Consider the following 72,089-nt stretch of genomic DNA (forward strand, 5'->3'; position numbering starts at 1 on the left):
GTAGGCTAGATCTGGTCTTGACACAACAGAAAGAAACATCAAGGAGCCTATTGTCTCGCGATAGGGTGCGCGATACTCACTCTTGCATGCGGGATCAGCTGCTTGCAGCTTTACATTAGGAACCGCCGGAACACTCACAGGGTTTGCCTGACTCATACCATACTTCGACAGTATTTGTTCTGCGTACGCACTCTGACTCACAAACATACATTTCTCATTCCGGTTTCTACTGATCTGTAGCCCTACAAAGTAACTGGCATCTCCTACAGTAATGGTATACTCATTCCCTAGCGCGGTCAATATTTTATTTATAACACTCAACGACTTACAGGCCAACAGGCCATCGTCTACAAACAAGGCCAGGTATATCACACACCTTTCGAAGTCATCCAGAAATATACACTTGTCAGCTTCACACTCTTTTAGGTTAAATTTACGCAGGAATCGTTTGAATTTCACATTCCAGCACCGAGGTGCTTGTTTTAACCCATACAACGACTTTCGCAGCTCACACACTTCACTGTTAGTGCCTTTCACTTGGTCCTTCACGCCCTCGGGGACCTCCATGTAGATCTTCTCCTCCAACTCTCCGTAGAGGAAAGCTGCACACACATCAAAAGAGACCATTTTCAAGTCTTGATGTGTGACGTATGCCAATAGCACACGCAGGGAGTCATATCTAACCACTGGGGAGAACGTCTCTGTGTAATCAATGCCCTCCTTCTGCAGAAAGCCTCTGGCACACAGGCGAGCCTTGAACCGTGGAGCCTCATCACCGTTGGGGTCCTTTATCACCTTGAAGACCCACTTAGAGTCTATTGTCCTCATTTCAGTTCCTAAAGGTACCATGGTCCAGGTATCATTTCTCTGGTGGGCTTCCAGCTCCGTGTCAATTGCCTTCCGCCACTCCTTGGCGTCAGGTCCACTGACTGCTTCTGCAAAACTGTCAGGTATAGGATGTGCAGCAAAATTTACAACATACCTGGCAGGCGTTTTTATGGATGCCCTGTCTCTCAGCACTGGTGGCGGTGTCCAGAACTCCTCAGAGGATGCTTCCGCCTGAACATCATCTACCTGAGCTTGATCGACCTCGTCTGCTTCTTCTCCTCCAGCAGTAGCCTCTTCAACAGCATCCTCCGTGATCTGCTCCCTGGCAGGCTGGTGATTTGTGGAATACAGCAGCTCATCGTTGTCGACCACTTCTGTTGCTAGGGCCACCCCTTTCTTCTGCTCGTTGAACCTCACATGTCTGGCAACTGAGACCCTCTGTGTCTTTGGACATTACAGTCTATAGTTTTTGGATTCTTCTTCGTAGCCAACCACTATCATTTTTGCTGATTTGGCGTCAAATTTCTTGACAGACACCTTGGGCATCAGTTTGTATGCATCAGACCCGAACACTCTGAGATGCTCCAGTTCAGGTTTCTTCGACGTCCACAATTCGTATGACGTTTTGCTCTTGTCCTTGGTTGGACTTCATTACCCTGTTGAGCAGATACACCGCAGTGTTCACTGCTTCCGCCCACAGTGTGCTTGGCAGACTCGTTGACTTTAGTAGGGTTCTCGCACACTTCACTATCGTGCGATTCTCTCTCTCTGCCTTGCCATTCTGTTCGGGTGTCTGAGGCGCAGTGCACTCGTGGACAATACCGAGAGACTGCAGGTGAGATGTCATCTGCTCATTGACATATTCCCTGCCGTTGTCACTCCTCAAGATTTTTATTTGTCCCTGGAACCTGTTTATCAGCTGTCGCTGAAAACCCGCAAAGCGATCAAACACATCACTTGTGTTTAATAAAGTACACAAACCGGTAGCCTGATGCGTCGTCTATGAACGACACGTAGAACCATGCTCCTCCCAGCGACACTTCTGACATCGGTCCACACACGTCACTGTGAATCATTTCTCCTGGTACCGTGCGCCTCACCGCAGCCTTCTTGAATGGCATCTTGTGTGATTTGCCGAGGTGACACCCCTCGCAGAAAAACTCATCCGCTCCTTTTACCTCGACTCCCTCGACCATGTTCCTCGACAGTAGCTCCTTTAGTGAGTGCGAGTTTATGTGTCCTAACCTCTCGTGCCAGATTCTAAGGTCAGCTGTTGCAGCGTTCGCTCCCCTTCGTTCGGCACCTTTCAGCCTGATGAACATACGATAGATCAGATTTGACTGTTTTACCCCGATGGCAACGATCTCTTTTCTACGTAGGAAATTCACCGCGTCGTCCTTGAACCGCATTTCCAGTCCACGTGACGTACCAAGTCCGACGGAATATAAATTCTTTCCCATGTCGGCCACATACAACACATTTTCGATGTGCGCTTCGTTCCACCTGCCATTGATAAGCCTCTCAACCAGCACGGTGCCCTCGCCAGCAACAGCGCACTCTCGATTGTCCCCAAGCACTATGGTGCTACCATCACTCCTCCGACGGTAATCCACGAACCATTCTCTTCTAAAGGTAATGTACGCTGATGCCCCGCTGTCGGTAAACCAGATTTCGTCCTGGTCGGTATTCAGCAGTGCCTGCTTCTGCTCGGGCGACGATTCCCAAGAACCCTCCTTCGTGACGTCACCTACCTCGTGACTGTTTGTTCCCCTGCTGCTTCACGCGACCAACGCGTAATTCTTCGCCATGTTCTGTCCCTGATGCGTCTGTTTGTTGTTTTTCCTTCTAGAACACTCGCGCGCGTAATGACCCGGTTCGGAACACACATTACACCGTACATTGTTTTTAGGTTTGCGAGAATTATTGTTTTTTTGAAGTGAAAACTTCTTTAGACGCGTTGAGCGATTTTCGGTAGGGGAAAATCTTATGGGTTCACGTCACCGACATGCTCGAAATGACGATCTACTGCTCTGGTACCAGACTGGCGCATGCGCTATAAGGGTAACGTGTTGTGCAACATTAGTGCTGTGTATATCTATACAAGTAAAGTTAAATTGACTACGTGGAAAGTATCAATATTTGTGTTTAAAAATTTGATATTACTTATTTTTTAGTTTTTTAATATTTAACCGGTAATTATTTAGATTACGGACAGTAACTCCGATTTCGATGATTTTTAAAAATGTTGTAGAAATCAACATTTTGAGCAACTTTTTCCTATACATGTAACCGCCGCTCAGACTTAGTTTTCGAGATATTTTCGAGAAACTGTCGAAACTAATACATTGAATTCTGCCTGTTCGTGTGCGTCCGTGTGCTTCTTACGCGTCAGTGTGCGATCGCCGCTTTTCTATTGTTTTTGCAGGCAGCAGCACGGTGACCGACACCAATATATACAGTGTGTCCCACGTAACTGGAAACATTCAATTATTTCCTAAACTATTAAAGATACATGAAATTGCTTTGGTGGTCATTGCATGGTAAGAGGAGGCAACATTTTGACGTAGACGATTTTTTTTTTGCATTGTTATTTTCAAAAAAACAAATTTGGAGGTTTTTCACGGGAAAAATTCACTTCAGTGAGAAATATCAGCAGGGGTCCTGTTCGCGCGTGGGCTTAAAAACTAAATTTAACTAATTTTAATGATTTTAAATCGCACTATACGAACTCATTAATTATGTAGATTACCATACATTTCGTCAGTATGATTGACACGCATGTTCGCTTAAGTGAGACATACAGAAGAAAAGGTTCAAATGGGACTTTCCTTCTTGTTACACATATTTTCACGCACGATTGCATAGTTCTCACGTGACGATTGCATAGTTTTAAGTTTTCACTTCTGTCGACAGTCCCCATGACTGTTTTCCATTTTTTTCTTTTTATTTTCGTTTGAACCACCTGGTGCCGCCTTCCTCGAAGTCGCCGCCAGGGCCGTAGCTTCCTTTTCGTCTGTACTTAGAGCCTCCTCCTCTTCAATTAGGCGTGCCTGCAGAACCTCGATCCTCTGCCGCGCCGGTTCCATGTTGTTCCACGCTGTTCGAAAATGCCGGTATTTCGAGGGCAGGCTGGCGAGCACCTTTGACATGACCATGAGATCAGGGATGTTCTCTCCTAGGTCGATGAATTGTCTAGCCAGGTTCTGCACCTTTAAAATGTGTTGCACCACCGTATCGTTCGGATCCATTCGATACTCGTGGAACCTCTGGCTCAACAGAAGCTTCTGCGACTCCGTCTTCTGTTCATGAATCGAAGAGGGCCTGTTCCACATCTCCTTTTTTTTTTTTTCTTTTTTAACGAGGGAGAAAAAATGCAGTTACGCAGACCGGGCTGGATGTTGGTTGCCCGGTACTGTGGGACACCCCGAAGGTGTACTCACTAAAAAAACCTACCTCGATTTCCCTTTCTGGGCGCCGGTCGCTGCTATGACCTCCCTGGAGACGCTATTGGCATTACATCGGGGGCGGGGCAACCACACGGCGGACTCTACAAACCACGCCTCCTAAGGCGTGTACAAGGGGCGTCACCTACAAGTAAGGCATAAGAGACGTTTCTAAAGAATCGGTGGCATAAACTCCACCCGCTCCTGCCGTTATGGATGTCATTTCCTGTTTCCGATGATTCTAAGGTGATTCTTCGGATATGGGTAAGGATATGGATAAGGTGATCCGTCAAGGATTAAGATTATGTCCCGTCAATATGTTAAAATTGTCATTATCAATAAGTAAATAAAACACAACACGCGTCCCGTTACTAAAACACAAGGCATAGACATTGTTCTACCCTTCCATAATGTCCGAACCGCAAACTCGGATTATCGGTGTAATAGTGGAATAAACAAACACATTAATAAATAACACTCAGGTAGGTAAGTAAATAAATAACTCCTAAACAAAACTAAAACAGCAATTAACACTACTGTTGACACATATAGCACACGTATCAGTCTAGGTTACCACGCCCGTAATGCCCATACCCACCCATAAACAGGTGGGGGAGGGGGCGTGAGTTGAGGCGTTGCGCAGGTTGAGGAGGGGTTATCTCTTACTCTTCCGTACATATTCTTCTCTCCTTCTCTCGAATAACTCCTTATCCTTTAGATTATCATTGATAAAATCCAGCACATAACCTCTAGTTTCTTCTTTTTTCAGGAGTTTTGTGAAGTTTTCAGCGTTAAACTCCACCCCCAAGGTGTGGCAAAGGCGGCTCCTCTCCTCGCTCCACCTTCCACAAGCAAAGAGGAAATGCGCTGGGTCGTCAATAACTCCAGGACAAAACCAACACTCAACATTCGGCCCCCACTCAATCCAGTCTTCAATGTTAGGAATTAATTGGAAGGTCCACCTCCCATTCAACGAGACCTCCCACCTCCTCTGCCATATTGCCATGGTGGCTTCCCGTACTCTTTTTTTTAAGTTAATGAGTGTATCCTCGTCCGTGTTGGTAACCTCTTTTTTCTTACAGAATATATCCTCCCTTTCACGAATAAGGAGGTCCAATGGGACTTGGCCAGTGAGGACGCAGAGTGCATCCGACGAGGTGGTCCTATAAGCGTAGGCCATTCTCAGGAGGGCGGTACGTTGAGTTGTTGTTAGTACGCCCACATTCATTTTAAATTCCAGACCCGACGCCCATATTGGGGCGGCATACATAACAACCGATTCGACTACTTTATAAAACAGTTTACGGGCCATGTACCCCCACCCCCCTCCTATGTTGGGCGTGAAAGCCGCAAGGGCCCTGGCATATCCTAGTGCTTTGGTGCACACCTTGGAAATGTGTGTCTTAAATGTCCTGTTCTTTTCAAAATGAACTCCAAGGTATCTGGCTGTGTTTTCAGAGATAATTTCAGCGTTTCCACAATTGATCTTGAGTCCACAAGTCACTTTTCTTCCTGTGAGCAGGATTGCCTCGGTTTTATGGTGGGTCAGACCAAGGCCCTCGGCCTCATACCATTTACCAAGGTCTTCAATTGTCCGTTCGGCTAACCTACGCATGATGTCTAGATCTTTTCCAACAATAACTATGCCGATGGCCCACATCTCCTGGACCGTTACATAGACCAACAGATTGTTCATCTGTTCCGGTTCCATAGCGGCAGACATCAAGTACATGGCCTTGGCGTTTTCCTTGACCCATCCTTTGCCCGCTGCGTCGTCCAGGTTTGCCGGCCTTCCTATCTCGCCGTTCAAAGCAGCGGTCATTTGGAATTTCCAACATTGGAAATTCTTCTCGTCAAATTTCACCAAATTTCGTGCAGAAATTTCACTCGCCATTTCGGTACTCGATTGTTCGGATGTCCCCAAAAAACACACCGCACAGTATATCACACAGAAAACCGTTTTTCGTAATTGCGCAGTATGCCCATCGACCGGTGTCTGGGCCCATAACCTGATGAATATTTAAATGAATAACTAACGTCTTAACTTAGGAAGTGAAATGAACTTTAATATATATACAGGGTGTCCCAGAACTGGGGTAGGAGCCGAAGAGGGATGATTGGTGAAGTCATTCTAAACAACTTTTTCCTTTGCCAAAATGTTGGTGAAGGCTTCGTTTTCAAGTTATTAACGAAAAACACTGGCCAATCAGAGCGCGCCGTTAGTGCGGGCCGAATTACGAGAGTATAGGGTATCCTCCGCGCGGTCGTGATCAAGTGCATCGGCACTAGTGCTTCAACAATAGGACACATGCCCGACAGCCACAGCGCCCGACAGCCACAGCGCCCGTCAACGAACACCACCAGTCCAAGATCCAAAACACAATTCACTCTTTTACAAAATTCGGAAAACTCAGAAAAACTCTGGGAAAGCACCCGCACAAATTGACTGATCACGGTTCAATACGCGGGCCCGGTCCCGGGCCATACCCCGCCATCACCACCGACACGCCGCTCGCGCCTGCGCAGGGCCGCGTGATATCGTCCAACCGCACACCCTTGCGCAGCGCCAAATTTAAAACTAACCGCTCGAGCAAGCATGCAATCGCGCGACGCGAACACTTACCCATTCGTCCGTAAATGACCAAGTTGCAATGAAAACGGTTTGCTGTCACTAGGTCATTGTGCCGGTCCTGAATATTTGAGGAGGGAAAACATTGCAAAGAACAGCTGATCTCCAGACGAGATCATTAAACTCACTCAACCGCACGGTCACTATCACTTTTCACAGAATTTCACTGCATGGTCCGAAAGGATCCAATTCTTTCAAGTAAATAAATATTTGCATTCACTGTCACGTTGCTATTACACTGGGCACAAATGAAAAACATGTAATATTCTGCACTACGACGTAACGTTTTCACAACGTTACTTTCCATCTTCAGATGAGACTGTAAGTTGAGCGTCTGCGAAGTTTTTTCTCGCTCTTTATCTTTTTCTACGTTAGGCTATATTTAAAGGATCGACGCGAGCCTCTCTCACTTACTCTCGGTTACTTCCGATTGTAGAAAAAGACAAAGAGCGAAACAGACTTCGCAGACGCTGAAGCTAGTAGTCCCATTTGAAGTTGGAAAAGAAGATCAGTAACGTCGTGAAAACGTTACGAAATAGTGCGGAATATTACGTTTTTATTTGTGCGCAGTGCAATAGCAACATGACAGTGAATAAAAATATTTATTTAGTTGAAAGAATCGGTCCCTTTCACACTACGTAATGAAATTCTGTGAAAAGTGATAGTGACCGTGTGGTTGAGTGAGTTCAATGATCCCGTCTGGAGATCAGCTGTTCTTCCTAACAAGTTCCCTCCTCGAATGTTCAGGATCGACACAATGACCCAGTGAAAAATCATTTTCGTTGCAGCTGGATTATTTACAGATGAATTGGTAAGTTTCATTTACATTCAATCCTTTTTTTATTATTTGCAAATTTATTTTGATTTCCAAAACGTGTATTCTTTTATCTCATTTTTTTTCAAAAATGACTACCAAGTATTTTTTTAAACTCCTATCATACATCAAATAAAAGTGTTGGATCAATTCGATTTATTCATTCTACATGAATAACGATTCATTACTTCATTCATTGTTCATGAGCAACCAATAATTCGATACTATTATTCTTTTCTTTTTTTTATTCATTATTCCATACAACTTTTGCCCTATTATACCGACGTGGTGCTGATACACTTGATCATGATCACGGCTTGAACGCAGAGCATACCCAACACTCTCGTGGTTCGGCCGCGCTAAAGGCGCGCTCTAATTGGCCAATGTTTTTCGTTAATAACTCGAAAACGAAGCTTTAACTAACATTTTGGCAAAGGAAAAAGTTGTTTAGAATGACCTCAGCAATCATCCTTCCACGGGTCCTACCCCAGTTCTGGGACATCCTGTATAAACATAGATAAGGGCCTGACGCCCGATCCAGCCATCGCTTACAATAGCTATTTCGATTAGCTAGCCTGTTAATAAGTGCCTAAATAATTACTCTAACAATAAGACTGATAGAATAGGGCTAGGATAAACTTAAATAAGCAAAATATAATTATTTCAACAAAGCTTTATTAATGATATTACACATAGACTATTTATTTAGATAGTAAGGATTTAGTATATCAAGTTTAATAGTTATTATTGTATTATAGTCTTCTTTTCTTTTATGTTAGTTGTTTTTGTTGTTGCGTTATTTAGTAAATAAGTTTTCCTAATATGTAGTATGTAAGTCGCTGTATCATCTTCGCATACCATAATTCCTTTCCTTTATCATCTCCTGCTTTCTCACTCACTGTTTCTATTTCTTCCTTCCTTTTCTTCTTCTTCCCTTTTCAATCATCTGGAACAAACAAATTCAGTTTTTATTTAGTCTACAAAATTCTCTTTTCTGGATATTTTTGTATCATTAAGTTAGTACTAAGAAACAATTACAAACCAAAAAAAATAGCCAAAAGCTTTATGCATTAATAAGCATGTCCTAGAGAGGCTCACTTGCACGCCATTAGGATAAGTGTTTAATTATATACTCAAGTCAATCGTTTATTCTGGTTCAGTTAATAAACAAAAAGTTAATAAACAATGTTAAAAAAAAACCCCCAAAAAACGGTTAACTCCGCGATTAAACACATGACTCGCAATCTAAAGGTCCGCGGTTCATATCCTTGGTTCCCAACATTTTTTTTTTTTTTTTAATGATAATTTCTCTTTTTAAATAACTATTACAGCTATGCTATAATCATTGCATTTATTAATAATTAATTACATACGCTGTAATTTTTATAGAATTTAAGTTATGTTTTCTATCCAGTACGTACATTAACATCCCTACTGCATTCGAAATTTGCACGCGTTTATTTGTTGACACGCATGTACTTGTGTACTTTTGTAAATTTCGAATGCGATAAGAATGTTAATGTACATACGTACTGGATAGAAAATATAACTTAAGGGCCATTCCACGCAAAGTGATCACACTTTTTCCCGCATGGTCTTGGATTTTTGTTAAATTTTGCAGGCTTGTAGAACCCAATGTACGAACAAAAAATCGATGCTCCGTTCCTCGATATTGTTTAAACTTTCCGAGTTATAAGGACTGAAAATTTAGGGTCACTTTTTTTTCAAAAAATCATAACTCGGAACGTATTATAGATATCGACATGCATGAACCGGCATTTTATAGGTAAAACTTCAAAGTTTAATAAAAAAAATTACTACATGTGTCAACGCAATCTCAAATTGTTGTAAATAATGTTCATAATTTTCAAACTTGAAAATAACCCCAGGGGGAGGACGAATCGGTCTGAAATTTTTTCTGTAGAATCTATAAAGAGTTTTCTAAATACCCTGAAAATTTCATGATGGAACACGCAGAATTACCGGAGTTATAATATTTTATTGCTGCGTATGACCTGCCGGCGGACCATCGCGCGCCATCCGGTCCCCATGCGCCACTGCACTTGTCGGCGTTACTTTTCGGTCTATCCGCTTACAAATACAAATTGGAGTAAATAATTGTTTCTAATACATACTTTTTTATTAATCTGGAGAGGTGATTTTAAAGATTTTGATGTGATAAAAGATTCACCAAGAGATTTAAGGGCACTATTTAACGATGATAACGAATATTCCCGATCTATTTCTTCTACATAACTACAGGGTGATTCTTTCGCAACGCAACACAAAAGCCGTGCCGCACAATAGAACCCCTGCTGTTCCGTTTCTTGTATTCGTCTCAGCCATAAACACACACAAAGCAGTTTTGGGTCCGGCGATATGGCCCCTGGGACTCTTTATCCGTAAAAACAGCAGGGTTCCATTGTGCGGGGCGGCTTTTGTGTTGCGTTGCGAGAGAATCACCCTGTATTTGTGTTTCACCCTGTATTTGTTCCCGAATTTGACGAATTGTTACTTATTACTTGTTCTACATTACTTGGACCAACAACTGGCTCTTGAACTGTTGGAGAACAACCCGGCTCACTTACGTTTATGATAGGAAGATTTGGATGATTTAATCTAGATGTTCGAATTACTCGCATTCTACACATGCAGCACAAATTTTCTCCTAATATTATATTCTGATATTTTTCACGAAACGCGATTGTAACTGAATGAAGATTTTTAGTTACATTTGAATGTCGAGGTAAACTAAATGGATTGGAACAATATCTTCGCGGTATTTTTGCTTTCCACCAGTATACAATTACAGTTTTAAACTAAGAAAAACAAGAAACTGAAAAGTACACAACATAGTTATGCACAACACTGAACGCTTAACTGAAACCGCTTGTCCCGTTGCTGTCCTAAATAAAACTGAACGGTGTTCTGGAAAAGTGAACCGTCGAAATCGTTTTGCCATACTTTTATTGCCTTTTAAGGGTTTGTAGGCAAAAGTACCACAAACGTGTCGACTTATTTCGTAGTTGTTAACCGATGGCTGGCTATTTAAAAAAATGTAGAGTAGCGGCGCATGGGGACCGGACGCGGACGGCGCGCGATGGTCCACCGGCAGGTCAACGCAGCAATAAAATTTTATAACTCCGGCAATTCTGCGTGTTCCATCATGAAATTTTCAGGGTATTTAGAAAACTCTTTAAAGATTCTACAGAAAAAATTTCAGACCGATTCGTGCTCCCCCTTGGGGTTATTTTCAAGTTTGAAAATTATAAACATTATTTACAACAATTTGAAGATTGCGTTGAAACATGTAGTGATTTTTTTATTAAACTTTGAAGCTTTACCTATAAAATGCCGGTTCATGCATGTCGATATCTAAAATACTTTCCGAGTTATGATTTTTTGAAAAAAAAGTGACCCTAAATTTTCAGTCCTTATAACTTGGAAAGTTTAAACAATATCGAGGAACGGAGCATCGATTTTTTGTTCGTACATTGGGTTCTACAAGCCTACAAAATTTAACAAAAATCCAAGACCATGCGGGAAAAAGTGTGATCACTTTGCGTGGAATGGCCCTTAAATTCTATAAAAATTGCAGCATATGTAATTAATTATTGATAAATGCAACGATTATAGCACAGCTGTAATAGTTATTCAAAAAGAGACAAATTACTATTTGAAAAAAAAAAAAAAATGTTAGGAACCAAGGATTTGAACCGGGGACGTTTCGATTGCGAGTCATGTGTTTAACCGGGAAGCTGTTTGTATGTGTGAGTTTGTCATACTTGTCAATGTATGGAGTAACTAACTTTAATTGTTAATATCTTTTAAACAATTAACTGTCTACCCCCAAAATGGGGTATTTAACTCTACAAGTTGGCAAAGTTTCATTAATAAGTGAGCGTAACACTTGGGTAGTTCCCCTCGTTAATATGGAAGCAATTAATTCTTTTACTTATTTCGGCTTATTAATCATTAATAAAGTTTATTGTAGAGTTTCATAGAAACCTTTGCAATTTGAGCACTAACATTATAATTGTACTTTGAATTATTATCACAATAATAATAAAAAAAAAGATCTTCCCATGAGCCTAGTTTTTTAATACTTTCCATCAAATCATTTATAAATATGTTGGATATTTATGTTCATCTAAAATTTTCAACTTGTATTTTGAAATATAGTTTTCTTTAACCATAATTGAGACTATCAAAATTAAAAATGTTCACTTCATTTTTACCTAAAAATATTTCTTAATTTCAGAACAAATTATCTTGATACATAAATATGAACTGTTAATTATGAATATAGGCTAAGTCCATTTTCACCTGGATAGTAAAGTTAATTGTAAACCAAAATTTTGTGTTCACTAGAAGCTAAAGCAATATAATATAAAATTCTTGTTTTATGTGTCTCATTTTCATATATTTCTTTACAAAAATTACTCACTTATTTTAACTTACTCTATTAATATATGTATAGTTTTTTCTTGAAGTTTTTGCATGTCAAATATTTGTTTCTAAAATTTTTTATATTTATTTTGATGTGGATATTTGTTCTGAATATTCTAACAATTGTACTTTAAAGTTTAAGTTTCTCTTTTTTACTTCTTTTTATTTTTTAATTAATATATACCATAAGCCTAGTAAATGCATTGATGTGTATAAATTCTTCTAATTTTGTAAATAATAATATATATATTAATAATATATTTGTTTCAGTTTGTTAAACACTTTGAATGACTAAAATGATTATATTTGCAACTATGTCTTATTGTTAGTTTTCAATTTTTGTTTGTTTAATAATATAGTGCACAATATATTTATTTTTATCAAAAAACTCTGCAATGCCTTTTTAAGATTTTCCTTAAAAATTATTATATTCAAAATTAAATAAACTGTTCGTGCAATGTTTCAAAGTCAATTATGTCTATTAATTTTTACATCTACTTCAAATATTCAATATTTCTTCAATAATCTTTTATATGTTTACATATTTTTGTCACTCACATTTAATATACATGTCACAGTAGATATGTTAATTTTAAAAAAGTTTACACTTACTAGCCGAGATATATACATATTAACTTCTGATAATAAAGTATACATTTACATTAGAACAAATATGAGATATTTTTGTATTTACTTGATATTTTTCTTAAAATTATTATGTAGTTGCATATATTGACTAGTACGAGTATAGTTATTACATTTTATGATTTCATAGTAACACACATGCACGTTACAAATGCTTAACAAATATTATCTAACATTTTGAATTATCTTTTTCTGTTCAACTTTGCTTTGAAGATATTAATATTTTGATGACTCACTGAATACTATTACTGTTTACTCATATCAATTTTTAATAATTGTTATATAAAATCATAATAACCTGCAAACAAAATTCTATATATAAATATACAGGTAAGTCACTGCTTCCAGAGTATGTTTATATAACGTATTATACATATTCCTACTTATCAACATAAATTGAAATCCTAAAAGACATTTATAAAGACAAATTTATATTTTTTATTATTTGCTTTGCTATATATCTATACACAACTATATACTTTCAAAAAATGTTTCTGACTTTTATAAACGTATACTGTACAATGTACTGTATGTATATATGTATGTACAAAATATTTCAAAAACATAGAATAAACTAATAAAAATGTACCGTTATATGCATGTGAGGTATGTTACATACATACAAGCCAGTTATATTTAATTTTTGTAGCTGGTTCATCATTTGCAACCTACTCCTTTGTGGATGGTGTTTCAGCAGAGATAAATCTTTTCCAATTATCTTATTTATGTAAGGTAATTGAGCACATTGTTATATGTTTGAAAATATTTAAGTACTATAAATACATTTTATTAATCATTTATAAGTAAAAATTTCGTAAGTAATATAAAAAAATTTCAACACATGTATATATTTTCATATAAATTAATATTTTGTAATTTTAAATACGTTCTAAATATTTTACTTTGTCTTTAGAAAATTAAAAATAAATTATTTTTATTTAGTTATTATTTACTCTTTTTTAATTTATACGTTAAGAAACGTTAATGAAATCAACTTTTTTTCTCAATTCTATTTATAATTTTAGTCTCAATACAATAATAAGTAGCAAATGCTATATTTATAAGAGATTTGTAAGAGAAGTTTAAAAATTACAATTTTATTTTCATATTTTCAATATTCTAAAAATATATTTTTGTATATTGCATTGAAATAAACTTTTTAATTTTTAAAAACTATAACTTTTATGAGTCTTCGTTTTTTTGTAGGTAATCATTTATATTTCCCGCGTTGGCGAATTGAAACATACGGTTTAGTGTACCATCTGAAAAGTCATGAAAATTTCGTGACCTGTAGAAATTGCATGGAGAACAGCACAGTTCAGACAAGCGGCAGAACAGTGTGATCCGTCGCCATTTTGTTTATTTTCGCGTAAAAGAGATTTAAGAGATCACCTAAGCAGATCGTTTTATCTTTGTCCGTGAATAGATCAGCTGAATGCATTAGTAGTTACGTTAGAAAGTTGAACGGATTATACGGACAGAAAGAAATTATTTGTATAGGGGATTATTGGCAGTTTGGAGAAAGTACCTAAGATCAAAACTTTAAAAATCCAAAGTTTGGTAAGGAGTACGCAATTCTTACGATTATAAACGTGCCGGTACCGCGGTGCGGAATACGTTTCTCGGATCGGTTGAGAAAAAGTGAGGGAATAAAAAGTGAAAAGTGTAAACGAGATATAGGTGCTACAAAGAGTGAGAAACGAAAGTCGTGACGACAAGAAGAAAAACAACGTAAGAATTACGAAGGATATCATCCAAGGGTGAAATATATGGTCTGGGCGTCCCCCCCAAAAACAGGGGCATTTGATAGCCGCAGAAATTGGGCGCATCGCAAGCAAATATCAATCGTCATCTTGTGGTGAAACGACGTCCCTATCAAGTCGTTTTAGTGACGGTATTTCGGTCGTAATTGGAATCGAGCAACTACTGCAACAGAATTTTCTTGAACCAAAATTTTCCCTCTTTAGTGAAAGTAATCAGTAAATTGACCAACACCAGTCGATTGTTCTTAGAAATTCTTTTGCGATTGCATCAATTAAATTAACTTGAAGTAACCTCGACGGCGGAAGCCGCCTCCGAGGTTCCCGGCACAATCAAAACGACCATCAATATCGGCATTGCAATGAACCACGTTAACGATCAGGAAAACCTTAAACAGCTCAACCTGGCACCAGTTCAGGTTAATGAAGTCGAAGAAATGGATACACAAGAAGGAGGTATACTTTAATTTCATTATTGTTATTTATTATAACTCCCATATTTAAATTAATTTAAATACGTTTCACTTATCACTTTAAAGGTTATACAGAATATGTTTAATTTTATACATCAACACAGATGTTTTATTATAAATTTCAATTTATGCACTTGTATATTTTCTTTAAAAAAATAATGTACGTCAGTTTTTATTACAATAAAACAATTTATCGTGATATACATAATATATACACACATATACATGCACACGATTTATAGTAATACAAATATTTAATATTTGAGAAGTTCAGTCAGTTCAGTCAATTTTTATACATATACAGAAATTTGAATATATGTTTTTCATTTGATAGAGATATTCATTTGTTTTTGATGTCATAAGAACTAAAATGTGATACATCGTTTTTCATTAAGTATTTGTATAATTATATGGGTGCTTTATTTCAAGATTATTATCAAGTACTAAGTAAATTGTATATTTTGTTATATATTATAGATAATTCTTTGTGTCAACATTTATTTATCAAAAAGTAATCACAATTATGTTACATACATTCATGTAGTTAAGAAAGTATGTAATAACAACTGAAATCTTTTAGAAACACCAAATGATGGTGGAGGAGATGGGAACGATACAAGTCCTATGAATGGAGAATCAGAATTAGCTTGTATTGTTCAAGATCAGGAAATGGAAGAAGGTAAAAAACAATACAGGTTATATTTGTTTTGGTTTTACAATAATTTTGCAAAATATATTTTACTACTACTGGCGTTCTTCCTATTACAGATCTGTTCAATTATTTACTTTTAATCTATTTGTTAAAATATTCTTAATTACTATAAATGATATAAAGTTTCTTGTAATGATCTGATTTCTAAATCAGGTGTGACATCATGCTAATAAAGAATATAATTACGATATTAAACTTTATTATAATCTCAGTATAATTTTAAAACTTAAAATTTACTAATAATTGAAACAGGTTAATAATATAAAATAAAATGCAAATAAAAATCAAAAAAGTGAACTAAGGCAGTTTAAGCAGATGTTTAGTTATAAAATTATAACTGACTATAGTATAAAATTTAAAAATCATAATGAACAGAGGTATTTTAATATTACTCTTGTTTTCTAGACGAAGCAAGGTCAGAAGCTACCTTTCGCTATACAGTAGAAAACCTTTCGAAAATGAAAGAAACACAATTGTCTCCTCCATGCTATGTACGCAATTTGCCATGGAAAATAATGGTAATGCCAAGGACAAGCCAAACTCAAGATAGAACTCCTCAAAAGTCACTTGGTTTTTTTCTGCAATGTAATGGAGAAAGTGAATCAACATGGAGTTGTTACGCAGTTGCAGATCTTCGATTACTTTCTTGCAAGGAAGGACAAGAACCATTTAACAGAAGTTAGTATATTGTTATATACTAATATTTTTACTTTCAATAAAATTGTTTTTCATTTATATTCAATTTACAGAAATTTTCTTTAATTTTTTAGCATTATGATTATGTAACATCAGATATATTTAAATACATGACTTTATTTTAGGAATTCAGCATCTATTCTATAGTAAAGAAAACGATTGGGGTTTCAGTCATTTTATGACGTGGCAGGATGTCCTGGATCCTGATAAAGGCTACATCAAAGATGATTCTATTACACTTGAGGTTAGTCAGATATATTTTACATATTAAAAATATTGATAACATAATTTCATACAAGAATGTAATTCCTTAATTAATACATTTATTTTATTTCAATTTATATTTATATTAATTTATATTGGATATATAAATATCTAAGTGTTTATAAATATTTTTTAAATTCTGACAGGTTCATGTAATGGCAGATGCTCCACATGGTGTCAGTTGGGATAGCAAAAAGCATACAGGATTTGTAGGATTAAAAAATCAAGGTGCTACATGTTACATGAATTCCTTGCTTCAAACTTTGTATTTTACTAATCAGGTAAGTCCTAATATTATAAATTTAAATCATGCTCTAAACAGTCTTAACTAATTTGTAATAATGTTAATGGCAAGACTTTAAATTATCTGTTAATTATAAATATTATGGTATTAATGAATTTTGAAGTTATTCAAGTTCGGTTAATCAACTGGAACGTAAATGTTTAAATACACATATATTTTTGTTTTCAGTTGCGCAAAGCAGTCTACAAAATGCCGACAGAAAGTGATGATTCTAGCAAGAGCGTTGCTTTAGCTTTACAAAGGGTTTTTCATGAATTACAATTCTCCGATAAACCAGTTGGTACAAAAAAATTAACTAAAAGTTTTGGTTGGGAAACACTGGATTCTTTCATGCAACACGATGTACAAGAATTTTTACGAGTGGTAAGAAACTAATTTATTGGAACTTACTAATTTTGGATTACATTAATGTATCAAAATCAATATTTGTTGATTGTTTATTAATAATTACTTTAGCTTTTAGATAAATTGGAAAGTAAAATGAAAGGAACATGTGTTGAAGGTACAGTGCCAAAATTATTTGAAGGAAAAATGGTGTCGTTTATAAAATGCAAAAACATCGATTACAAGTCAACTAGAGTCGAAACTTTCTATGATATACAATTAAATATAAAAGGCAAGAAAAATAGTAAGTACATGAAAATACATTTTTCTTGATGTTATGTGGATTGAAGTAAAAGTTGCATGCTTCTTATTACATATAAAGTTCGTATATTAAATAAACACTAATTATAATTTAGTTTATGAGTCCTTTAATGACTATGTAAGTACTGAAAGTCTGGATGGTGATAATAAATATGATGCGGGAGAACATGGATTGCAAGAGGCAGAAAAAGGTGTTATCTTTTCATCGTTTCCACCAGTTTTACATTTACATTTAATGAGATTTCAATATGATCCAGTTACAGATTGTTCTGTCAAATTTAACGATAGGTAAGTGATGTTATAGTAATGTGATTTTAATACGTTCACAGTCCAGAATTTAAATATTTTTTGGTTTATTAATTTTTATCTACCTTACTCTTACTGAAAGGATTGAACAAGTTTTATATCTTTATTGGTTATATATTATTCGTATTTGTTAAAATACTGTCTAACACAGATAGTATATATTCAACTTCCACAGTATAAGATACAAAAAACAATTAAAGTGTAGTATCATTGTTATAATAATTAATTTTTGATTTTAATAATTTGCACATTTATTGCTCATTCTTATTATTCAAAATGCATATTGTATAACTTTTAATTACATCTCTTCGATCTTTTTCCAAATCTTTTTGATTGCAATTTCCAGCTCATTTGTATATTTATTTTTATAAATGTTTCTTGTAAAGAAACTATAAGCGCTGAATTATATGTGTCAGGTGAATGAATTGTACAATCCAATTTATTTATATTATTATCCTTGTTTGAACGTATTTTTTTTTACATATTATTTTCTCGACATAAAACTATGATATACCAAATATTTCAAGCATCTAAGGTTTTATATCAAGTAGCATGTTTTTCACGTTCCATTGACCTAGGATGAATTTACCTCGTTGATAACATTGCTTCATTTAAAAAAAAAATTGTGGTAATAATAAGAAAAACAACCAAAATTATCTAGATTAAATTACACTGTACAACACTCATCTGGACCACGAATATTCAATTGGTATTTCTTGCAGATTTTTATGTGCTGAATATAAATCTGCAAACCATTTTTAACCATTAGCTCTAGTTTTTCAGAAATTTGATTTTGAAAAACAAAAAATGCAAATTTTCAACTTTGAGGACGGTTTGTGATTAAACACTAACAGTTATTTGATTTTTTCAATACGAAATTATTTCATGAACTCTTCCAAATGAAATAATATATATAAGTCGTTACATTAGAAACATGTAAATAATGACATCTGAAACATCAATGTTTGTAGATATTTTTCAATTTATTTCAAAAACTAAAGTTGTAAAAGAGAACCTAATAACACTAGACGATAGAGCAGACATTTTTTCCACGGAAACTAAAGAAGGTTATTGATCTGTTTTTGTTTTCGACATAGAAACAAAATAGTTTTGTAAAATACGTGAAACCGGCAATGGTATTAATCGACGGCGGCCCCTTCTTCTGCTGCTCAGCATGACAGAACCAATAAATGCGCACTACGCTATCATGTGAGGTCTAAATACGTATTGAGCAATATTATTGTTTATTTGAAAATGCTATAATTTACGACATTGTTATTTTGGCCAACTTCAATCTTTCACATACATCTTGCATATTTAATTTTAATTTTTAATGTGTTTATTTAATACATGTATGTAATTTTTTGTAAATATTAGTTACAATAACTGCTTCCATTGCTACGATATAAGCAGATAAACTAAAATTCAGCACAGCCTAATAAATTACTCTCTTAAAAATATTTAACTTTCTAGGAGATTTTAGAACAGTATATTATAGCCATTATTTATATTATTGAATAATTTAAACAGAAATGTGTCTAAATTAGATTTATCATAAATCATATCGGTCATGGAGTTGTGAACGTGTTAATTCACTGTAACCATTACTTTTTATAATACTCTTCACTTCTAAAACTATAAATTTTATATTTTATAAAGGTTTGAATTTTATGAAAAAATAAGTCTTGGCAAATATTTACAAAATAAAGAATCAACAAGTGCAGATTATACATTGCATGCAGTCTTAGTTCATAGTGGAGATAATCATGGTGGACATTACGTTGTGTTTATTAACCCAGCTGGCGATGGAAAAGTATGTGCTATTTTTATACTATTTAGTATGTTATAATATAGTTTACATGTTTGAAAAATTTTGTTTTAAATATATTTTTAAAGAAAAAACTACTATTTTAATCTTAAAAAACTTATAATTACTCAGTTTGATTACTGAATAACATTTATTGATAAATTCACGTGTCATTGCTAATTTGTATGTACTTATTTTTCAAACAGTGGTGCAAATTCGATGATGATGTCGTATCAAGATGTACAAAACAGGAAGCCATTGAACATAACTACGGTGGCCAAGATGAGGATATGTCTATAGCTGTGAAACATTGTACAAACGCCTACATGTTGGTGTATATAAGGGACTCTGAGTTGGAAAACGTATTGCAAGACGTTAAGGAAGAGGATATACCTCAAGAGGTCAGAAACGTGCTACAAAAAGAACTTTCCCAGGAGTTGAGCGACCTTGAACGTGACAAAGACGCGACTGACTCGATTAAAGACTCACATACAGAGACTACGACACTTCGTCCGTGCACACAAAATCCTCGAAATCCAAATCTCTATATTCATGATTTTTAAGGGAACAGGAAAGAAAGTTGTAAATTATTTGAAATTCTTTTCCCACTAAAGTTCCCATTTCTTAAATATGTTTTGGGCTGAGTAGCTCATAAAATCACCAAATTCATAAATACATTACAAAGATGAAATGAGTTTAATGAAATAGAAACATATTGAATAGATTTAATATTTTGGATATGTGAATTAATCAGAAAAATAAGATTTATAAATTACATTTAATAAATTAATTTTTTTTTTTAGCACGTACACTCACACGCGCGCGCGCGCGCCTACACATACACGCACACGTCTGTGTGCAGATATTTGTTATAAAGTTTTCTCTTCATATTTTTTAATAATTAGAAATTTATAGCGTTATCAGCTAAATGCTGTTATACCACCAAATGTTAATATTGCATTCATTGTGCCCATTTTTCAATACATCTATGTATTATGTCACACATGATAGTTTTAAAGTGTTACGCGCGCATTATTTTGCTGATATATTTATCATTTATGAAAGAAACATCTCATTATGTCAACTTAAATGATTAATGTTTATATACAAAACATGTTTTATTCTGATATAATGAATATTTAATCGAAAATTTGTCGTAGTTATCGAAAATGTATAATTAATAGATTTTTAGTAGTTTCTATCATATAGAAGTTTTTTTTTATCCTGATAGAAATATATTTGTTTTTGATAGAGGATTTTTTTGTATGGACGATTGAGTCGTATAAGGATAGCATTTTTGCCAGTTCATAATATTTGGGGGGAGGGGGGTAATCAAAAATTAATTGGCTGACTGAACGTTCTGCAGTTAACTAATGTACGCGTTGCACTTCAGGTACTATGAGAAAAGGTTACAATTGGGTTGGCATAAAAATTTGATTATTATGCTATTATGATGAGCCTTAGAATCGTTTTGGAATGTTTATTGTAATAAATATTGTATAATATTATACCTTAAACAAAATAATTGTATTGTAGTATTTTAAAGCTTTGGGTAACAAATGCACAGACATATCGCAGAATAGATGAAAAAATGTGTGAATAATTATAAGAAGAACAGGGGCAGGAAGGTCTTTTTAATTAATAGTAAGATTATTATTGAAAATCTGGTTTGGAACATGAGTTTTGTCTCATGAAGTTGATAAATGTTGAAAAGAAAAAAAGGGAAAAATGAACAAGTAGGCTTTATTAATGTCAGCTTCTTCCTTCACACGTCTTCTACGATGTATTTGTTATTTAATGATCGTTTAGTGAGTGAGATGAAATGTGATTTACTCTATCAGATCAGTAATTTTAAAGAATCGATACTAAAGTAACGTTAATGATAAAATTAGGATATTACACCTTGTAATAAGGTCTGAATCAATTGAGTCGTTAATACATTATATTTTGTCAATGTTAATAATCAGTATGACCATCAACAGATGCTACCTATTTATTTGTTGTTATATACTAATAAACAGAAAAAGTCAATGCCACATGAACAAAATCAATACTAATATTATAAAACACCTATATATATATACATATATATATATATATATTTTTTTTTACTTCTAAACATATTAATATTTAAATAAGAAAACAGAACTGAATGCTAGAGAATTTTAACAAATCAGAATTCATGTTAAAGAAATTGGTTACATATATTTTTGATTTGTAGTGTTTAAGAATGTAGTTACAGTTTTATTTTAAATAATCGTATAACAGCAATTCAGACTGTAAAGCATCTCCACACTACTATGGTTATACATTACATTTTATTATTATTTGGCATAAATGATGGTGTTTTATATCTAAAGGAAAAATGTGGGTATAGTGATTCTGAATTTACACACAATAGTTATTAGAATGATATAATTCTTAATACATACTTTCCACACATGCATGCATACATACATACATACATACATACGTACATACATACATATGTACATACATACATTCTAATTAATTTTCAAGTTTGATTTATGGTGGAAATGAAAACTTTAGGAAAATTTGATAAAACCAATGTATTACTGTTAACTAGTTAAACTTTCATCTCTGTATATAAATTAATTAATATTTTTTAAATTTATTTATATCAATTTAAAGTATATTATATGAGACCATCATTTATAGCTGAATAATTTATATTGTGTAATTGTTTGACTTAGTAGTCTGTATTGCGGCAGATGAACAAAATTAAAATTATATAAAAAAAAGAGCAAACAAAATTCATTCTTTTGATGTTTCGAATACTATTTTGTCGAATCTCAAAAGTATGATACTAGTACGCTGCTTTTCTAAAAGTTGAAATTTTAGAAGACAGATGAGGAAAAATTATCAATGAGATGAATTTATATGGATAATTTTAATTTTGTTGGTCTAGCTGGTGGAGAGGCTGCAAGAGGAGAAGAGGCTGGAACAAATACGAAGAAAGGAAAGAACAGAAGCATACTTGTATATAACCGTCAACGTCCTTCTTGAGGATAATTTTGACGGTCACCAAGGAAATGACTTATATGATCCGGAGCATGCTTTGTATCGTGTATTTCGCGTACGTAAGCAGTGTGCCTTGCACGAGTTTCTCAAATTGCTGAGTGATAGCTTGGTAAGTGTAATTGTTCAACAATTTTTCATCCTGTATTTCTCTGATGGTATTAACTTAAAATCATATATATTCATATCGGTACATGCATAATTTAAATATCAAATATTGGTGTGACATCATATGATACGTGCTGTTTATATTTTATTCTTGTGATTATCTACGAACACGGTAGGTGATTGCAAACGCAGTATTTAAATGAAACAAAATATTTTAATTTAAGTAATTGTAATCTTAACTAATTTTGTGGGTTTTTTCTACAGAAATATCCAATAGAACAAATTCGTTTGTGGCCACTGAATATACGTTCAAATCAGACTTGTAGGCCAATGCCAATTGAATTAGAAACCGATCTTCCAAAATCTATTTATCAATGTGCAGAAAATCCAAACGTTTGGAATGTATTCGTTGAACTTGTTCCTCCAGATTCTGATCTAACAGCATTGCCGGCTTTTGATAAAGACACAGACGTTTTGTTGTTTTTTAAGTTATATGATCCCAAGAACAAAAAGATACACTACTGTGGACATCATTATATGCCTGTCACAGCTAAAGTCCGTAAGTTTCATTTTAAGTATTTAATTAAATTGTATAGTACTATATTAAATACTAAAGTAATACTTTTGTTTTTAAGTGCACATTGCAAAAATTTAAATTGTTAATTTTTCTTCTATTTTGGAAAAGTGCACACAAATAATTTTGCACAGTTTTTACTTTTGATGTTCTTTATAATAGCGCAAAGTTTGGTTAAATTCAATGTTCCAAAGGGCTTATGCTTTTTTATCATTTTTTGTCACAATTTTTATCAATATCTCTACCTCTTCAAACTCTTTTGTTATAACAATGGAAATAATTGTTATGTATAATGTTTGTACAGAGGACCTAATACCAATTTTAAATGAAAGAGCTGGATTTCCACCAGATACTGAACTAGCTCTTTACGAAGAGATCAAACCTAACTTGGTTGAAAAGATAGACAGCTTAACGGAGCCATTAGAAAAAGTCCTTGAAGAATTAATGGATGGTGATATTATCGTTTTTCAGAAAGAAGGGGACCATCAGTTATATGAACTTCCAACGTGTAGAGAATATTTCAAGTAAATCAGAAAAATGCTTATAAAACTTTATATTTTATATAAAAGACGTTAAAAGCACCCTATATTGTATTGCAGGGACTTATTTCATAGAGTAGATGTAACATTTTGTGATAAAACGATTCCTAATGATCCGGGTTTCACAATGGAACTTTCATTAAGAATGACGTATGATCAGATGGCAAGAGCTGTGGCGCAAAGGCTTGGTACAGATCCATATCTTTTGCAGTTCTTTAAATGCCAAAGGTAGGAACATATAATTTTAGATAATTATATAGGATGTTTATAAATGAACAGGAATTGAAATATGCAAATTTCTTGTAATGGAAAAAATATGCTGTATTGTTTTGCAATTTACGTCCTCCAAAAATATTTGATATTTTTTGGACACGCTGTATGTGATATAATACCGTTTTATTTATATAGAATCCAATGTTCATTTTATTTATAGTTACAAAGATTCACCTGGACATCCATTAAAATGTACATTTGAAGGTTCACTTAAAGATTTGGTTACATATTGCAAACCGAAGACAAAAAAATTATATTATCAGCAACTTAGTATTAGAGTAAATGAGCTTGAAAATAAAAAACAGTTTAAATGCATATGGGTTGGTCCGTCTCTTAAAGAAGAGAAGGAAATTATTCTTTACCCTAATAAGAATGGAACAGTAGCCACATTGCTCGAAGAAGCTAAGAAACAAATTGAGCTATCAGAGAATGGGTCTGGAAAGTTAAGGATATTAGAAATAAATTGTAGTAAAGTTTCACCTGGTCCAAGAGAGGATGTACTTTTAGATAACTTAAATACATCTGGTACGAAATTATACAGAATAGAAGAGATTCCAAATGATGAATTAAATTTAGCAGAAGATGAAATGTTGGTTCCTGTTGCACATTTTCACAAAGATGTTTTCTCAACGTTTGGCATACCTTTTTTCTTTAAAATTAAACATGTAAGTATAATTAAACGTGTAGTAAAAGTTGTTTAAAAAGAAATATATTAATAGTATTGTTATTTATATATATTTACAGGGTGAACCTTTCCCAAAGATGAAGGAAAGATTGTTGAAGAAATTAGGGGTACAGGAAAAAGAATTCGAAAAGGTAGGCATCCTAATCTAATTTTATTTGATATCTTATGAGAATTCATAAAAAAACTTTGAAGTTTAAGTTCGCGGTGGTAACAATGGGAAAACCACATTTTATTATGGATTCACCAGAATATTGCATGGATCTCGCAGATTTTCGAATTCACCCAAGTCAGAGTAAGTATATATTTAAAAAACAGATCGGCGATCGTTAGAGAATGTTAAAATTTAATGAAATAAGTGACAATTTATGTGTTATAAATATTGAATTGACGCTGATGAAGAATAAATTTTGTAGTTTATCCACTTTTAAACGCAGGCACATCGCCACATAGGCCTTGGCTTGGCCTAGAACATGTCAACAAAGCGCCAAAGCGCTCACGAATCAACTACCTCGAAAAGGCTATTAAAATTTACAACTAAATTTTCATCATACGAAGAAAAATAAAATTAGGCAGCCACTTATATAATTTACACGATTCTATAGTAAACAGAAAAGCTATGTTTTACATGCGATGGTTGGATAATGTATTTATTCGGTTCTTCAACCAAATAATATGCGATTTCAACGTTACGATCATGTTAATGAAAGGTAAATCTACGCTTTGTATACGATGGATTGAGAAATTGTACTGATCATGTAATGATATTTTATGCATCATGGAAGTTCTCCCTTTCGAATCGACAGGGATTTTATGTAATGGCCGGATCGATAATACTCCATCGATAACCATTATGCTTCAACAACAATGGATTAAACATTCTCCTATCAGAGATAATCAATTTTTCGATTCGTAAATATTTCGCCTTTCCCACTGGCAAATTAATTTGATCAATATTGGTGAGGATAAGGCATGTGGCTCTTTCAAGAGCAATAATTTATTTATTAAACGCATTTTATTTCTAAAACTATATAATTACAACTGCAAAATGAAGAAAGCACTCGTATGGGGAAACAATAAAGGTATTTATAAATGTAATATAATATTACCTTCGTAGAAAGATACCACGGTTTTTTTCAAATTTTACCTTTGATCCTGCCACGTAAAATCTTTGTAACTGATATAACGAGATCCAAAGAAAACACTATGTAACGTTTTGTGTAATGTAATATTTAAAAACCCATTATTAGAAAAGAATTATCTACGTGCTCCTGTTTTATATTATATCCAGGACGTTTGAAATGCAGACTTACAGTTACCTTGTAATCTTATATTTTGCATATTAAGGTAATTTTTTGCGAACAAATAAACATTAATAATTTGTTTATGGCATCGTTTCTTGTAAAATGCATCTTTGTACATGAGAATGTAGTTATCATATCCTTGATTGAAGAGAAATGTAATCAGAGTATGATATTGTTACATAAAAAAATTACTATAAAGCATCTATGTAATTTATAAGTGAAATTTTTGAGTTGCCTTTCGGACACCTTGGATTTTTCATGTTTCAGTATATCCTTTCTTTCATATGTCCAAAATTTTACAAATTCAAATTGACCCATCAAAGACGGATACGATAGATGGACACAAGGTTACTTTGACCTGTAACAATGTCATAATTGTATACAAAGCTTAAAATACATTTAAACATAAAGTAAGTACGTATACACGCTGAAAAAAGTACATATGCAAATATACAATTTATACTGCAAAATGACAGAGCATTCGGTATGCGTGTGAAAGTTAAAATTAAATTTAAAGCCCAAATCGTGCGTTAAGTCAATAAAAGTTAATTAATCCTCATACACTGAATGCCAAGTTATTTTGACTCTGTATGTATTGTATAATTCGGTATGGATTAAAGTCTCTGTATTTAAAGTGTGAAGGAGGTTAACCTATGCACTCCTAATAGCAGCTCATTTTGATTCACTATGTATTGTATACTGGGTCAAAATGACCCTGCTTTTTGGGTGCAACGGTTAAGATAGAGGCCATTTTGGTGAAAAAAGAAGAAGAAAAAGTAGCAAAGCTTGTTTTACAACTTCATAATCATATTAAATATATCTTTTTACATACTTTTCTTACTTTTCATTTGTTATATATATATATATATATTTCTTCACACAAAAATTTGTCACAATATTATGATCAATCCAATTATTTATAAATTATATTTTGTCAAACATTTTTCCAACTGTGATTAAAAGTCATTCATCAAGACACACTTAATTTTGGTACTTTCTACCTATATATCTGAAAGTTATTAAACTTTGAAAGACGAAAAATTTTATTAGGTTTACAAAATACAGTTTTTTAAACACGTCGTTTCATCAGTTTTCATTCAGATTATTTAACTATTAATTTCAATTCAACAGTTTTTATGAATATTAATAAATATGTACTATGTATCAAACTCGTTATCTTTTCAAAACACATTTTACAGTTGATGAGTATTATTATAGATTAATAATATGTAAAAATTTCATGTGAGAAATAGACATATTAGTTGTAAAGATTAAAATGGCAATGTTTTGTAAACATAAACCTGACTGTACAAATAATTTAGTTAATATAGCATATTCAAATTTCTTTTCTTACAGTTCTCAAAGTTATTGTTATTAGTCACGTAAAATTTTAGATATTAAAGAGTTTCCTTAATGATATATTCACATGAAAGAGTATAATAGATTAATAATAGACTTCTTTTGTTAATACTTGTGAATAATTATTGAAGAGAATTTGCACTAAAGAATAAAAAAATTGTTTTATCTAAACTAATTTTTTAAAGAAAAGGAAGTATACCTTTTGATTAAAACAACTAATAATTTCATATAAAATACACTATTAACCAGAAAATTTGATTATAATATGATTATGTTTTATGCGTATATAGCAATGATGGCTCGTTTATAAGGACTGCAAAGCTGGAATTCCTCTATTGTAAAATGCATTTCTGTTTTATAAATATATATACGTATTTAAAAATCATCGAAATTGATGATGTCATCCGCTTTCTATATAATTACCTTTATTTTTATTAATGGTAATAATGTTTTTCAATTTATATTGCACTTTTTTTTTACTGCTACAGTATCAACACTGCTAATTTTTACGAGCCGCCACTAGTATGCAAGGTATCTTCTTGAAGTGTGTATTTTTTTTACAAAATATAAGATATTGAAGATAACAAATGGTTTGAAAATTGTATAGACAATTAAAGGGCAAACTCATTGGTTAGATTAACTTTTTTCCACATTATTGTTCTAAAAAATATAAAAATTAAATTCATTTTTTTAAATTGAGGGGGAAACTTCCGAAAGGCCCCCCCACCTCAGGACAATCAAACTTCGGATTTATAGTAATTGAGGGACGAGAAATCGAATGAGACCATTTTCAGAACTGGCAAATAAACCGTTCTCGAGATATACAGGGTACTCTAAAAGTGTGAGACCCCCCTATTATCTCGATAAGAACGTATTTCCACGGAAAATGACTAAAACAAACGTTGTAGGGGTCGTAAAGTATTATCTTTACGGGCGTACCAATTATCGTTTTCGGGTAAGGAAAACCCAACACCTGACCCGTTGTCGGCGTAAGGAATGTTGAATTAGGGACGAAAAAGCTACCCTGAGTGGGTTAGCGACTACACCCACCAGGCGCATTTCGCCTCATCACGGGGGAGGGTCTAACCTTTGACCCTCCCCCTTAGTGCCAACTCCGCCGACGTCGGGGGCCACACCCGACGCTGGCTACTCCTCGGGCCGCGTGCAATGGCCCCAGCACCGGCCACCTGCGGTCCAGCGCCTCCAAAAAGGAGCCGCTAGATCTGCGATGGGGGAGAGAGGCAAGCCCCTCCCCCCGTCTGATCCCCCTACATTGGGGAGCCGGAGCCTCCCCCCACTACATTTGCCTTGAGGAGGAGCCAAAGCTCCCTCCATCCTATCACCCTGGGGGAGGCCGAAGCCTCCCCCCACTACATCTACCTTGGGGGGAGAGTCGAATCTCCCCCCCCCCCTTATCCTGTTGGGGGCGGTGGGCAGGATTATCAAGGCCCACCGCCCCGTCCTCCTCAGCTTACTGTGCCGACGGGGTCCTCTCCCGACCCCGCTCCGCCTCTTCCTTCATGGCGATGACCTCCTCACAAAAGGAGGTCATCGCCCTCCACTGATCCACGCCGGCGAGCATATTTCTTACCACGCTCGCCAGCGAGAGATCCACCCCCGACTCGCACCGCAGGGAGTGACGGGCCCGCGCAAACACTGGACAGTGCTCCAGTGTGTGTTGCGCGGAGTCCCGCACCGCCCCGCAGTGGTGGCATATAGCCGTCGCCTCGCTACGAATCCGGCACAGGAAGTTACCGAAGCAACCATGCCCGGTGAGCACCTGTGTGGTCCGGAAGGTGATCCGACCAAAGCCGCGGTCCCGCCATTTCTTCATGACGGGCAGGACCGCCCCGACCGCTTACTGGCCAGCGCACAGTGGGGTATTTGCCTCTCAAACGCGGTAAAAAGTCATTTTTAGAAAATTATCTCTAATGTCAAAAAGTACTATGAAAATAGTTAATTGAATATTTGGCCCACTATGTAGTATACTTGTTTTTCACATTTATTAATTTTCAACGTGAGTACGGAGGTTTAAAGAAGGCAACTCCGTAATTCTTAAAAACTACAACTATTATTTATGCGTTTAATTCTCACTCAATTTAATTAATCTATGATGGGTTTAAACGTGCCAGGTATGTATTTTAATTGTACCAAGTTTCATTTAATTATCTATAATATTTTTGGAGTTATACCGTATTGAATATTTTCCATCTTTATTGTTTATTTTAAAAAAAGTCCCGTGGAATCCCGCGTTCTGTTTGGTATCATTTGAAAGTGCAAAGTCTTGCCTTTAAAATAAAAAAAAAATTAGCTGCTACTCAGGTATCTACAGTGATTTTTACTATTATTGACACCGATGTTGAGTCATCGGTTTCAACGCCAAACCGATCACTTTTTGACATCACTATCGAAGATTTTGTTCTAAATGAAATATGTTGTAGTCCATATGAAATTAGAAGGGGTTTAAGTCATCATTTTGCCGGTTTCGAATTTGTTTAATAATTACAGACCTTCGAAGTTTGCAATTTTTGCCCATTTGGACGAAAACGGGCTTCACTTACGAATTTTTTTCTCAGGAACTGTTTGTCCGATTGAGCTAGATTTTTTTTGTTTTATTCAGAAAGGATTGGGCTATTACAAAATAATTTTTTCAATCTGGATAATTAACTTTATAATTTTTTATATCTATACCTTTGTTAAAAAAAACATCCTAATGCGATAACGTTAGACTTATTAAAAAATAGAAAGTGTAAGCTTTAAAATGGTATTTGTTTCATCAAATTTGGATGAAATTTAGCAATGTTATGACAGTGTGAAGATTGAGCAAATTTTAAAGTAGTTTTTACCGCGTTTGAGAGGCAAATACCCCACTGTGCGGCGGCGCCACTCGCGATTATCTTGCGACTTATCACCGGTCCAGGGCATCCTGTCGGGCCTGGCACCTCCATTCCCGTTCGATCGCCTGCTCTGGCGGGTCTTCTCCAGCCTGGCGGAGGCCGCACAAGCGCCAGAAAATCGTGGTGCAGGCCTCCGCCTCGTACTTGAAAGGTACGAGACCCGCTAGAGTCATCGCCGCCGCGTGGGTGACCGTGCGGTGTCCCCTCACGACCTTGATGGCCATCCTCCTTTCCACTCGCCGCAGCACAGCTTGGCTGCCCAAGTACCTGTGGCCCTTCCCCACCTGGACGTCGACTCCACTCACACGGACTACCGACTGGGACGGTGGCGCAACTCCACGTCGAGGCGAGTAAAACCACATCGCCTCGGTTTTGTGGGGAGCTAGCTGAAGCCCCAGCCGCCGGATCCCCGCGGCAACGGCAGCCACGCCAATCTCGGCGAGGTGGCTAGTCCTCTTCCACCCCCGACCGACGGCCAACACGTGCGTGTCGTCTGCGAAGCACGTGAGGCTCACACCGGTCGGGAGCTCGACCCGCAAGACCGGGTCGTACCCCAGGTCCCAAAGTGTGGGACCTTTCGCAGAACCCTGGGGCACGCCACAGTCCACGTCCCTCTCGTGCAGCTGGCCGTTCCGGCCCCTGTACACTATCTTCCTGTCCCGGAGGTAGTCGCCGACGATCCTCCTCATGTAGGCGGGTGCCTTGTGGCGTATCAGCGCCCCCCTTATCGTCCCGTGAGGCAGGGTATTGAAGGCGTTGACGATCTAAACTAACGCCCAACGCCACCCTGCCCCGGGACGTGGCCGAGTCGCAGCGGGAGCGCATCGACTGGATTGCGTCGATTGTGCTGCGCCCCCGCCTGAAGCCATATTGCGACTCGGCCAAGTCGGGGCCCTCCTGGGACAGGTGCTGGACGAGGCGGGATACCAGGATCCGCTCGAAAAACTTCCCCACCTCGTCCAACAGCACGATGGGCCGGTAGGCCGAGGGACTGTCGGCGGGTTGCCCATCCTTCCGGATGAGGACTAGCCGCCCTGTCTTCCACTGTTGTGGAAAAACTCCTTCTTTAATGCAGGTGCTGAAGAGGCGTCTCAGTCTCGGACCGAGGACGCGTAGAGCCTTCGCCCAGGCACGGCCGGGGACGCCGTCGGTGCCCGGAGCAGTGTTTCGAGCCCCCATCCGTTTAATCGCCCCGGCCAGCTCCTCCTCCGTTACCCCCAGTTCGTCGGACCAAACCACCTCCTCGTGGTCCGGCGGGGGGCGGGTGTGTTTCCTCTCTCGTGGGAACAAAGTGTCGACTACCCGCCCCAAAAACTGGGGGTCGAGGCTCTCCGTGATCGGGGGCGCCCAGGGCCTAAGCTTGCCCATCACCATTTTGTATGGGCGCCCCCATGGGTCCTTCTGGAGAGAGCCTAGGAGCTCGTCCCATGCCCGGGATTTAGACTCCTTGATGGCCATCTGCAGGGCAGTTTCCAAAACTCGGTGCTGCCCATACAGATCCTCCTCCCCGGCCTAAACTTAACCTTTTTTTTTTTTTTTTTTTTTTTTTTTTTTTTTTTTTTATACGTGGAGGAAATCTTCCGAAGACACCTCCCGCCCCTCTGGGGTGGGGCAGGAGGTAGTGTGGGATTTCTACCCACTAAAACCTCCACGGTGACCTGCACTGGGCTGCAGGGAGGGCCCCGGGACCTCTTACGAACACTCCGGGACCCCCCCGCCCTTGGCGCGACTGCGCCCCATCTCGGGGGAGGGTCTAACCTTTGACCCTCCCCCATACGTGCCAACTCCGCCGACGTCGGGGGTCACACCCGACGCCGGCTACTCCTCGGGCCGCGTGCAATGACGACCGGGGCCCCAGCCCCGGCCGCCTGCGGCCCGGCGGCCCCGCACCATGCTTGCGGGGCCGCCATATCCTTTGGTGGGGAGAGGGCAAATCCCTCTCCCCGTCTCCTCCTCTTCAGGGGAAGGCTGGCGCCTCCCCCTAGTCCTCTTCGGGGGAGCCGATGCTCCCCCATCCTCTTCTATCGGTGGGGGCGGTGGGCCTGGTATGTAATAGCTTCACGGCCCACCGCCCCGTCCGCCTCATCTGCTGTTGGCGCCGTCGGGAGGCCTACCCCGACGGCGCGTCCTCCTGCGGGCGGGGTCAGCTCTCTCACGACCCCGCTCCGCTTCCTCCTTAAGGGCGATGACCTCCTCACAGAATGAGGTCACCGCCCGCCACTGATCCTCGCCGGAAAGCATGGCTCTCACTACCGCCTCCGGCGAGAGATCAGGGCCCACCTCGCACTCCAGGGCGTGACGGGCCCGCGCAAACACTGGGCAATGCTGCAGTGTGTGCTGCGCGGAGTCCCGCTCCGCCCCGCAGTGGTGGCATATCGGCATCGCCTCGCGACCTATCCGGCACAGGTAGTCACCGAAGCAGCCGTGCCCGGTGAGTACCTGCGTGGTCCGGTAGGTGACCCTTCCGAAGCCGCGGTCCCGCCATTCGTTGATAACCGGCAGGACCGCCCCGACCGCTCGCTGGCCGGCTGCGCCGCTCTGGATGAGCTCGCGGCGCCACCGGTCCAGGGCATTTTGCCGGGCCTGGTGCCTCCACTCCTGCTCGACCGTCGGCTCTGGCGGTGCCTCGCCCGTCTGGCGGTGGCCGCGCAAGCGCCAATACAACGTGGCGCCGGCCTCCGCCTCGTGCTTAAAAGGCACGACACCCGCCAGAGCCATCGCCGCCGCGTGGGAGACCGTGCGGTACCCCCTCACGACCCTGATGGCCATCGTCCTCTCTACCCGCCGCAGCACAGCTTGACTGCGACGGGACGCCATCAGGGCCTGGGCCCATATCGGCGACCCATAAAGGGCCATACTCCGCACGATCCCCGTGTAGAGGCGGCGAATCTTCTCGCTAGGCCCCCCGATGTTGGGCAATATCTGCCCGAGGGCGTTTGTTGCCCTTTCCAATCGGGGGGCCAGACGGTCGAAATGATCCTCGAAGCACCAGTGGCTGTCCAGGTGGAGGCCCAAGTACTTGAAGCCCTTGCCCACCTGGACTCTTGTGTCACCTACCCGGATCCAAGACTGGGGCGGTGGCGCGACCCCACGCCGAGGCGAGTAATGCCACATCGCCTCGGTTTTGTGGGGTGCTAACTGAAGCCCCAGCCTCCGGATGGTCGCTGCGACGGCAGCCACACCTATCTCCATAAGACGATTGGTCCTGCTCCAGTCCCGGTCGGTGGCAAAGATGTGGGTGTCGTCACAGTAACACCGCACACTTACCCCGTCCGGGACGGCGACCCACAGAGTCTTGTTGTACCCCAGGATCCACAGCGGCGGTCCCAAACGGGACCCCTGGGGTACACCCCTCTCGACGCCCCTCGTGTATATGCGTTCGTCCCGGCCCACATACATAATGTACCTATCCCATAGGTAGTGCCCTATGATCCTCGTCAGGTATGGGGGCGCTTCGTGATCGTTTAGCGCCCCCATTATCGTCCCGTGGGGCAGGGTGTTAAAGGCGTTCACTATGTCTAGTGAAACGCCCATCCCCACCCCGCCCCTGGACGTGGCCGAGTCGCAACAGGAGCGCAGCGAGTGAATTGCATCGATGGTGCTGCGCCCCTGTCTAAAGCCAAACTGCGACTCGGCCAGATCAGGGCCCACCAGGGATAGGTGCCGGGCGAGGCGGTCAGCTATCACCGCTTCGAACAGCTTCCCGACCTCGTCCAGCAAAACAATGGGCCGGTACGCAGAGGGGCTCTCTGCGGGCCGTCCTTCCTTCTTCAGCAGGACCAGTCGTCCCACCTTCCACTCCCTAGGGAATGTCCCCTCCTTCAGACAGGCGTTGAAGAGGCGCCTCAATCGCGGTCCAAGGACGCGCAGGGCCAATACCCAGGCTCGGCCGGGGATGCCGTCTGGGCCCGGAGCGGTGTTCCGGGCCGCCATACGTTTGATTGCCCCGGCCAGCTCCTCCTCCGTGACCCCCATTTCGTCGGTCCATTCGACTTGGACCGGCACGGGGCAGGGGTGGTCGCCCTCGTCACGAGGGAATAACGTGTCCACCACCTGCCCCAGGAACTGGGGATCGAGGCTCTCCGTCACGGGCGGCGCCCTGGGCCTTAGTTTACTCATGGCCCATCTGTAAGGGCGCCCCCACGGATCCTTCTCCAGAGAGCCGAGGAGCTCTTGCCACGCCCGGGATTTGGCCTCTCTGATGGCCTGCTGCAGGGTTACCACTAGCACCCTGTAGCACCCGTACAGCGTTTCCTCCCTCGCTGGGTCGCGGTTCCTTCTCCGACGGGCTCTTTGCCACTGGCGTCGGGCGACGTTACAGTTACGCCAGATGTCGGCGATTTCGCCCGACCACCAATAGGCGGCCCGTCTGGGGAGGCATTTGGCCCGGGGCATAGCAACATCGCATATTGCTTTCATCGTGCCCCGGAACCACTCCACTTCCTCCCCGATATCCGCGACCGGCCCGGCCGGTTGCTCCGGCCAGGTCACAGCGAGGGCTGCGGCCATCAGCGCGTCCCTATCCAGCCTCTTCAGCGCCCATCTCAGCGGTGGCAGGCCACTCGCCGGGCGGCGGTTGGTGGTGGAGTGAAATTCGAGGCGGATGTATCTGTGGTCGCTGAGCGACTCCGCCTCCTCCATCACCCTCCAACTCTGCACCATACGCACCGCCGAGGGAGTCGCGAAAGAGAGATCGACTATCGACTCCCCCTGTGCACGTACGCAGGTGCTAACAGAGCCCCGGTTCAGCAACCGGAGCTCATTTTCCGCCGCCCAGTCGAGCACCGCCTCACCCCTCGCGTCTGTCCTCGGGGACCCCCACGATTTTGCGTGGGAGTTAAAATCCCCGAGAACGAGTGCCGGCCGGGGGTAGCAACGGGAGATCACATCTCCCACCCGGCCTAGGCACTCTTCGAATGACGCGAGGGATAGGCTGGGCGGACAATACATGCCTACCACCGCTATTTCTCCCCACTGCACCGCTACGTAGCCCCGCCCCCGTTCCATTAGTGTTGGGGGCGGGGAAAACGCGGTGCCAATCACGGCCACGGAGCCGACCTCGTCCCCGAACCAGTCGTGTCTATCGGGGACCCTGTACGGCTCCGCGGCCACCGCCAATCCTACTTTCCACTCGGCCAGGTGGTGCAATAATAGGTCTTGCGCCCTGGCCGAGTGGTTCAGATTACTCTGAAGTATGGGCCCTTTGGGCCCCATTACTTTTTAGAGGCTGCCGCCTCCGCGGCTTTACCTCTCCTTGGGGTGGCAGATCTGCCACCCCTCCTCTTCTTTGGCGCAGCAGCCTCAGCTGGCTGCTGCTGCGCCTGTTGGGGGGATGCTACTTCCCCCTGCTTGGCGCCCTTCTTCTTCTGCCTCTGGGATTTGGGGGCACACGACTTTGCCCCCAACCGGTGCCCCGCGGGTCGCCCCAGATCTGTGCATAGGGGGCACCGCGGTGTGGCGCTGCACGAGCTGGCCTTATGGCCCGACTCGCCGCAAACGTAGCAGCGGTCGGACCTGTCCACCTCGCAGGTGCATCGCTGCCTCACGTGGCCTTTCTCGAGGCAGCGGAAGCACTGCAAAGGCCTTGCCGGCAGCGCCTCGACCCTGGCTGACGACCAGCCAACCAGGATCCTCCCAGAGGCGACGATCTTGCCGAGCGCCGTCAGGGGGCACCTCGCCCAGACTGTACCCAGCCTGGCCGGGGAGATCCTAATTTCCCCGACCTTTACTTCTGCTGGGGTACAGCCTCCAACAGCCGCAAGGGCGGCTGTAACATCCGCAGGGGACACCGAGTCATCCAAACCGGATACTCGTACCTCGCCCATTTTGACTGGGCGAGATACCCGGACCTCGGTGCCCCGAAACACCCCCTGGAGGCAACCCTCCAACGCGGTCGCCTTATCCGTCCGCCCCTCTCCTGGAATCTCCAGGACCAGGCCGCCTGTTACCGCCCGTCGTGGTCGAATCTCGGTTATACCGATGGTCTTCAGATCGACCTTTTCGCGGGCGGTGGCCATCACCTCTGCATACGTGACCTTGGCATCTGGTGCCAAGGTCAGGGTGACGGCCGCTGTCTTCGGCGGCCTGGCAGGCTTCGCCTTTTTCGCGGCGGGGGCAGGCGCTTTCTTGGGGGGTGCCTTAGTTCCCTGTTGCCCCCTCTTCGCCGCTGGTCCGCCGGTTGTTGGTGGTGGCCCCTCCTGTTTTTGGGACCTCTTCGCCTTGCGGCCCACCACCGTTGCCCATGTTTCCCCCTGGGCGGCGAGGCGGGTCTCTTTCTGGATGCCCCGCATCCTCGCCTCCAGAGGCGACTCCTTTGTTCCAGCCTGGGGTGTGGCCTTCACCTGCCGCTCACCCCCAGGCTTGGGCTTCGGGGCGGTCTTAGCCCCTCCAGCCCTCTCCTCCTTCTTTGGGGGCGGGTTCTCCCTACCTTTGGCCGAGAGGACCCCCATGAATTCCTCCCTGAGAGAGGAGACCTGTTGCATCAGGGCGGCTATGCACACCCTTATGTCCCCTCCCTCAGGGTCTACCTTCTCCACCCGTCTAATCTTGGGCACGCTCTTGATTGGGGCGGGTGGTTCCATCTCCATCCACGAGGGCCCTGCCACTGGTTCTGACAGGGCCCCCTCGTCAGGCCGGCTCCTCTTGTTTGCCCCCACTCGTTCCAAGAACGGGGAGGCCGATCTAATGGGCCTCTCCGCATGAGCTGGGGCCATAAAGATTGGGGCCTCGACGGCTCCCAAGCGAGCTTTCACCTCCGCGAGCTCTCTGCTAAGGTTGAGCGTCTGCTCAACCTGCTTCGCCAGCTGCTCGTCGCGGAGGCGTAGCTGACGCCTCAGCTCAGCCACCTCGTCCGCTGCGTTGTCCAGCGCTCCCCTCTTGGCCATCTCGACGTTGATGGCCCTGATGCGCCGGGCGGCTACTCGAAGGGACCTTTGGCACGTGCCCTTCAGGCCCTTCGAGATGGAGGCGACCCTCTCCACGTCGTCCGTGAGTTCTAGGGACTGGGCCGCCAGCGCGGCCATCGGCTCGTAGCGGAGCTCCCTCTCCAGCTCCTCCTGCTCTGGCAGAGGGATGCTGCTCTTGCTTGAAGGGCGGGGCGGAAGGGAGCGGTCCAGAGATCGCTCCTCAGCGCGCAGCTCCAACTCCTTGCGCTTCGCCTCCACCAGCCGCTCCTTGGCCTTAGCCAGGCCGACGTACTCGCCGGTGGTAGGCGGTCTTCCCCTCCTGGTTGTGGGCCTGTCGAGCGAGACGACGGATGCGGATGCGATAGACTCATCAGAGTCATCCCCGCTTTCGCAGGCAGGAGTTCCCCTCCCCGATACCGAGGAACACCTACTCCCACGGGAGGTGGATCCTCCCCTTCTCGCCCTCTGGGGGCGGGGGGCAACAAAAAGATTGTTGTTGCCCTCCGTGCTCGTATACACGTCCATCGCTGTGTCCGTGTCCATGGTCAGAGTCCTTGCACTTGCCGTTACCGTCGCCAGTTCATCCCGTCCGTATACGTTTGGTTTTTGTTTTTGTGTTTCATCCATACTTGGTCCCACGAGTGGGTCGGTCCGTGGGTCCACCCGGGCAGAGCCGCCTTACCCGGGTAAGGCTGATACACCCGGGGGGTCGCCAGGTACCCCGGGGTTGGCCGCTACCGACTGATGCACCCATCAGCCACCCCTGGCGCTAACTCCAGGGGCACCCTCCTCACCGCGCACCGCAGCTTGGGGCTAGGGATTTTTTTATAGAGGTTGTCATCCTCACGGGCCGGTCAATGAAGACGAGCCCCCCGTTCCAGCGAAACGTGACCACTGGTTTACGGTATAATTGCTAGGGCACTCCGGGTTCGCTACCCGCACCAGACCGCCACGCAGCCTGGCCCCTGGAGAACTCAACGACGCTGCCGCCACCTTTTCGCCTCTCCGACCCAGGCCTTGCCGGCAAGGGAGGCCCTGCCAGGATCCGAAGATCCCACCGGCATCGCCCCGGGTCATCTGCGAGGCTACTCCGACAGCAGCAAGCGCCCCCCTTTCAGTCGCCTCCTACGACAGGCAGGGGTTACCGTGCCTGTATTCTATCCCCCAGTCACAGGGGAGGTTTTTGATGGGTTTTTCCTTCCCTTGGTGTTTGGTCCGCGGGAGCTATTTTATTTCACTCCTACCCTCCATGCACTCCGAAAAGTGCATGGCGAGCATTCCCCTATCCGCCACCTGGGGACGCGCCACGTCGGGGTATCACCTCCCCGTCCAGCCAGTACACTTGGCCAGGTCCGTGGGGCCTAAACTTAACCTAACCTAACCTAACCTAACCCTAACTTGCAAGGTTAAGTTCAAGGTCACTACAAGATAATACTTTACGACTCCTACAACTTTTGTTTTAGTCATTTTCCGTGGAAATGCGTTCTTATCGAGGTAATAGGAGGGTCCCACACTTTTAGAATACCCTGTATATCTCGAGAACGGTTTATTTGCCAGTTCTGAAAATGGTCTCATTCGATTTCTCGTCCCTCAATTACTATAAATCCGAAGTTTGGTTGTTCTGGGGGGGGGGGCCTTTCGGAAGTATACCCAAATTGAGGTATAGTTATGTGCAATAAGGATATATCAAAATTCAAATGTCAAGGTTTAAAACATTAAATTTCAAAATTTGTAACTTTTAAGTTTCAGAATATAAAGTTTTAAAAACTACTGATAATAAAATAAATATTAAACAAAATTTTTCCCAATAAACGTCTACACACGATTAATATTTTTCCATTGAAATACCATTTTTCCTAGGGAAGCCTACTATGCTCGGTACTGTACAATGCTCATTCATACAAATTTTGATTAACTTGCAACAGTACATATAAAAATTTTGACTAAATAGAGTTACCAACTTTTAGTTTAACTTTCGGAAGGCGGACTATGGAGAAAACCACAATTTTAATTTAATTCTGTATTTTATATTATTTTCATTTTCTAAATTTTACACATGTTCCTTTAAAAATAATTACCTCGGTATATGAAATCCCTTCGTTTAAAAATTATGTATTTAATTTTAGATTAGTATCTTTGTATACGTTTTTAAGTTTGGGTCACGACTGACCCAGGCTCCGCTGTTCAAAAGTTAGTAAATTGTCATGATTTGTACACAAATTCAGAAAGTAAAACGTATTTTTTATTATAAAAAAATTATTACAACTGCAACACGACGGAAATCACTTTTTAATACTTTATAGAATAATCTTCATTATTGTATACTAGAAAACCTAGAGTAAGCAGGCTAAACTCCAGGTGAATGTCGAAGGACCGTACAAAAGCAAGTGAGAACACACCTAAAACGGTTTTGAGATTATTTCAAAATCTAGCCATAGGTATCAAGAATTTTTGCACAACTTCAAAACGTGTTCTTTCGAATGATACCAATGATGACTGCATGGTAACGTATAGTTCTGCGCAAATCTCTGCACAAAAAAGGTAACAACGCAAAACGGAGTCAACTGGGAAAGTGAAGCCCCAGGCTCTACGGGCCTTCGGCAATAACTTGTAGTTGTGGTGATATTGATTGAACTTTATTAAAAAACTCGGCTGAATATTTATTCGCGTAGTCTCTAGTACTATTTTTATTTGTTTGATTTGTATTTAATATTTCATACTTTCGTATTTGTCTTCGCAGTTCGGAATAAAGGGTGTAGCAGGATAAGATGGTCAAAAGTGCCCTTGAGCCGAATTTGCTTCGCAATGCACCATTCGATAGCATATCCCAAAAAACCATGGTACACCAAGTTTCAACCCTGTACCTCAACCGGGAGGGTAGTTACAGGGTAAGAAAGAAAAAGTAGTTTTTGCCATATTTCTCCTATTTAACATTATACAAAAAATCTGTAAACATTCTAAAATATTCTAGACATGTTTCTTTATGATTGTGAATTTTTTCCGACTTTTCGGTTACAAATCCTAGGCGTGAAAACTCAAAAACGCAAGAAAAAGTCGAAAAATTGAGATTTCGGGTAGAAACTTTCGAGACACTAGATTTTTACTTTCACAATAGTTAGATATTAGCATGATTGGTGTCCTGAATTTTTTTCAGATTTTTCATTCTGGTGCGTCAAACCGAAAAAAATCAAAAACCGATATTTTCGATATATTTCATGCGATATCATGAGAAATACTTCCAATTTTTACATTTCCTTTACACACTTAGTGCATTATGTGATTTCTAACATTTCTGCACTGGATGGAGCAAGATCTGAATAGAGGAAGTTAAGTTATTATAAATAATTGAAAAAGTATACGCACCTTGTATTCAGAAATATTGAAGAGTTTTTCAACAGCGGCGATAGCCGAACGGTTAAAGCCGGGTATCCACCGGCATCAAACGCCCGTATCGTATCACCGTTCCGAACCCTTTTGAATAGGCAGACGTTGCCTCGTTGCATGCCACGGCGTGCTACGGCTCGGCCAATAGTTCTTCGTTTCTTGAAAGAAACACCTATAGGCGAGAAGTTTCGATTTGCTGTATGCTGTTTCTTTATTGTAGGAGTCCGTCGCTTACAATTAGTACTGAACAACTTTTATTACATCTGCAAGTTAAAAGAGGAACTTTGGGAATCGGTTTATAACTTACAGAAATAAAATTAATACTGTACAACTTTTATTACATCTGCAAGTTAAAAGAGGAGTTTTGGGAATCGGTTTATAACTTAGAGAAATAAAATAGGGGAAAAATATGTTATTATAGCAGGGGTTCGAATTCACTTAATCCGTTTATTACTCGAAGAGGTCATCGTTTATTACCCTTTTGCTTTCATCGGACTGGTACTACCTGTGTACCATGCAAGTTCGGTACCTCCACACGGACTAGGAGGTACCTTCGCGTTTGCAAAACGCAACCAATCAGAAAAATTACAAATTTACCCCCGACGACGAATTTCAACCAATAGAGGAAGTGGAAGTTTCTACACCGAAACCCCCACCACGATTAGGAAGTTATATATTTCTCATCAATACGGAAAAAGATCAAAGTTGTTTCGACAACAGCAGTAGAAGCATTTCCTAGTTTCAACAGATTCATTCGATTTTACTATATTACGTCGCGAGCGAGATACGGCGCGCGACGTACAAAAAAAAAGAAAAAAAAGAAAATTAATAGGAGAATTAATGATGGTTGATACGCGGTTGAGAACGGTATTAGCGCTGCCACCAGTCCTGATCGCTCGTGACGATGTTGGATCACTCACGAATAGAACAATAAAAGAGTTGTTAAATAAATTAATAGATTAATTGAGAGATTATTCGGGTTCGTCAATGCTCTAGTCCCATACTGGCTCCTCGTGTGAATTTGTACGAAGATGGTAGGCGTGAAAATGAAGGAAAAGAAAGTGTTTCGAAACGTAGATGAATTAAAACAGGTTAGGTGTAATAAAAATATAATTTCAGAAAAATAATCGTGACATTAAAGGTGGTTGGTTAACAGAAAGTACGAGCTGTTTGAAATATAAGAGAAAATAAATATATTATAAAGAAAAGTTTAAATTATATGAAAATGAAGCTATTGATTACTGGTTAATTAAAGTTTGATTGATTGATTCGATGATTCGAGCGACGATGTTCTGTGAAGAATTAAGCGCGAAAAGAAAGAAAGAACGGTCCCAGAGGGTTAATTACCAGAGCCACGGTTTCGTGGGGCCGTCTTCTTTGCGTGTGGATCGGAATTTATTTAATAACGTTAATTTTCGATACCTTGAGTCTCTATACTGAACGGAACGATCTAGAGGGATACTTTCCAGAATACACGGTTTCGTAGATCGCCCGTTTTGCCTCACCACATCCATATTCGTCGTATTGGATAAAAATGGAATGGACAACTTACCAAGATCGATGTAAAATAATATATGATAAGACTTTGATTTGTATCGTTAGTCGCTGGTGTCGTCTAGAAATCTGGAAGTCAAAGAAGAGGTGATAAAAATGCGACTTGCACTACGCGTTCGCGATCGGCCTTTTATTTCGGTGTTACGGGACGATTGATTACAAAAACGAACACGAAAGTATTTCAAAATCGACGCGACGCGGAAAAAGAAAGAAAAATAATTAATATACGAACGATATAAAAACGAAAGAGAAAAGATAGAAATTGAAAAGTGTGAAATGAATTTAACGTATCCGTATGAGTCCTTGTCACAAAACCGCGAACCGAAACACTCTCGACACTCTGCCTTGATGAGGACTTGCCGAGCAATCTAATTACGTGATTTTACTAACAACTCTATCTCTACGCGAACACGGGCTCCCCGTCACGCACCTTGCGATTTTTCGACGAAGAGTGATTTGCCTCCGTCAAGCGATCGTGTCTCAGGATTCGACCCGCGATCATGGGCCCAAAGTGGGGACATCATTTGGCAAATCAGGGTACGTGTCGGAGGGGAAATCCCGCGCGTATTGGGCTAGTTGGCCGCTCTTCCTAGTTCTCTCATCCCTTCTTGACTTTTCTTTCTACCTTCGTCTAAGGTTGTCCATTTCTTTCTACCCCTCTAACGCTACGGCGGTTTTCATGCGTCGCAATTCTAAAGTTTCTGGAATATTCGAAATCTATTACGACTTAATTTATTCGAATTTGCTAATTAAAGAGGCTTTTACAATGACGTTTCCGGTATCGAAAGAGGTCTTCGTTTTATTACAAATATTTGTTTTACTGGTTTGAATGACCATTAGTTGAATAATGTTAATTATTATTCATTCGTTAATTATTCTGTTAATCTCTTTGTTTAGCGGTTTACGCAAGATGCAACCGGTGTTTTATAATCGTCGACAAATTGCGGATACATGCGTGTCGCATTTAGTTAATATTCGTTCCGCGCTTATTAGTTATGAACGTGCTTATTCGTATTTCGACGATTTACGTATATTCGAAACGTTCTACGTTTAACGTTTAACGACGATGTTTATTGTCTCGATCGACCTTTATCTCGAACATTCGTGAACAATTTCGAACTACAGCGGTTGTCACGCAAACCCTCGCATTCCAATATCATTCAAACAGTTTCATTTCGTTCAATTCCAATCACTTTCGTTCTTACTTGCATTCATTCTTTGGTGGAAGGACCGGCTGACACATGCTTTGCAGGTAGGAGAGGTATTTCGTTTGCGAGGTTAAACAAAAATCGTATTTCCCTTATTCCGCGCGGTTAAGCTGGGAAACTTCTAACGGCGTCGCACTGCTTAATCGCGTGGCGAAAGATGTTGATAGTACCTCTTCTTAACCTTAGCGATTTCGAATTTCTGTGTTTATTGCTACGCGGTTTCGACAAGGCAATCGTCCCAAGGAAGGTTAACTTCTTATTGTTTGAAAAGAACTAATTATAGCCTCCTTTGTGTGCCTCGCCTGGGATTATCTCCAAGTACGACGAGGTACACAAATTCAGTATATTAAACGATTAAACTATTCAACATTATCAAAAAGAAGATGAAAATAAATGTTAGCCACGGTCGGATTATTGAAAATAATCCGGACGTAACACTAAGTACAGCAGAATGAATTCGCGTAAAATGAAAGCTCTTGCTTATATTACTTTGCATTATGCGTTGGAGAAACCTGAAAGAAATCCACCCCGTTGGTGGGTTTCTAACTTTCTTCGACGTACAGAAAAATATAGTGCATCCGCGTTGTTGTTAGATTTAAAATTTCAAAGTGTCAGTGGGTTATACAGGAATTTCATGCGGATGCACCCAACAGACTTTGAATTGGACCAGAAATTATGCGGCAGGATACAAACTATAGAAAAGCCATTACGGCGCAGGAACGATTAGCTGTGACGCTCCGGTTTTTGGCAACGGGCGATTCGTTTACAAGTTTACAATACTTGTTCAAAATATCGAAGCAAAGTATTGGCAAAATTGTTCCGGAGGTGTGTGAAGCCATTACGAAGGCACTGAAATCGTATATTCAGGTAAGTGAACTATAATCCATTTTTCCGAACAGCACAAACGTGAAAATAGAAAACAAAAGTTGTGTCTTTTTACAGATTCCAAAAACTGGAACGGAATGGCTAAAAATCGCACAGCAATACAATGACACTTGGAATTTCCCCCACGGCATCGGCAGCATTGATGGGAAACATAACTATTCAATCGCCAAAACACAGCGGAAGTGACTATATTAATTATAAGGGATTTTTTAGTGTTGTCCTTCTGAGTGTTGTAGATGCTAATTATAATTTTTTATTTGTAGACGTTGGCTGCCAAGGAAGAATTTCAGACGGAGGTGTATTTAATAATTCTTCTCTATATCGGGCCATGGAGGAGAAGAAATTAAATATCCCAGCGGCTGTTCGGTTAGAAGGAAGGGAAACACCAATTCCTTTCTTTTTCTTAGGAGACGAAGCCTTCCCCATTTCTGAACACCTCCTGAAATGTTACTCGGGATATTTTACGAAAGGATCGCAGCAACGTATATTTAATTATCGAGTATGCCGGGCCCGGCAGGGTTGTTGGAAACGCCTTAGGCATATTGGCCGCAGTCTTCCGCGTATTAAGGAAACCGATGCTTTTATCGCTGAAAAAAGCTTCTCTTGTTGTTTCAACAACAACAATGTTGCACAATTTTTTACGGCAAAGGCCAGATTCTTCTCGACTTTATACTCCTCCTGAAACGATGGATTACGAAGAGGAAGGCATTTTGAGAGGAGGTAATTGGAGGGAACAGGGCAACGAAATGGGAGTGCTTTTGCTCTTGCGAGGAGTTCCGCGGAGAACAACTTCTGCGTTGTTACAAATAAGAGAGGAACTGGCCCATTATTTTTTGGCGGAAGGAAGAGTACCTTGGCAGGAAGACTGCGCATAGTTTTTATTTAAATATTATAATGTAATGTAACATGATAAATATATAACTCCCTGTTTTTTAGAATAGTAATTCGTAGTGTGTAAATAAATTGTAAATAATAAATTGTTTTACTGCGTTTGTAAATAAAACTTCATAATTTATTGATTTACCACCTCCACGAATTATATCGAAAATTCGATTTGACGTATTATCGATGTTTCACTATATTAAAATTTAATTTTCTAACATATTTATGTAATTGTCTTATTTGTGTAATTTATTTTCATCACTAAATACAACCTAACAAAAATTAATTGTGTTTACAAAGTATTCCTTTTGTACAAAGAAAAAGAAATGAAATAAACATTTTTACTAACATTTTCTCAATCTATGATCGTGTTTACTTTTACGCACTGTCACCGACGAGATACTGTTAAAGACTGCCAACCCCTGTGTTAAAGTTCGGCACGCCAAGTGGGCCCAGTAGGCCTGGGGTACGATCGGTAAATAGGAATGGTGGATAATGTAGAATAGTGATATTACCCATTGTACCGCCGAAAAAAACTGTTATACCATCAACGAGATGATTTAGCTCTGCCACAGTACAATAATTATCTCGTCGGTGCTGCTTGGAAAACAATTATATTTTACCTTATAATTGGATTACATTCTTATTGTAATAATCGATACTACATAAATATATGAAAAATAAGAATATTTGGTACGTAACATTCTGAAAAAAATAAAAGAATTGAATAAAAAATAATTCGAAAATTACTGTTATATTTATAAAATAATGATTCTTAAACCAAAAATATCATTTAACTGTTAACAGAGACTCGTCTCTTAGCAGACTGTTAACAGGTGGGCATTTTTCACAGGTAGCGGAAGTAGGCATTTTTAACAGAGAATGACATACTAGTATTCCCTTATTCTGCCATGTGGTGAACAGAGTCGAACGTCCCAAACGTTTAAAAGCTTGCGTCCTAGCATATCCGCGCTGACACTGGCGCACTCAAGGGGGGCTAAGAGGTTCTAGCATCCCTCAAAGAAAAAGGAAGGAGAACAACAGAAAATTTTCCAAAATCTGTTCCAAATTAAAGTAGTATTACTGTTTATGTAACATATTAATAACACTGTTTTTTGTATTAAAAATATTTTTATTCGTTCAACTTAGCTCCCTCCAAGAATAAATCCTGAGTGTGTCATTGTCCGCACATACCCCATCATGGCCCATCATTGACTGTCCTTTCTTTTTCAAAGTTTTATGGCAAGACTTTATAACAGAAAACAGACCCCGAATATTCTGAAAGGTCGCAGACTGTGTCAAGCAATGGACAAATTTGTATATACTATTGTGGTAATTTTAGATATTTATTTTTTCGTGGAATACAAATCTAACACTGAAAATACCGCGACTTAGTTACTTTTACAACTTTTGCTATCAATCGCACCGTGTGTTGCTCGACTCACAATCAAACATGGAATAAAGTTAAAAATTACTACAGGGTGATCCTCTCGCTACGCTACCCAAAGGAAGTGCTGCCACAATAGAATGTAGAAGTCGACATCCCATTTCTGTCATCGCTTACTTGACCAAGGTGGCCCCTGCAGCGAACACGACTGTGTGCGTGAAAATGTGTGTAATGAGCAGAAAAGTCCCATTTAAGCACTGTGGAAAACAGAATATTTTCTTAACACATTTTCACGCACACAGTCGTCTTCGCTGCAGGGGCCACCTTGGTCAAGTTAGCGATGACAGAAATGGGATGTCGACTTCTACATTCTATTGTGGCGACACTTCCTTTGGGTAGTGTAGCGAGAGGATCACCCTGTATTAGTCACACCGATATTACGGTTCGGATCATATTACACGGCTTCCTGGTCGAGCGTCGCGGTTCGCCTAGGGGGGTCCCCCCAAGTGGAGAGGATAGCGATGTTGCACTTATCCAGCCAATCTTTTGTTGCACTTATCCAGCTTTTACTTACTATTGTAGCGCACTGCGTAAGGGAGGTAGTGTACCGAGCGGCCACCAGACTAGCGCCCCCACCACCTTACGTGCGTGCACCCCCGCTACTTTGACCACCCCAGTGCGCTTGCGCGAAACACCCCCCTACCCTACCACTCGCACTGGCCCAAGACCTCCCGCGAAGATAAAAAGGGCCACGGACCTATCGTTTTTATGGACAAGACGGGTCTCTGCTCCTAAGACGCTCCCTTGAGTGGACATCCCAAGGACAGAACCCTTGCCTGGCTCCGATCTTGCTCCCTTGAGTGGACAAACCCGGACCACGAGGCAAACCCTTGCTCCACGCGGTCCCGAGTACTTGGACACGGTCGAGTCTTTACCCGCGTACCCCATTTCTTAAGTAATAAGACGAGTTGTGACTTGTATTAATAGACAGCGAAATATATACTTTTTTAAAAACCATACACTAGTGGTATTCCCTGTTTCGTTCAGCCCGGACCCCGGTAGCCGTGAAGGCTACAAATTGGCGCCCAACGTGGGGTCCGAACGTGAATAAAATACCGCGAGTGACAAAAACGTAGTGCAGTGTGGAAGTGTGAAAACCTATTGCAGCCATTCCTCCAATCACGAGGAAACGCGCCGGCACCATGGCCATCACCACCGAACAGTTGGAAGCACTTATACGCAACTTAACTCCGCGGAACACGGAGAAACATTTTACGCACTGTCCAGCACGGTTCAACGGAACCAGGACAAGGGAAGCAGTGGACGATTTCCTTTCCAGTGCTGATTTCTTCAAATCGTCTGAAGGCATCACGGACGAGAATGCCGTTAAGGGTTTGGCACTGCTTCTACAAGAAACTGCCCATACGTGGTGGTCAGGAATTAAGGATTCGATCGCCACATGGGAAGATGCGAAGAAAGCCATCCGGAACGAGTTTTCACCAACCCTACCGGCGTATCAACTCTATCAGTTGGTGTTCGCTACCCGCCAGGACGCCTCGACACCAACAGGACTTTTCATTGCAGAGAAAAGAGCTCTGCTAGCCCAAGTGGTCCCGCCTGACACCGAGTCTAGACAAGTCGATTTCATTTACGGGCTTCTTCGACTCGACATCAGAGATCGGGTCCCCAGGAAGAAGGTTAGGGACTTCGCATCACTAATAGAAGCAGCTCGGGAGGTGGAAGCCACACTGAAGGAACGGAGTCGTGACACCCAGGCTGTAGCAAATCCTGAAAAGCCAAGGACAACCAAGGAAAAAACACGAGTAAAGTGCTCTTATTGTAGAAATCCTGGACACGACATCACAGTTTGCCGCAAGCGTGAAAGAGCTGAAACGGAAGAAAAAACAAAGGACGAGAAAAATGGGCTCAAATGCTACGGTTGTGGAAAACCAGGTGTCATTAGACGGAATTGTCCAACATGCACTTCGGCTCGGGAGGCGACCCCGTCTACAATCTCCTTTAACGCCTTTAATCTCGCACCCACGGACAGACCAGCCGTCGACATCACTATTGGCGGAGTCCTAGGTACGGCCTTTTTGGATTCAGGAGCCAAGACAAGCCTCGCTAGTCCCAAACTGTACGAACTCCTTAGGAAACCGCGTTTTTCGTTTACAAAGAAGGTTGCAAAGGTTATCCTTGCGGATGGGCGAGCAGAAAACAAGACCATCTATACAACGATAGTACCAGTAACTTTAAAGGGACGAACGTTCAAAACTCCGTTCGTCTACACCGAAAGCGGACCAGAGGCAGTCACTCTTCTAGGGGTCGATTTCGCCAAACTCGCGAGGCTGGTGGTGAATTACCACCATCACACCTACCATTTTTATGGATCACGGCACGAGGTGTATCATTTTATCTAAAAGGAAGCCCTCGATTCTTTTCAAATTGGAAATTTTGTCTCGGAGGACTACAAAACGGGGAGAACTCACCCCCTAGTGTTAAAGGGATGTGAGATGGAATCGCAGAACCCGGAACAAGTAGCTATCACGATGGATGACAGCTCCACAAGCGACCTCGAGGACTTATTCAAAAGCGACGAGTGGTCGGATTTATTAAATAACTATGGCCCGATGATTAGCCCCATTGCGGCCACACCGGCAACGACGGCTCCTTCCGTCAGATGTGCTTCGCAACAATCACGTCACGCACCACAGAATCCAGGGATGCTGTCACCAACCAAATTTCAGTGGATGGACGCTGTTTATGCAATTAACGAAGCATACGAAGACGTGCCAATGGAGGTCGATCTGTTCCCGCGGATGGAGTTCGCGTCCCTCGATCTCCGAATAGAAGATGAAGGCAACGCTCTTTCGGCAGAGCAGCAACGCCAATTAAACTTACTACTCAGTCAGTTCAAGGATTGTTTCGAAGAACATGGTCCAGCAACCCCCTATGCCGAGTATCGGATTCAAACAGGGATGAATCCCCCGGTGGCTAGCCCGCCTTACCGGCTGTCACCACAAAAGTACGAAATCCTGAAGAGTGAGGTATAGCATCTGTTAAGTCTGGGAATCATCGAGGAATGCGAAAGTGCCTGGACATCGCCAGCAGTTTTCGTACCTAAACCTGGAGGACAGTTCAGACTCTGCATTGGTTATAGGAGACTCAATGCGATTACAACCCCTGTTGTATATCCACTACCTCGTTTGGACGATCTGCAACATTCTACAGGGGGAGGCGCTTTTATCTCCACCATGGATTTAAAGGCAGGATACTACCAAGTGAGAGTGGCACGCGAGGATCAAGATAAGACGGCGTTCATTACACCTTTCGGGGTTTTCCGCTTCAAGAGACTTCCGTTTGGACTTCGTAACGCCCCAGCCACGTTTCAGCGGCTGATAAACCAATTTAAATCTACCCTAGGTCACATCCTGATCCTTGCATATTTGGACGATATCATCGTCCTGTCACCCACGGCGGAGAGGCACCTACAAGATCTCCGGGACGTATTTGAACGCCTCCGGCAGTACAAATTACGCATGAATCGCGCAAAGTGCCGGTTCGCATGTAAGTCCGTGAAATATCTTGGACATATTGTATCCCCTCAAGGAATCCAGACTGACCCCGATAAAGTTCGGGCCATCCAGGATATGGTGTCCCCGAGAAACGTAAAACATGTGCAATCGTTTCTCCAGACCTGCAGCTGGTATCGGAAATTTATTCCAGGTTTTGCTGATATAGCCAAACCACTGTGTGAACTGACGAAGAAGAACGCGGTGTTCACGTGGGGAAAATCGCAGGAGGAAGCTTATAACAAGCGGAAGGCAGCCCTGGTTACCACCCCTATACTTGCTCAAGCTGACCATTCTGCCAACTACACGCTTCGCACAGACGCAAGCAGCTATGCCATCGGAGCAGCCCTTCTCCAGGGGGAGGAACCCAACGAACACCCCATCGAATACGCCAGCGGCTTGCTAACTTCAGCTGAACGGAACTACTCAACTACAGAGCGTGAGGCTCTTGCTATTGTTTGGGCCGTTCAGAAGTTCAGGCCATATTTAGAAGACGCCCCAACAATAATCGTTACGGATCACCAACCGCTACGTTGGCTGATGTCCCTCAAATCACCAAGTGGGCGACTTGCTAGGTGGGCTCTGCAACTCCAACCGTTTAACGTTACCATCAAGTATGCTCCAGGGAAATCTAACATCGTGGCCGATACACTGTCACGACCTCCTTGCTCGGACAACACCATTCTGACATGCCCTGTCTGCAACATTTCTGTGGACCTTCCAAGACGCAGCGCTGCGGATATATGGAACGGGCAACTACAGGATCCAGAGGTACAGAAAATCATGGAAGCTCTAGAAACAGGGAAACCCGAAGAAACAACCCCTTGGACGACGAGAGGATATGTGCTCAACCAAGGCGTATTATTTCGGTATACCCAGGACGATGATACCGAGGAAGCTCAACGGGTTATTCCAGCTCAAGAAAGGGCAAAAATTCTGAAGGAGTACCATGACTCTCCCACAGCTGGTCACTATGGAGTGGAGCACACCCTCCAGAAGATACGTCGAAATCACTACTGGCCCGGCATGCGAACTTCCATAGCCCAGTACGTGAAAGCTTGTCCTTCGTGCCAACGATACAAGCCTACGAACTTGAAACCCGCGGGACTGCTGCAAACGCCTGTCCTTCGGCAACGATTCGAGGTAATCGCGCTCGATCTGTTCGGACCTTTACCTCCCGGTCCCCAAAACGAGAAATGGGTTCTCATCATTGAAGATTATGCAACCCGTTGGACCGAGTTGTTCGCGCTAGAGACTGCCACAGCCGAAAACTGCGCTTTGACGTTGGTAAACGAGGTCTTCCTGAGGTTTGGCATTCCCCGACGCCTGATAAGTGATAACGGAACCCAATTCATCAGTAGCGTGATGCAGCAGATCACTTTTTGCCTCAATATAGATCACAAATTTACTCCTGTTTACCATCCGAGTGTGAACCCGGTTGAAAGAAGAAATAGGGACTTGAAAACGCAACTCGCCATCATCTTGGGAAACGATCACGGACAGTGGCCGTCTAAGCTCTCGGCTGTACGCTTCGCCATCAACACGACTCTGTGCCAGGGAACGGGATACTCTCCCGCATACTTAACCTTCGCTCGGGAGTTGCGATCACCAACGGAAAACACTAATGACTTGCGGCAGATAATAAACAACGAGAATTTCATACCAGAAGTTACACCACGCCTGCTGCAGATTACAGATATCATGGACCAAGTACGTTAAACACACGAACATGAGCAGGATCAACGAAAGCAGTACGCAGATATAAAAAAACGACCAGCTCCGACATTTCACCCTGGAGACAAGGTATGGGTTACCAGTCACACCCTTAGCCAAGCTGCCAAGGGAAGAACCAGCAAATTCGCACCAAAGCGAGACGGCCCATACGTAATTCTCGCAGCTCGAGGACCTTGCAGCTATGAGGTCGCCAACCCGGCGGACCCCACAACGGCACTAGGAACCTACCACACGTCTGCGCTCACCGCCTTCCAGGAGTCTCCTGCCCAGAAGGAAACTACGCCGGTCCAACCCATCAGAAAACGGGGACGACTTCGTAAAACAACGACCTAAAATCTTTGTTACTCTCTCCAAAACCTTGCGCCGTTCCGACGCATGATTTTGAGGGGGAGATTGTAGCGCACTGCGTAAGGGAGGTAGTGTACCGAGCGGCCACCAGACTAGCGCCCTCACCACCTTACGTGCGTGCACCCCCGCTACTTTGACCACCCCAGTGCGCTTGCGCGAAAGACCCTCCTACCCTACCACTCGCACTGGCCCAAGACCTCCCGCGAAGATAAAAAGGGCCACGGACCTATCGTTTTTATGGACAAGACGGGTCTCTGCTCCTAAGACGCTCCCTTGAGTGGACATCCCAAGGACAGAAGCCTTGCCTGGCTCCGATCTTGCTCCCTTGAGTGGACAAACCCGGACCACGAGGCAAACCCTTGCTCCACGCGGTCCCGAGTACTTGGACACGGTCGAGTCTTTACCCGCGTACCCCTTTTCTTAAGTAATAAGACGAGTTGTGACTTGTATTAATAGACAGCGAAATATATACTTTTTTAAAAACCATACACTAGTGGTATTCCCTGTTTCGTTCAGCCCGGACCCCGGTAGCCGTGAAGGCTACACTATTAAATAAAAGATTTTATTGAAATACATTTCTCTTCTTTTCGATACCTGTTACTTATTATATTATTATGATTATTATGATTATTACATTATTATTATTATTATTAATTATATCCTATAGAACCTATGTAATATTTTTTATTCATTTTTATTTCTAAATGATTTCTAAATGAAATTAGAAGAAAATAATTTTTTTTCTAATTTTTTTTTTATTCATTATTATTTCTACATGAATATTCTTTTACCTTAAACACACATACCCTAAACTTGGAACTAGAGTTCGTCATTTATTAAAAAAATAATTTCCAATGAACTAAAGAGGGTTATTAAGTTACCTCCTTTAAAATATTTTATGTCTTAAAAAGTATCTCCGAAAAGTTTATAAAACGAACTTAACTCGAATCACCGAAGAAATAATAATAGCATCGATCAGATAAAATATCATCTCATGTCTCATGATACAGTTCAGCACCGAACCTCGTCGTTGGTAAACTCACTGATTCTGGTTCTGTTTCTTACTGCGATCGCAATATATTATACAGGGCGTAAGAAAACGTCTAATTATTTCGCCGCCGCGAACTCCCATAAGGATGACAGTCTTTAACAGTATCTCGTTGGTGGCACTGTATATCGGCCATCGAGGTTTAGGCTAAAATTGTAAAGTTTAAATTTTGATTTAAATTTTGAAAAAAATGTATTGATATTCTCTGAAGTTTCCCCTTCAGAAAGATGATGAATTGAAAATTGGCGTTACAATAAGCTGGAAAAGGACGCTCCGCTATTATGGTCGGTTGTCTATACCAACAGACCTCGTATACGACTAAATGACACTGTGGCACCCTCGTCGGAGACGCCACAATCAGGGGTCGGAAACTCCCCTCTACAAGAAGTCTAACATTGACTGTAGCGCCATCTACTAACCATCCGTCACGAGTGTACTAAAAGTAGACATATATATATATAAGTATACTATATATGTCTCTGATATATATAGTACTTCTCAGACTGATATATATATGTATATATATAGAATACTAAATTCTGGATAGTCATAAAGTGACTGCTAAAAATCAGAGATTTATGATTTAGCCGATTTCTTATCTTTAAATCATAAATCTGTGATTTAAAGCAGCCACCTGCAGGGATAATTATTAATTATTTGGACTCCACCAAAACGGACGCTATGACGCTATGACGCCAAACCACGCCAAATAACGCCAATCAACGCCAATGTAGGCGGCGCTGATTGTCGTCGTAGTAGCGCTATCTACGTACTGTCCGTCATCAGGGAACTAAAACTGAAAAGCCAACAAAATCACTGAGAGTTTCCAACCCCTGGCCACAATCCATGGAGCCTGCTCTGCCGTCCGGCAGGCGGCAGCACCATGGACGAAAGTGTAGGGACCTACTTGTAGCGCACAGGCGCACGATCAGTATTACCAACCTAAAAAGAGACAAAAAAACTTGTGTAAAAAAGGCGTATCAGAACAAGTCTGTGCGTCGCGATAAAAGTAATAATTTGGATAAAAGAATAAACGGTGTGTTACAAAAAGAGTTTTGATATCTTACGGAACTACGTGAACCTTTTCCCGACTCCGTTCGACCAGGTAATAAAAACCATATGCGTAGACGTACGCTACAAAAGCAGGCACTTGTACAGTAATCTCTCTCACATTGCCCGTTAGGTAGGAATCGAAAGTGGGCAACTTGGGAAGACTAGAATCGTTTTTCCAGCCTCGCAGCTCGCCTTTGTAGTTTGCCGAACAAAGAAAAGGACAGCGAATAAAAGAGAAAGACAGAATTAGAGTCGGGCAAATGAAAGATTTAAAAATCAGTACTACATATAAACTTTTTTATTTTTAACTTTTTTAATATGCAATTACTTTTATCATATTGGAGAGATTTTTGCGATTAAAATGAAACCAAACACAATATAATTTGGATCACCTTTACTTATTAATACCTATTAGGTAATTCATTTCATCATCGCTTTAAATGAATTACAAAAGCGGATTTCTAGAAAAAATACACAAAATATTTGTACACATTATCTGTTGAATACGTAACTTGTGTCTGGATAATGTGGAAAAAGCTTACATTCGAGGGACAATGCGGTGGTACAGCCTACGTTGTAGGGACAATGCGGTGGTACAGCCTACGTTTCAGGGGCAATGTGATGGTACAGCCTACGTTTTAGGGACAATGTGGTGATAACATAGGCGCAGAAGTGACGTATACATAAGCGTAGAAACAGCGTAGGGACAATGTGAGGCGTCCGTCAGTATGGGCAATGTGAGAGACATTACTGTACCGCGTGCGACTTTCTAGCGCTTTCACGTAGGCACCGGTACACACCCCCTACGAACGCGCGCTTTTCCGCTTTCTCCGATTTTTTCCTCACTCATGTGTCTACGCTACCTCGCGACTAGTCGATGTGCCTACCATCGCTACGCCGAGCTCTTCGTATATTCTTTTCATCATCGTTTATTTTTAGTTCATACATTTTTCATAATAAAGTTTTGTGTTCACGTATAATAATCATTTCTGTTTCGTTTTTGTGCTTCAACCCTTCTCCACGCATATTCAGCACCCACGTATATAACACCGCAAGACTCTCTCGCGAGCCGCGTGTTTGCCGCTGGGGTACTTGAGACTCAAATCCCGAACAACACCATTTCTACCTCGAGAACTATATTAGTAACCACTCTTGACCAACGACACTTTTTCACTTAACTTACATTTAACCCCGAAGTGATGCGGAAGTGAATGGGCAGAAATATCTTTTTCAAATATTACATTTAATTATGTAACTGAAAATGAATACAATAACCATGCTGATTGTCTACAACCTCGCTTTGCAACCCCATCGAAAATTTGTGGAAATATTTATTAATAGTAATAAATGCCAATGTGGCTCCAATAATTTGATCACCTACTGTATGTTTTCATTTTCCGTATTGAGTGTAAATAAAGTGTTAGGTCACAGAGAGAGGGAAGAGAAAGGAATGAATGCTATTTAATATTATATATATATTTTATATATTATCTATACATGTAGCTTCAATTTCTACAAATAATTGCATTATCCGTGCTTCAATATGGACTGTTTCAGAATTGTTGTGCTTTCTCAGTTTCGATGCAACAAAATTTGCAAAATGTTGGGATTCGTCAGGTGGTGGATCTGACGCAGTCTCCAGAATCTCAAATGCCCTCTCCAAACAATCCTCTTTCTCGGTATGCCGCCTTTTCGCGGCAACCGTTCTTGTTGGACGCAATGGGGTGCTCGTACTGAGGCCAGGTTCTACCTCAAGCATCTCTGAATTTTGTCCCATGTATGATTGCTCTGCCACTTCATCTTCTACCGCCTCTGGACTTACAATTTGTACTTCATCTTCCATCTGAAAACAAGTATTGTTTCTAATTTGTTGCTAATAAAGTATGCTTAGTATGCTTTTATGAATTGTGGAAAAAATAAAAAAACAATTGAAGGTTTGCGTACCGTACTTAATGTCATTCTAGATTTATTTTTATCCCATAGGAATTGCATACTTTCGAATGCAAACCATTGGCTTTTATATACTTCTTGTGTTCCTACAAAATAACGATAGAAAGTTAAATTGAGCCGCACTGTTTTCTGATATGTAATACTGTATAAAGTACCAAATATTTCTAACTTTCAATTCATGAATGTATGATAAAAAGTACTTACCCTTTCCGGTGCCAACACTTCTTTTCATTTTCAACTTTTCCCTCCTCAAACCTGCGAGGTATTCTTTTTTTTTTACATACTGTTTTTGGTTTTTTTATTTCTGCGCTTAATTCCTCCCACGCATCTTCTTTTTTTAATTTATTAAAATAATCGTAGTTTTTGGGGTTCCACAACACACTCTTGAATCGATACACTTCAATCAAGGTGAGAATTTCTGCCTTACTAAAATCCATGGTGACTGCAGTCTAAACGACAACTAATCTTGTTCCGTATTGATGAGAAATATATAACTTCCTAATCGTGGTGGGGGTTTCGGTGTAGAAACTTCCACTTCCTGTATTGGTTGAAATTCGTCGTCGGGGGTCAATTTGTAATTTTTCTGATTGGTTGCGTTTTACAAACGCGAAGGTACCTCCTAGTCCGCGTGGAGGTACCGAACTTGCATGGTACACAGGTAGTACCAGTCCGATGAAAGCAACAAGGGTAATAAACGGTGACTTCTTCGAGTAATAAACGGATTAAGTAAACTCGAAACCCTGTCATAATAACATATTTTTTCCCTATTTTATGTTCCTAAGTTATAAACCGATTCCTAAAATTCCTCCTTTAACTTTCAGATGTAATAAAAATCATTTCCAATTTTCAAAACAGCAGGGGTTCCATTGTGCGGCATGGCTTTTGTCTTGCGTAGCAAGAGAATCACACTGTAGGAAATACTATTATAAATAAGAATTGTCCAAACCATATCGTATTTGGTATCATTTTAATCAGAAAAACGTCACAAATATCTTGGTAACAGTTTTATAAGAAAAAAATGAAAAATAACAAAGTTCAGTCGTTGCATTAGTATTATCTCACTGATATATCCAATTCCAGATCATATTATATTATCTCGTGCCCCAAGTGTCATGTTTACACTTAACATAGCATTTCGGGCCTTCGCCTGGGTATGTTGTTTTTACGTTTCAAGTGGGCTCCGAACCTATCCTTTGAACGGCAAAAAACCGACAATTTTCGGATCGGCCCGTTCCTTCACCTCCGTATCACAGCCCAATAGAACTTTCGATACTCGGCAACGGAAAAATCTCTGCAAAATTAACATTGTCCTTTTTCAATAATGACACAGGTGATTATTAACATTGCTGTTTTATGTGCAGCGTATCACCGAAGATAATTGATCTGTTTCAATATATTTAGACGATAAAATTTGTCTAAATTAAATTAGATTAAGTTCATAAATAATTTCATCGATTTTGAAATGAATTCAATAATACCGTAAGATTTCAAATAAATTGAAACCCAACTGACGGCACGAAACGCTATGTCAAGTGCAAACGCATAAACCTTTCCTTCGATGGAACGGCAAAGAATCGACAAATTTTTCGGATGGGTCCGTTGTCTCCGTTCCTTTGGAACGGTACGCAGCAAAACGAAACTCCTCGCCTGTAGTGGCCCAGTCCTATTGCCTAACCGTTTCTACCAAGAAACGAAGAAATGTTGTCCGAGCCGCACCACGCCGTTGCATGCAACGAGACAACGTCTGCCTATTCAAAAGGGTTCGGAATGGTGATACGATACGGGCGTTTGATACCGGTGGATACCCGGCTTAAGGTGTCGGACAGCGGAACGGCTGAGAACTTTTTTGTCGTAGATTCGCGTCCCACGAAGGTCCAATTTTTTTTGGTAATTATTGAGATTAGGTTACACCTCACCGATTTTGATGAAATTTAAATATGTTGTAAAATTAGACATTTTGAACAACTTTTTCTTATACATATAACCGCCGTTCGGCTTTAGTTTTCGAGATATTTTCGAAAAACTGTTGAAACTAACACATTGAATTCTGGCCATCCGTGTGTGTCCGTGACAACGTACGCATTAGTATGGGATCGCCGCTTTTCTACTGTTTTTGCAGGCAGCAGCACGGTGACCGACATCAATATATATATACATATATTACGGGTGGGCTTAAAAATTACATTTAACTAATTTTCATGATTTTGAATCTCAGTATGTGTGTTTATCACTTTATCCTAACCTAACTTAATTCACTGATTAGATAGAGTAGATAGGGTTAGGTTAGGCTATATTAAATTCCCAGCTGCCATCATGGCTACGATACATTGAAATCATCAATGCAGAAGTACACAGGGTATATTGGTCATCGGTCGCCGTGCTATTGCCTGCAGAAACAGTAGAAAAGCGGCGATCCCATACTAATGCGTAAGTTGTCACGGACGCATATGGATAGCCAGAATTCAATGTGTTAGCTTCGACAGTTTTTCGAAAATATCTCGAATACTAAGGCCGAGCGGCGGTTATATGTATAGGAAAAAGTTGTTCAAAATGTTGAGTTTTACAATATATTTAAATTTCATTAAAATCGTTGAGGTGTAACCTTATCTCAATAATTACCTTTTTTTTCATGAAATCATTTCTTTTTATTATAAATTACATAAGAATAAATAATAATCATTTAATAATGTACAAAAATTATTTTTAAAATATTTTATCATTATGTATACATACTTAAAAATAATTTTGGAGCACTACTGCTTCTTTGGGTATGTATTGTTCTAATTACGTATAGCTTCCAATAGTTGAAAAGTTACGTGGTGTTAGTTTATGATTGACATGGAAAGAAATACATATTTTACCTTAATTGAACATGATTTTGTAAGTAATGATGCGTTACGGTAAAGATGATGTCTGATGTCCTGAATCCACTATTTCGTCATTTTTGCATGAATGTGTCTTATTAGACATATAATGGTATAACTCTTTTTGTTCACGTGATATGCATATAAAAGTTTATTATGAAAATAATTATCCGTACCATATCGCGTAGAACAGTTTCGTTTCATGTTAGGAGCGAATGATGGTGTTATTCCAACACTTTGTCAATTTTCAATAGTACTGTTACGTCCGGATTATTTTCAACAAACCGACGGTGGCTAACATCCATCTTCATTTTCTTTCTGATAGTGTTGAACAGCTTAACCGTTTAATATACTGAATTTGTGTACCTCGTCGGTGCGCAGCACTTGGAGATAATCCCAGGCGAGGCACACAAAGAAGGCTATAATTAGTTCTTTTCAAATAATAAGAAGTTAACCTTCCTTGGGACGATTGCCTTGTCGAAACCGCGTAGCAATAAACACATAGAAATTCGAAATCGCTAAGGTTAAGGAGAGGTAATATGTATCAACATCTTTCGCCACGCGGTTAAGCAGTGCGACGCACTTGGAAGTTTCCCAGCTTAACCGCGCGGAATAAGGGAAATACGATTTTTGTTTTACCTCGCAAACGAGGTACCTCTCATACCTGCAAAACATGCGTCAGCCGACCCTTCCACAAGGAATGAATGTAATTAAGAACAAAGCGATTGGTATGCTACGGAATGAAACTGTTTGAATGATATTGGAATGCGAGGGTTTGCGTGACAACCGCTGTAGTTCGAAATTGTTCACGAATGTTCGAGACAAAGGTCGATCGAGACAATAAACATCGTCGTTAAACGTTAAACGTAGAACGTTTCGAATATACGTAAATCGTCGAAATACGAATAAGAGTGTTAATAACTAACAAGCGCGGAATGAATATTAACTAAATGCAACACGCATGTATCCGCAATTTCACGACGATTATAAAACACTGGTTGCATCTTGCGCAAACCGCTAAAAAGAGATTAACAGAATAATTCACAAATGAATAATAATTAACATTATTCAATTAATAGTCATTCAAAACAGTAAATCAAATATCTGTAATAAAACGAAGACCTCTTTCGATACCGGAAACGTCATTGTAAAAGCCTCTTTGATTAGCAAATTCGAATAAATTAAGTCGTAATAGATTTCGAATATTCCAGAAACTTTAGAATTGCGACGCATGAAATCCGCGTAGCGTTAGAGGGGTAGAAAGAAATGGACAACCTTAGACGAAGGTAGAAGAAAAAGTCAAGAAAGGATGAGAGAACTAGGAAGAGCGGCCAACTAGCCCAATACGCACGGGATTTCCCCTCCGACACGTACCCTGATTTGCCAAATGATGTCCCCACTTTGGGCCCATGATCGCGGGTCGAACCCTGAGACACGACCGCTTGACTGAAGCAAATCACTCTTCGTCGAAAAATCGCAAGGTGCGTGACGGGAAGCCCGTGTTCGCGTAGAGATAGAGTTGTTAGTAAAATCGCGTAATTAGATTGCTCGGCAAGTCCTCATCAAGGCAGAGTGTCGAGAGTGTTTCGGTTCACGGTTTTGTGACAAGGACTCATACGGATACGTTAAATTCATTTCACACTTTTCAATTTCTATCTTTTCTCTTTCGTTTTTATATCGTTCGTATATTATTTATTTTTCTTTTTCCGCGTCGCGTCGTTTTGCAATTAGTTTGTGTTCGTTTTGTAATTAATCGTCCCGTAACACCGAAATAAAAGGCCGATCGCGAACGCGTAGTGCAAGTGGCAGTTTTCTCACCTCTTCTTTGACTTCCAGATTTCTAGACAACGCCAGCGACTAAGCATACGAACCAAAGTCTTATCATATATGTACTATTTTACATCGATCTTGGTAAGTTGTCCATTTCATTTTTATCCAATACGACGAATCTGGACGTAGTGAGGCAAACCGGGCGATCTACGAAACCGTGTATTCTGGAAAATTTCCCTCTAGATCGTTCCGTTCAGTATAGAGACTCAAGGTATCGAATATTAACATTATTAAATGAATTCCGATTCACACGCAAAGAAGACGGCCCCACGAAACCGTGGCTCTGGTAATTTACCCTCTGGGACCATTCTTTCTTTCTTTTTCGCGCTTAATTCTTCGCCGAACATCGTTGCTCGAATCATCGAATCATTTAATCAAAACTTTAATTAACCAATAATCAATAGCTTCATTTTCACATAATTTATACTTTTCTTTATAATATATTTATTTTCTCTTATATTTCAAACAGCTCGTACTTCCTGTTAACCAATTACTTTTAATGTCACGTTATTTCTCCGAAATTATATTTTTGTTACACCCAACCAGTTTTAATTCATTTACGTTTCGAACACTTCCTTTTCCTTCATTTTCACGCCTACCATCTTCGTACAAATTCACACGAGGGGCCAGTATGGGACTAGAGCATTGACGAACCCGAATAATCTCTCAATTAATCTATTAATTTATTTAACAACTCTTTTATTGTTCTATTCGTGAGTGATCCAACATCGTCACGAGCGATCAGGACTGGTGGCAGCGCTAATACCGTTCTCAACCGCGTATCAACCATCATTAATTCTCCTATTAATTTTCTTTTTTTTCTTTTTTTTTGTACGTCGCGCGCCGTATCTCGCTCGCGACGTAACAGTACCATCATAAAAGATTAGCCGATGGGTATGAATACAATTACCTTCAAAAAGAATTACCTTCTTTTCTATTCTATGTATATACCCAGAGAAACAGTAGTGCTCCAAAATTATTTTTAAGTATCTATTGTGACCCTTTTCGGGGGTTCACTCTATACAAATTCTCCAATACAACTTTTACTCTTTTCGGATCGTTTATAATCGTTGGGCGCCAGCCACGTCTCGTGGCGATCAAAATCGAAAGGGAAAAGGGGTGATCGTGGGTGTTTTACAGGGGATGGGTCTCGGGGCACTTACGTCCGTACAATACTTCGCGGGGGAGTACGCAAGGAGGACTATTGTGGGAAGGGAAGTCTCTAGGGTCGGAAAAGGGATTCGCGGGAAAGTTCGCCTACGTTACGCGTAGGAGGAAATAACTGTGGTCGGAAAATCTAAGGGGGGGGGAACTGAAAAGGGGAGGATTCGTCTTAAGGGGGGAGGGTCAAGTAAACATCCGTTTTTTCTCGAATTTATTGTGAAGAGGGTATAAGGTTTTTTTATTAACGGTCAACGGCATGTTATTATATGGCATTTAATGAGTATATATAAATTTTTTGTTTACAAAAATGTTGAAAAATGGCGGAGCTGCAGACGATTGAAATTTGCTTGACACGAATGCGCCGTGCAGCCTACAGGTCGCTGTAATTGTCTAAAATCATAAAAATCGATGTATTTAGTTAAAGTATGATAATACGCTTTGCATGAACCTAAATGTAAAAAACAATTTCAAAAATTAAAAATTCTGCGCCACTTTGAAGGAAAATCACCACATTTTGTTACATATAAATGGTTATAGACATTGCTCCTTTCAATTTAAAAACAATCCTTTAGGTTCATGCAAAGGAGAACACATTAAGGAATGTTCGTGCCAAATTTCATAAGAATCGGTTGAGAAATGGCTGAGCTACATTGCACGGCGCGCAAAATTTTGTGTTTTGAGATAAACGCGTTTAAAGTTTGCGGAAGGAAAGATAGTCTTTTACGAAACTTACAGCTTATGTGAGGTTAATCAGCGATGCCAGGGCTGTATAGTAAACCCTCTTCTTCTTGAAATTCGCTTAGCAAAGCCTGCTGTTTCTCTTTTCAAGCAGTTCTTGCCTCTTTTGTCCTCTTTCGGCTGCGGCGCTCCTGACTGCTAATACGATGTACGTCATACGTATTAGCAAACTGCTTACACTGCAGCCCGATTTGCAGTTGTAAATCGTTCATAACTTGTAAAACGAAGATGTAACCTTCATTGAACATACCGGCAGCCAAAAATGCAGCACTTTTAATAATTTTTGAGCCGCAGTTTAGATGCTTAGGGACCAGACGCCACAGTAGCGTTAAAACTTTCGTTTGCGTTTTGCGTGTAGCCACCTAAGCATCTCTCAAGCAAATCATCGCGGCAGAAGTCGATGTATATTGGAAGAATGGACTTCTGCACGTCTGGATGTAGCGGAACAGGATGTCTGCTCCGCACCGTTCGGAGCGCGTCACTTTAACGACGTTGTAGGTACACTTACACTTCGAATTTCGGTTTGAAACTTTCAGAGAACATTCTCCAGATAGTAAATTAATTTTCTAAGCAAGAAAAAAAAAAAGGTGAAATTTGTTCATTTTACTTGACCCTCCCCCCTTAACTTCGAATAATGCGCGGGCGGAGAAGATAGCCGTTGCCAAAACTCAGAACACAATCGTAATAATGGAGGGGACTCACCAAACGGTGCACTCCGCACGCTCAATCTCACACACTTCAAAATCGCTTTCTCAGTACTCTCTCGGACAATCCTCTATATTCTCTCTATCGCTTAGCCTAGGGCTCAATGACGGTTCGCCGTCGCTGCTGCGACGACGAAACCGTCGCGGGATGGTTTGGGGAGGGGGATGGAACTAGGAAGGGGGCCTCTTCCGGCAACGGGATAGATCGATTATCGATCTTCGATATACCGGTGCTCGGGGTCGATGGGGCTGGCGGATATCCCGCGATGACGGGTGGGCTGAGGTCTTCGGGCTTGGCGACAGATGGCTCCGGGTGGACGTTTTGCATTATCTGGGCAGCTTCGTCTATTTCTTCGGAGTTCCACGTTGCTCCGTTTCCTTGGAGGTCGGGTTAGGGGTCTGTCGCCGGCCTCGTAGCTCCTTCTGCGGGTATTCCTTGTGGGTCTTCCGTCGCCTCCATCGGCCCGATACCGGTGAGCAGGGGGAAAGGGTTAAGTGAGGGAAGGGTTACGGGTGGTTTTGAGGTGGAGGTGTAAAGTGGGTAAAGCGCAGCGATTGTAACGGGGGGGGCACGGGTGTCACCACGTTACACTATACATAATGATAAAATATTTTAAAAATAATTTTTATACGTTATTAAATGATTATTATTTATTCTTATGTAATTTATAATAAATAAAAATGATTTCATGAAAAAAAAAAATTGGACCTTCGTGGGACGCGCACCTACGACAAAAAAGTTCTCAGCCGTTCCGCTGTCCAACACCTTAACTTTTTTTTAAAGATTTTTATTCATAACAATGTTTACAAATATTTACATTGTCGAGTAGTGAATAATCTACTTGTCACATCATTCCGTACATGGTTGGTGACATGATCGCTTGTGCGACACTCGTCATCTATCCTATTTTTCTGAACTCGTAGTCGGTTTGTTAGCGTCAGCACGTGTTCAAGGGTTGACACGTGTCAGGGTCAATGCATTTTGGGCTTTGACCTGAGTTTCAAGGATTTCTTAGGATTCTTTAGGCTATCGATACCCCGAGCCATATGTCTGTCATCGGACTTGGGCCGGCGGTGGTCGATACTTGAGGTGCGACGAATTCTAAGAGTCGCGGATGTTTTGTTTATGGAACGGCGATAGAGAGTTCGATCGCCGATTCTCGAAGGAACGCGCGTGTGGCCGATGACCCGAAGTCATGGTGCTGCATGGCACGTGTAAAAAGATAAGGTTGATCTAGAAGGATCTGGCCACGGAGTGGGGAAGATCTTGCATCTTCTGGTAGGAGGACCATGAGGAACGGCATGGCACTTACCCCAGAACCGTCGAAGGGGATTAATCACTGAATAAAATTCTAACATCAGAAGTGGGATAACGTACTTCCTTGTGCTCGCGTAAAAGCAAGTTCCGCTGGGATATATGGAATAGAGAACGGTGATTCGCGATCTATATATATTTTCAATTTATATACTTTTATAGTTATAGTTTAGTGGTTAAGATGACTCGCGAAAGTGCAACAGACGATGTGATCGCTGATGAAACGAATGCGGAAAAGACAATGACGGATGGTTCCGTCGCAGTCCCATTCGAAACACTTTTCCGGCAGTTTATGGATAAAATTGTGCAGGGACCGACACCGTCCACCTCGGTCGTGGTGCCAAAGGATGCTGTAGACGCAATTCCGGAATTTAGTGGCACTGATCTGGGAGAGGATCCGAACAGATGGTGCAATATGGTGGAGGAAATCACGGGAAAACTTCCCTGGACTCAACGGTTGAGTCTTGCGACCCACGCTTTAACGGGACCTGCCAAGAAATGGTACAAGGAGTGGGTCGGTAATCCTCGCACGTGGGTAAAGTTCCGGGAAGACCTTTGTGCAGTCTTCGTGGTGGAAGATCGCCTGTGCGAAAGACTAGCTCGTGCGGTAGCGTACACCAGTGATTCTGTTGACAGTTATCCGGAATACGCGCGCAATAAACTAAAATATTATGTGCAAACGGGTATTGAGTTTAAACCGTGTGAATCAATAAGTTTGATTATCGGGCATATTATGGACCCTGTAGTGCGGCAATCGCTAACAAACTCGCGTTACGAAACTACCGCGGACTTATTAAGTGGTGTAGCGCAGTTTGTAAAGCCGACGAGGAAAGATAAAGGCAAAGAGAGAGAGAAGGAAAAGGACAATGCAACACCTAGTCGGAGAGATGTGGTTCATCGTAATCCTCCAGCGAAACGGTGTTATGATTGTAATGAAGTTGGGCATCTGCGGTACGAGTGTCCAAAGAAAAAACAAAAGACGATGGGGAACAACGCACCGAGGGAGGCACCGAAGAAGGTTACTACCTGTAACTTTTGTTCAAAAAGGGGCCATGACGAGTCCAAGTGTTGGGCAAAACAGCGGACACAGAGCAATAAAAACGCTGAGGTGAACGTCTGTCAGGTGACGGATCATAATTTGACGCCCGTTTTGCTGAAGAATACATTGGTGTATTGTCTAATGGACAGTGGAGCGGATTGTTCCTTAATCAAGCAATCAGTTGCTGATAAAGTGGGGTGCAATATTATGCCTTACACTATGTCAGTGGTTGGTATCGGCAAAATAAGTCCAACGACAATAGGACGCTCAGTGGTAGTGATGCAGACAGAAGATGTGTCGTTGGAAATAGACTTATATGTTGTTCGTGACAGTGATTCTCCGCACGACGTTATTATCGGGAGAAATGTACTCTCGCATCCTGATTTACGGATGGTGACCAGTGAACGAGGTACCAGGTTACTACGAATGCCTGGAACGTCGGATGACGTCAACCCAGGAAGACAAAGCTGTATCATCGCCATAGTTCCTGATGAGATGCAAGGGCCTGTGAAGGAAATCCTGCAGCGTTATGAGGGGATGATCTCTACAAGTCCAGGGAGCCGTGTGGTGACTACAGGAGAAATGAAGATTGTAGTTAAGGACGACAAAGTGGTAAATTATCGTCCATACCGCTTATCTTTTGCTGAACGACAAAGGGTAAGAGATATTATTGCTGATTTATTAAAGGACAATATTATACGCGAATCAGTGTCACCTTACGCTAGTCCGATTATATTAGTTAAGAAGAAGTGTGGCGCGGACAGACTTTGCGTAGATTATCGGGCTCTGAATCGTATCACTGTTAAGGATCGTTATCCTCTGCCGCTGATAGAGGATCAGCTAGATCGACTAGGTAAAGGTCGTTACTTTACAACTTTAGATATGACCGCGGGATTTCATCAAATTCCGATTTCCGAGAACTCTATTGAAAAAACCGCTTTTGTGACACCTGATGGTCATTTTGAATACCTGAGGATGCCTTTTGGTCTGTGTAATGCTCCCTCAATTTTTCAGCGAGCTATTAACAAGGCTCTGGGAAACCTGCGAAACAATGTTGCTTTGGTTTACATAGACGACGTTCTAATTCCGTCGGAGACTATCGAGGAAGGCTTGAATGCCTTAGATCAGGTGTTAAAAGCTTTGTTCAATGCCGGTTTCTCGTTAAATCTAAAGAAATGTAAATTTTTGCAAGAGAGTTTAGAATATTTAGGAAGAGAAGTGTCTGCTGAAGGTATCCGACCAGGTAGAGAGAAGGTTAGAGCTTTGACCGAGTCGCCCGCCCCCACGAACGTACGTCAAGTGAGGCAACTTATGGGCCTAGCAAGTTATTTTCGCAAGTTCATACCTAAATTTGCAACGCGGATGGCTTGTATTACTAGATTAACAAAATCAGGAGTACCGTGGAATTGGGGTAAAGAGCAGGATGAGGCTCGAAATTATGTGATCCACAAACTTAGTTCTAAACCATTGTTGGTTGTTTTTGATCATAATAGGGAGACAGAACTACATACCGATGCTAGTTCAATCGGTTACGGTGCTGTTCTTTTGCAAAAAGTAGACGGGATGTTGCGAGTGGTGGCATATTTCAGCCGACGTACCACTCCGGAAGAATCACGTTACCATTCGTACGAATTATAAACACTTGCAATTGTCAACGCTTTAAAGAGTTTCCGCGTGTACCTGCTGGGGATTAAATTTAAAGTAATTACTGATTGTAATGCTATTAAGGCCACGCAAAACAAAAGGGATTTATTGCCACGGATAGCCCGTTGGTGGGTGTTTCTTCAAGATTTTACTTTTGATTTAGAATATAGAAAAGGAAAACTTGTCGAACATGCTGATTATTTAAGTAGGAACCCGCCTAAAGATTACCGGGTGAACGTTATTTGTGAGGGTCCCTGGTTAGCGGTTGCGCAGAAAAACGATGAAGAAACGCAGAATTTTATTCGGAGAATAGAGGCGAACGAAACGGTCATTTCGGATTTTGAATTGAGAGACGGGATATTGTGTCGTAAAATACTCAGAGACACTGGTCGGATAGTCTACAGAAATTTTGTTCCGAAAGGAAGCCGGTTAGGATTGTTACGGCTATACCACGACGAGAATTGTCACGTAGGTTTTGAAAAAACATTTGAACGTATTGCGTAGAGGTACTGGTTCCCGAAAATGCGCAGGTTTGTTCGTAAATATATAGAGCACTGTATTGTTTCTATAATGTGTAAACGACAATCCGGGTCGAAACAAGGCAAGTTATATTCAATACCAAAGAGGCCCGTTCCTTTTGATACGATCCATTGTGATTGTGTCGGCCCGTTTGCAAAAACGAAAGATGGTTACGAACATATTTTGGTTATAGTGGATGCGTTTACAAAGTATGTACAGCTTGTTCCGCTAAAATCCTTGTCCGGGTCGGAAACGTTGCAGGTGTTTAAAGAGCGATTGGTATTGTTTGGTACACCTCGTATGGTAGTTTTAGATCGTGGTACGAATTTTACTTTTAAATCTTTGGAACAGTACATTAAAAATCAGGGAGTAGAATTGCATTATATTGCCACAGGAGCCCCGAGGGCAAATGGGCAAGCAGAGCGATATGTTGCCACTATTACAAACCTGCTCACGGTAGAATTGAGGAAAAGCAAGGATTGGCCGAGCAAGTTGTCGAAAATAATGCTTACATTAAATACGACGGTTCAAAAATCTACGGGTTTTTCACCGTGTCGGTTACTGTTCGGAGTAGAGAGGAGTGCTGGCGTTGCAGCTACTGCTGAAATGTCGCTGCCAGACACTAATGAACAAATTAATTTAAATGAAGACAGGACAGTAGCCTTGGAAAGATTAAATAAAAATGCCGAAAAACAGAATGTGCGCTTCGATAGGAAACGCAGGACAAATGCTGTGTTTAAAGTTGGCGATTCGGTATTTGTGAAGCCAGCGGATTCTAGAAGGGCGAAAACAGACATAAAATTTCTTGGACCCTATACAATTTCAAAGACGTTGGTAAATGATCGGTATTTGATAGTGGGTGAAAGTGGGAAACCACAAACTGTACCCAAGGATCGATTGCGTTTTTGGAAAGATGAATGGTCGGGAGATAATGAGATAGAAGTTAGTGAGGAAGAAAGCGCGGATGAGCCATGTTAGCGGTTTATATTTTATGCAAACGTTATGTTGTTCGTTAATAGTAATTTGATTATTTTTGTTTATTATTTCATTATATGATTCCATGTGAACTGTTTAACGTTTTTTTTGTGTGGTTTTAAAATAGATTTATGAAAAGTATTACTTTGTTTCTTTCTTTCGTTACATAACTCATGTTGCCTTCCCTTCTGGCGTCTGTATATGGTTGATGCTTCGATGGTTAGCTGATGCACGTTAGTGATTTGTGGTAATACTTTTGAGTATTTATCACTGTTGCAGCATACCTGTGGGTATGGTCTGTGTTGGGGTACACACCTGCGGGTGGTACCGCCTGTTTTGCACGGTTTTAGTGAATACCGATGCTGCCGGGTGGCACTTGCGGGTGTCATTTGGAGGTGACGCACTTGTGGGTGTAGTCATCGTGGAAATAACGGATGAAAGGTGTCAGTGTCGTGTACGGAATATAGTAACGCTATGAGTTCGACAAAATCTGTATCATGGGTGACGTAAGGCCACGGACTTGATATAGTGCGAAGGACGGCGTTTGAAAGGTACACGAGTTGCACGGAATAAAGGACGTTATGATTTTATTGAAGTGTGTGGTAAGGTAGTTGTGCCTTGCGTTGGAATCGGGGGTAACGGAGACAACAGGGTGTAAGTGGAATGCACGGAGTTGTGTTACTGCCTCGAGTTTGAATTTCAGCTAGTCTGTGATTTGTGTTTTTGGACAGTTTTATGAACTCTTCATTGAGTTTTGGCTTCCCGAGAGCGTGAAGCAGGTCAGTTTGGCCGTGTTAGCGTCAGCACGTGTTCAAGGGTTGACACGTGTCAGGGTCAATGCATTTTGGGCTTTGACCTGAGTTTCAAGGATTTCTTAGGATTCTTTAGGCTATCGATACCCCGAGCCATATGTCTGTCATCGGACTTGGGCCGGCGGTGGTCGATACTTGAGGTGCGACGAATTCTAAGAGTCGCGGATGTTTTGTTTATGGAACGGCGATAGAGAGTTCGATCGCCGATTCTCGAAGGAACGCGCGTGTGGCCGATGACCCGAAGTCATGGTGCTGCATGGCACGTGTAAAAAGATAAGGTTGATCTAGAAGGATCTGGCCACGGAGTGGGGAAGATCTTGCATCTTCTGGTAGGAGGACCATGAGGAACGGCATGGCACTTACCCCAGAACCGTCGAAGGGGATTAATCACTGAATAAAATTCTAACAGGTTTCTCTTATATATTTAGGTTTTTTACAAACGATTTGGATTCTTTTTCTCTATATTTTGCGGGTATAGTAGGGAGGTTTCTCGCCACAAAAGATCTCCTTTCGAGGCCAAAAAGCGGGTTCGAGGAACAGTTTTCGGGTCTCTGTCTTACTGGTCTTATAAACTAAGCGCTTTGGTCTATGCTATCCCACACTCTCACGCATTCGCTTCGTCTTTCATTCCTGTCAATCACACTACACTCATACCTTAATGAATATATACATGATTTTGTTTCCTAGCTATTTACAATATTTACAAACATATTTACAGGTTTTTTTTTTTGGTTCCGGTCTTTGGTCGTTCGCTTAGTTACGGCTAGTATTTGGGTGGTAGTAGTCTAACCACCAGTATTTCTTTTTATCTAACGTGCTTATGTTATTTGCGTTCGTTTTGGGCATTGTTTGGTTGTGCACCAGTCGTTGGGCGGAATGTCTGCTATTAATGTGCGGTTCGTATAGTATTCTTTTGTCTTTTATATTGCGTGGGATATGGTAGATGAGAGATACGTTATAGGGTTCGGTTATTCTTCCGGTTTTGTCCAGGAGGAGGAATGCCTCTGCAGGGATATGTCCGGTTTCTAATGTTTTGCTGTGGTATTTGTCCTGTGGGTATAGGGAGCTATTGATGAGATGGTTTGATTTTACATATCTTATTTTGGCAAAGTAGTCTCTGGTGAGCTGTACTATAAAGTTGTCTATTGTTGGAATGTTTGCGGTGTTGTATAGGTCCTTTGAACTTACGTAGTGTTTGTAGTCTGATTTTTCGCTTCTGTAAAGCCCTGTGCATGCTCGTAGGCATTTTCTTTCAAACGCCCTTATCTTCCCCATTGCTGCGGGGCTGATGTTATACCACACTGGACATCCATATGTGATGATGGGCCTGATTAGTAAGAGGTAACATATCGTTTTTACTCGAGAGCTTAGTTTTGTTGAGTAGAACAGCTTGCTGTTTGTTTGAAAGGCTTTCTTTCCTGTTTCGAGTTGTATATTTACGTGCTCGTTCATGTATAGGAGCTCGTCGAGGTTTATTCCGAGGTATTTGACCATTTTTCTGTGCGGTATTTTCGTGTTGCCTGCTATTAATTGGAAATTGTTGTAGGAATTCCTGAAGGTACGGCATTGAGACTTAATCTTACGCCTGAATAGGATGGTTTCGCTTTTGCCTGGGTTTATTCTTAGTTTCCATGTTTGGTAGTAGTCCTGGATTTTATTATACAATGTTTGAAGCTTTTCCTCCAGCTTATTAACGTTTTTACCTTGAACGTACACAATTAGATCGTCTGCAAATAGTGTTTCCGTGTCTGTGGTCGTTGGGATGTTAAATAAGTGAGGGAGCTCTGCATTATAAAAATTGAAGAGCACTGACGCTGTTACTGTGCCCTGCTGGAGCCCATTTGGGAGGTCTAAGGTGATGTCTGATCTGTGCCTGCTGCACCCTGTATAGAACTTTTTGTTATGGAGTGTGTTTGCTATCATTTTTATTAGGTGAGGTGAGCATTTCTTTTTATTCAGTTTATATATTAGCCCTTTTATCCATACCGTGTCGAAGGCCTTTTCAATGTCGATCAGGCAGGCGGC

At 41.2% G+C, this 72,089-nt stretch overlaps 4 protein-coding genes across 10 annotated transcripts; 2 read left to right on the top strand and 2 right to left on the bottom strand.

The window, feature by feature from the left end:
• Positions 1-2,591: 2,591 nt before the first annotated feature.
• Positions 2,592-5,166, bottom strand: LOC143305487 (uncharacterized). Its single transcript, XM_076689375.1, has one exon. The coding sequence runs from the start codon at positions 4,158-4,160 to the stop codon at positions 3,726-3,728; it is 435 nt and encodes a 144-aa protein (XP_076545490.1). The 5' UTR covers positions 4,161-5,166; the 3' UTR covers positions 2,592-3,725.
• Positions 5,167-14,786: 9,620 nt separating this feature from the next.
• Positions 14,787-27,215, top strand: Usp7 (Ubiquitin-specific protease 7). Of its 6 annotated transcripts, XR_004582637.2 has the most exons (19): positions 14,787-15,024; positions 15,622-15,720; positions 16,159-16,431; positions 16,575-16,693; positions 16,860-16,994; positions 17,186-17,380; positions 17,474-17,645; positions 17,758-17,950; positions 19,628-19,781; positions 19,982-20,176; positions 22,705-22,926; positions 23,187-23,481; positions 23,801-24,020; positions 24,096-24,263; positions 24,469-24,973; positions 25,053-25,124; positions 25,186-25,285; positions 25,407-25,700; positions 25,797-27,213. XR_004582637.2 is itself a non-coding variant. In XM_034336253.2 (18 exons), the coding sequence occupies exons 1-18, from the start codon at positions 14,931-14,933 to the stop codon at positions 25,529-25,531; spliced, it is 3,330 nt and encodes a 1,109-aa protein (XP_034192144.1). In that variant the 5' UTR covers positions 14,787-14,930; the 3' UTR covers positions 25,532-27,214. The 6 variants fall into 6 exon arrangements, 5 of the variants coding, with proteins under 5 accessions (XP_034192144.1, XP_034192143.1, XP_034192146.1 ...); XM_034336253.2 differs by having other exon boundaries at positions 25,192-25,285; positions 25,407-27,214; XM_034336252.2 differs by having other exon boundaries at positions 25,407-27,213.
• A 3,346-nt stretch (positions 27,216-30,561) lies between these two features.
• On the bottom strand, positions 30,562-31,239 carry LOC143305456 (uncharacterized). The gene has a single exon (XM_076689150.1). It carries the CDS (start codon positions 31,237-31,239, stop codon positions 30,562-30,564), a length of 678 nt encoding a protein of 225 aa, XP_076545265.1.
• Positions 31,240-39,857: 8,618 nt separating this feature from the next.
• Positions 39,858-45,435, top strand: LOC117609740 (uncharacterized). Of its 2 annotated transcripts, XR_013062368.1 has the most exons (4): positions 39,858-40,343; positions 40,610-44,468; positions 44,544-44,668; positions 44,750-45,435. XR_013062368.1 is itself a non-coding variant. In XM_034336379.2 (3 exons), exons 1-3 carry the CDS (start codon positions 44,277-44,279, stop codon positions 44,790-44,792), a joined length of 360 nt encoding a protein of 119 aa, XP_034192270.1. In that variant the 5' UTR covers positions 39,858-44,276; the 3' UTR covers positions 44,793-45,435. The 2 variants fall into 2 exon arrangements, 1 of the variants encoding a protein (XP_034192270.1); XM_034336379.2 differs by having other exon boundaries at positions 39,858-44,468.
• Positions 45,436-72,089: the final 26,654 nt, after the last annotated feature.

This window comes from Osmia lignaria, chromosome 7 (genome assembly GCF_051020975.1).
Source record: "Osmia lignaria lignaria isolate PbOS001 chromosome 7, iyOsmLign1, whole genome shotgun sequence".
Taxonomy (NCBI): domain Eukaryota; kingdom Metazoa; phylum Arthropoda; class Insecta; order Hymenoptera; family Megachilidae; genus Osmia; species Osmia lignaria.

Excerpts from the sequence above, each read along its gene's own strand:
- Usp7 (XM_034336252.2), top strand. The coding sequence starts at position 14,931 with ATGAACCACGTTAACGATCAGGAAAACCTTAAACAGCTCAACCTGGCA. Across the intron at positions 24,264-24,468 it reads CAGTTCTTTAAATGCCAAAG|TTACAAAGATTCACCTGGAC; the intron begins GTAGGAACATAT and ends TTTTATTTATAG. Across the intron at positions 25,125-25,185 it reads AGGAAAAAGAATTCGAAAAG|TTTAAGTTCGCGGTGGTAAC; the intron begins GTAGGCATCCTA and ends AAAACTTTGAAG.
- LOC143305487 (XM_076689375.1), bottom strand. The coding sequence starts at position 4,160 with ATGTGGAACAGGCCCTCTTCGATTCATGAACAGAAGACGGAGTCGCAG.
- LOC143305456 (XM_076689150.1), bottom strand. The coding sequence starts at position 31,239 with ATGAGGAGGATCGTCGGCGACTACCTCCGGGACAGGAAGATAGTGTAC.
- LOC117609740 (XM_034336379.2), top strand. The coding sequence starts at position 44,277 with ATGCGGCAGGATACAAACTATAGAAAAGCCATTACGGCGCAGGAACGA. Across the intron at positions 44,469-44,543 it reads CACTGAAATCGTATATTCAG|ATTCCAAAAACTGGAACGGA; the intron begins GTAAGTGAACTA and ends GTCTTTTTACAG. Across the intron at positions 44,669-44,749 it reads ATCGCCAAAACACAGCGGAA|ACGTTGGCTGCCAAGGAAGA; the intron begins GTGACTATATTA and ends TTTTATTTGTAG.